Raw genomic sequence first — 70,686 nt, forward strand, 5'->3', positions numbered from 1 at the left:
CATCAAGTTGCTTCCAAGATGGCCGAATAAAAACAGCTCTAGTCTACAGCTACTAGTGAGATTGATGCAGAAGATGGGTGATTTCTGCATTTCCAGCTGAGGTGCCTGGTTCATCTCATTGGGACTGGTTGGACAGTGGGTGCAGCCCATGGAGGGCAAGCCGAAGCAGGGCGGGGTGTTGCCTCACCCGGGAAGCACAAGGGGTTGGGGGATTTCCCTTTCCTAGCCAAAAGAAGCCATGAGTGGCTGTACCTGGAGAAGCGGTACACTCCTGCCCAAACACTGCACTTTCCCCACAGTCTTCACAACCAGCAGACCAGGAGATTCCCTCCTGCACCTGGCTTGGTGGGTCCCATGCCCACGGAGCCTTCCTTGCTGCTAGTGTAGCAGTCTGATATCTACCTGGGATGCTGGAGCATGGAGGGAGGGGCGTCTGCAATTACTGAGGCTTGAGGAGGCAGTTCTATGCTCACAGTGTAAACAAAGCAGCCGGGAAGCTCTTAACTAGGTAGAGCCCACTGCAGCTCAGCAAGGCCTACTGCCTCTCTAGATTCCACCTCTGAGGGCAGGGCATATCTGAACAAAAGGCAGCAGACAGCTTCTCCAGACTTACACATCCCCGCCTGACAGCTCTGAAGAGAGTAGTGGTTCCCCCAGCATGGCATTCAAGCTCCAATAATGGACAGACTGCCTCCTCAACTGGGTGCCTGACTCCTGTGTAGCCTGACTGGGAGACTCCTCCCAGTAGGGGCCAACAGACACTTCATACAGGCGGGTGCCCCTCTGGGACAAAGCTTCCAGAGGAAGGAACAGGCAGCAATCTTTGCTGTTCTGCAGCCTCCACTGGTGATAATCAGCCAAATAGGGTCTGGAGTGAAACCCTAGCAAGTGCCAGCAGACCTGGAGCAGAGGGGCCTGACTGTTAGAAGGAAAACTAACTAGTATCAACAGCAACAAAAAGGATGTCCACTCAGAGACCTCATCCAAAGATCACCACCATCAAAGACCAAAGGTAGATAAATCCGTGAAGATGGGGAGAAACCAGCGCAAACGGCTGAAAATTCCAAAAACCAGAACGCCTCTTCTCCTCCAAAGGATCACAGCTCCTTGCCAGCAAGGGACAAAACTGGATGGAGAATGAGTTTGACAAGTTGACAGAAGTAGGCTTCAGAAGGTCGGTAAAAACAAACTTCTCTGAGCTAAAGGGGCATATTCTAACCCATCACAAGGAAGCTAAAAACATTGAAAAAAGGTTAGATGAATGGCTAACTAGAATAAGCAGTGTAGAGAAGAGCTTAAATGACCTGATGGAGCTGAAAACCACAGCACGAGAACTTCGTGAAGGATACACAAGCTTCAATAGCCGATTCAATCAAGCAGAAGAAAGGATATCAGTAATTGAAGATCAAATTAATGAAATAAAGCTAGAAGACAAGATTAGAGAAAAAAGAGTGAAAAGAAACTAACAAAGCCTCCAAGAAATAAGGAACTATGTGAAAAGACCAAATCAACATTTGATTGGTGTGCCTGAAAGTGACAGGGAGAATGAAAACAAGTTGGAAAACTATCTTTAGGATATTATCCAGGAGAATTTACCCAACCTAGAAGGCAGGCCAACATTCAAATTAAGGAAATACAGAGAACATCACAAAGATAGTCCTCAAGAAGAGCAACCCCAAGACACATAATCATCAGATTAACCAAGGTTGAAACGAAGGAAAAAATGTGAAGGGCAGCCAGAGAGAAAGGTTGGGTTACCCATAAAGAGAAACCCATCAGACTCACAGCTGATCTCTCGGCAGAAACTCTACAAGCCAGAAGAGAGTGGGGGCCAAAATTCCACATTCTTAAAGGAAAGAATTTTCAACCCAGAATTTCATATCCAGCCAAACTAAGCTTCATAAGTGAAGGAGAAATAAAATCCTTTACAGACGAGCAAATGCTGAGAGATTTTGTCACTACCAGGCCTGCCTTACAAGAGCTCCTGAAGGAAGCACTAAACATGGAAAGAACAACTGATACCAGCCACTGCAAAAACATGCCAAATTGTAGAGACCATCCAAGCTATGAAGAAACTGAATCAATTAACAAGCAAAATAGCCAGCTAGCATGACAATGACAGGATCAGATTCACACAGAACAATATTAACCTTAAATGTAAATGGGCTAAATGCCCCAATTAAAAGACACAGACTGGCAAATTGAATAAATAGTCAAGACCCAGCAGTGTGCTGTATTCAGGAGACCCTTCTCACATGTAAAGACACACATAGGCTCAAAATAAAGGGATGGAGGAAGATCTACCAAGCAAATAGAAAGCAAAAAAAAAAAAAAAGCAGGGTTGCAATTCTCGTCTCTGATAAAACAGACTTTAAACCAACAAAGACCAAAAGAGACAAAGAAGGCCATTACATAATGGTAAAGGGACCAATGCAACAAGAAGAGCTAACTATCCTAAATATATATGCACCCAATACAGGCGCACCCAGACTCATAAAGCAAGTTCTTAGAGACCTAAAAAGAGACTTAGACTCCCACACAAGAATAATGGGAGACTTTAACACCCCACTGTCAATATTAGACAGATCAATGAGACAGAAACTTAGCAAGGATATCCAAGACTTGAACTCAGCTCTGGACCAAGCAGACCTAATAGACATCTACAGAACTCTATACCCCAAATCAACAGAATATACGTTCTTCTCAGCACCATATCACGCTTATTCTAAAATTGACCACATAATTGGAAGTAAAGCACTCCTCAGCAAATGTAAAAGAACAGAAATCACAACAAACTGTCTCTCATACCACAGAGCAATCAAATTACAACTCAGGATTAAGAAACTCAATCAAAACCGCACAACTACATGGAAACTGAACAACCTGCTACTGAATGACTACTGGGTAAATAACAAAATGAAGGAAGAAATAAAGTTGTTCTTTGAAAACAATGAGAACAAAGACACAACATACCAGAATCTCTGGGACACATTTAAAGCAGTGTGTAGAGGGAAATTTATAGCACTAAATGCCTACAAGAGAAAGCAGGAAAGATCTAAAATTGGCAAACTAACATCACAATTAAAGAACGAGAGAAATGAGCAAACAAATTCAAAAGCTAGCAAAAGACAAGAAATAACTAAGATCAGAGCAGAAGTAAAGGAGATAGAGACACAAAACAACCCTTCAAAAAATCAATGAATCCAGGAGCTGGTTTTTTGAAAGGATCAACAAAATAGATAGACCGCTAGAAAGGCTAATAAAGAAGAAAAGAGAGAAGAATCAAATTCATGCAATAAAAAATGATAAAGGGGATATCACCACTGATCCCACAGAAATACAAACTACCATCAGAGAGTACTATAAACACCTCTGTGCAAATAAACTAGAAAATCTAGAAGAAATGGATGAATTCCTGGACACATACACCCTCCCAAGACTAAACCAGGAAGAAGAAGTTGAATCTCTGAATAGACCAATAACAGGCTCTGAAATTGAGGCAATAATTAATAGCCTACCAACCAAAAAAAGTCCAGGACCAGATGGATTCACAGCCAAATTCTACCAGACATACAAAGAGGAGCTGGTACCATTCTTTCTGAAACTATTCCAATCAATAGAAAAAGAAAGAATCCTCCCTAACTCATTTTATGAGGCCAGCATCATCCTGATACAAAAACCTGGCAGAGACACAACAGAAAAAGACAATATTAGGCCAATGTCCCTGATGAACATTGATGCGAAAATCCTCAATTAAATACTGGCAAACTGAATCCAGCAGCACATCAAAAACTAATCCATCACGATCAAGTCGGCTTCATCCCTGGGATGCAAGGGTGGTTCAAACACACAAATCAATAAATGTAATCCATCACATAAACAGATCCAATGACAAAAACCACATGATTATCTCAATAGATGCAGAAAAGGCCTTCAACAAAATTCAACAGGCTTTCATGCTAAAAACTCACAATAAACTAGGTATTGATGGAATGTATCTCAAAATAATAAGAGCCATTTATGACAAACTCACAGCCAATATCATACTGAATGGGCAAAAACTGGAAGCATTCCCTTTGAAAAACTGGCACAAGACAGGGATGCCCTCTCTCACCACTCCTATTCAACATAGTGTTGGAAGTTCTGGCCAGGGCAATCAGGCAAGAGAAAGCAATAAAGCATATTCAAATAGGAAGAGAGGAAGTCAAATTGTCTCTGTTTGCAGATGACATGATTGTATATTTAGAAAATGCCATCGTCTCAGCCCCAAATCTCCTTAAGCTGATAAGCAACTTCAGCAAAGTCTCAGGATACAAAATTAATGTGCAAAAATCACAAGCATTCCTATACACAAATAACAGACAAACAGAGTGCCAAATCATGAGTGAACTCCCATTCACAATTGCTACAAGGAGAATAAAATACCTAGGAATACAACTTAAAAAAGATGTGAAGGACCTCTTCAAGGAGAACTACAAACCACTGCTCAAAGAAATAAGAGAGGACACAAACAAATGGAAAAACATTTCATGCTCAAGGACAGGCAGATGCAATATTGTGAAAATGGCCTTACTGACCAAAGCAATTTATAGATTCAATGCTATCCCCATCAAGCTACCAATGACTTTCTTCACAGAATTGGAAAAACTACTTTAAACTTCATATGGAATCAAAAAAGAGCCCGCATAGCCAAGACAATCCTGGGCAAGAAGAACAAAGCTGGAGGCATCATGCTACCTGACTTCAATCTATACTACAAGGCTACAGTAACAAAAACAGCATGGTACTGGTACCAAAACAGATACATAGACCAATGGAACAGAACGGAGGCCTCAGAAACAACACCACACATCTACCACCATCTGACCTTTGACAAACCTGATGCACACAAGCAATGGGGAAAAGATTCCCTATTTAATAAATGGTGTTGGGAAAACTGGCTAGCCATATGCAGAAAACTGAAACTGGACCCCTTCCTTACACCTTATACAAAAATTAACTCAAGATGGATCAAAGACTTAAACATAAGACCTAAAATCATAAAAATCCTAGAAGAAAACCTGGGCAATACCATTCTGGACGTAGGCATGGGCAAAGGCTTCATGTCTAAAACACAAAAAGCAATGGCAACAAAAGCCAAAATTGACAAATGGGATCTAATTCAAGTAAAGAACATCTGCACAGCAAAGGAAACTATCATCAGAGTGAATAGGCAACCTACAGAATGGCAGAAAATTTTTGCAATCTATCCATCTGACAAAGGGCTAATATCCAGAATCTACAAAGAACTTAAACAAATTTACAAGAAAAAAGCAAACAACCCCAACAAAAAAATGAGCAAAGGATATGAACAGACACTTCTCAAAAGAAGACATTTATGTAACCAACATACATATGAAAAAATGCTCAACATCACTGATCATTAGAGAAATGCAAATCAAAACCACAGTGAGATACAATCTCATGCCAGTTAGAACGGCAATCATTAAAAAGTGAGGAAACAACAGATGCTGGAGAGGTTGTGGAAAAACAGGAACCCTTTTACACTGTTGGTGGGAGTATAAATTAGTTCAACCATTGTGGAAGACAGTGTGGGGATTCCTCAAGGATCTAGAACCAGGAATACCATTTGACCCAGCGTTCCCATTACTGGGCATATACTCAAAAGATTATAAATCATTCTCTGATAAAGACACATGCACATGTATGTTTATTGTGGCACTATTCACAATAGCAAAGACTTGGAACCTACCCAAATGTCCATCAATGATAGACTGGATTAAGAAAATGTGGCACATATACACCATGGAATACTATGCATCCATAAAAAAGGATGAGTTTACCTGCTTTGCAGGGACATGGATGAAGTCGGAAACCATCATTCTCAGCAAACTATCACAAGATCAGAAAACCAAACACTGCATGTTCTCATTCATAAGTGGGAGTTGAACAATGAGAACACATGGACACAGGGAGGGGAACATCACACACTGGAGCCTGTTAGGGGGTGGGAGGATATGGGAGGGATAATATTAGGAGAAATACCTAATGTAGGTGACGGGTTGATGGGTGCAGCAAACCACCATGGCACATGTATACCTATGTAACAAAACTGCACATTCTGCACCTGTAACCCAGAACTTATAGTATAATAACAATAAAAAAAAGTACATCCAAGAGCTGTGAATAATATCAAATATTCTAAGACACATGTAGTTAAAATCCTAGGAAAAGAGAAAAACAGTGGAGTAGAAGAAATAGTTGAAGAAATAGCATCTAAGAATTTTCCGAAATTAATGACAGACACCAGACCACAAATCCAAGAGACTCACAAGACACAAGTAGGATAAACATGGAAACAACATAAAAGAAACAAACAAAATACACTTCAACATATATTCAAATCTCTGAAAACTAAAAGCAAAGAAAAAAATCTTGAAGGCAGAGAAAAATGACACATTGCCTAAGGAGAAACAAGGGTAAGAATTACAACAGACTTCTTCTCCGAAACAATAACAATGGAGTGATATATTTAAAATGTTGAAAGAAAAAAACCATTGGCCCAGAATTCTATAGCCAGTGAAAATATCCTCCAAAAATTAAAAAAAAAAAAACACATTCACAGGCAAATGAAAACAGACATAATTCATCCCAGCTGACTCCCTCCACAAAAAATCTTTAAAGGGACTTATTCAGGAAGAAGAAATATGGCATTGGTTAGAAAACTGTATCTACACAAAGAAATGAAGAGTGTTGGAAATGGAAAAAGTGAAGGTAAAATTCTCTTTTTCTCTTATTTTAAATTGCTCTAAAAGATAGCCAAAAATTTAAAACAGTAATGGTAACAATAGATTGTATATTCATAACTTATGTAAAAGTAAAATAAGTGACAACAGTGGCACAAAAGATAGGAGCAACAATTGGGAAGAAAGCTGTTCGCACTAGATGTGAAGTGATTTAACAGTACCTGAAGGTAAACTCAGATTATTTCAAAATGTATATTTCAAACCCTAGGGCAATCTCTAAATATATATATATATATATATATATATATATATTACACACACATATATATATACACACATATATACACACACACACATGTGTCTGTTTGTGTGTGTGTGTAACAAGTCAATAGAACAGATGAAATAGACTAGGCAAAGATTTATTTCAACTTAATCTAAGCAGGCAAGGTAGGGATGAGCACTGCAAGGAATGGGAAGAACCACTGGGTTAAATTCCAGTGTATTGTGTGGAATCAGTGTCCACAACTACCTAATTTGTCCATAGCTTGTGCAAAAATCAGCTCTTCCTTTTGTTACTAGAAAAGTCCACCCACAGAATGAATTCTCCGAATAATTTCCTTGATCTTTCAGTTCTATCACTAATCCTCCAAGTCAATAGTGGTCAAGCAGTTTCATCAAAAACACTAGGCAAATTTGGTAAAAGTTTGTTGACCAAAGCAAAACCTAAATGATGTGGGATATTTATTAACGACAAACTACCATATGCCTTATATTGTATATTACACTGATGGCTTTTATCTTTTTAATCCATCTTCTACTTCTAAACAATAAAAAATTACCAAGCAGAGAAACAGACATGTACAAAATTATCTTCTTACTGATGCAACATTCACTTCTTTAAACTGATTAATTCATTGATCACTCATGACAATGAAGAAAAAGAGGGAGGGAGAAAATAAAGTGATTTCTCCATCAGGGTTGTCAGAATTATTGAAATAGAAACTCAAAGTACTCTTATCAAATTTGGAATAGCAATTTCCTTTAGAAAAAAATGGGCATTTATTCATCAGGAGACTTTATCAACAGGAGAAATCATGAACATATGGCCAAGGCATTGACTCCCTTATAATGAGAATTTGGAATTCTGGTTGCCATGTAAGCCATGTCCAAATTTAAATAACTTCACCAAAAGAAGGAAATTTCTCAAGAGAAACCAAACTGAAAGCACTAAAATACAACCATGCAACTGTAAATTTTCGCATGGAAACCACTTCTCCAGATGGCTGGGGCTCTTGAGTACAGTGTCATTGCTCCAGAGGCTAATTTACTGTCTATATGAACTTGAAAATGGTTCTTCTTCAGTGAAAGTTAAACTTTCCATCCTCAACATTGGCCATTAATTATGTTTTCCAAGGAATTTCTGGTCTTTTTTAATAAAAAATCAATATCAGAAGAAATACACACTAAATGTTTAAATGCTTGCTTTAAAGAAATAATGTTTTATTTTTATTAAATGAAGCTTTTTTTAATCTAAAAATGTATGAAGAGATACAATGAAAATGAAAGCTAACCAAAGGGCCACAGTGTCCAAACTGGGTACTTCTAACAAAGGAGGTATTCCATGTGGCTGCACAAGTGCCTATGGCCCAGCTGGTGGCAATGGTGATGGGAATTCAGAGGCTGATCATAATTGTCTTATCTTCGCTGCAGAGTAGAGGCTTCCACTCCCTCATTCAGCCCTGCACACTGTTGAGAAAAGTCCCCACAAACATGCCCTGAGCACTCCCTGCCTGCCACACACTGGGCTAGGTGCTAGAGCCCCGACCTTGAAAATGAAACTACTCGTTTCAAAGAGATCCCATCCTGGAGAAGAGGACAGATTGATTTAGAGGTGACAAAGGATGGCATTTCAAGTAAATGTCAACAAGCCTCCTGCCCAGTTACTTCTCAAATGAACCAAAATAACTCAATATAGACAAAAGGAAAAATAATCACCTACATGGAACTAGGAAAGTCTTACCTCATTCCAAGGTCTCTGAAGACTAACCCTCAGATACACCCCAGTTGAAACTGAGCTCAGAGACACAAGGTCAGCACAGTCAGCCACCCCAGTGGGGCTGTGTTGCGGGGCTGACAGAAAGGCACTCTGAATGTCCAGTATCCCCCAGCATGGAGTAGGGAGGCCCAGAAGCTGGACCTGATTTGGGCCAGGAGAGTAAATCCCCTATTGTAGTTTCTTCCACGGGCGTGGACAGCAAGACTGAAGCAGAAACTTTTTATCCAACAGGGTTTTTAACTTCACAGATGGGCTGAGGTCAGGAGACATCTAACTTCATTGTAATAGGCAACAGGTGACTCTATTGGGAAAAATACACTGACGTCAAATCACAGAAAGTTCAGAGCCACGGGCAATTTTCTAATCTGACTTCTCACCAAGGTGCCAAATGTTATACAACATAGTATCTAATTTCACCATGTGAAGTTTAAAATCAACATTTTGGTGTAAAAACGACATTCTTGCTTCTTAATTACTGGTGATGTTTTTTAGGAGGCAGAACACAGACTCTAGTTCAAAAGACAGAAAAATTAAAAACCAAGGAAGCTTTCAAGTAGAAACACCAAAGCTAGGTCTTACAGTGTATATCTTATGCAATAAATATGAGTGTACAAGCCTAACCCAAAGGAGAAGGGACATCAGTCAGGACCAAAACAAAATAACCTAATTCCAGGTTACTTGTATTCTACAAAATATGAAATTAAAATAAAGGAACTTAGAAAGACTGAAAGCAGAATGAAGAGCAAAAATATTCCAATTCAATGTAAACAAATAGAAAGCTGAGTATCAATATTATACACAGTTACATTCATGACCAAAAAATATTGAAATTGTGTTCAATATAAAAAATATTGTATTTGACATAAATGTTCAACATAAAATATAAAATATTTTATAATACTTATTGCTTGATTGATTTAAAGATATAGCTGTCAAGAACCTTTATTTACTATATAGCATCATAGCATTAATAAATGTAGCAAAAACTGGAACAAATAAAAGGATAAATTTGACAAAGCACAAAATCATTGGAAGAGTTTAGTGTAGCTCTCTCACTCAATCCTGTATGTCAAGAAATTAAGGAAGAGTGAAACATAGAGAATCCAAATAATTCCATTAATAGATTGATCATATATATAACACACACATATATTCATATAAACATGTATGACATTTTATATATGTCCCCATGCCTTGTGTACAGAAAATGTGTATCCTTTTCTATTGTTCACAAAGAAAACCTCAAACTCAAAAGAAAAAAGAAAAATAACAAAAACCACCTTCTTTAACATCAATAAAGGAAAACTAAAATGCATAACAAAATTTACTAATTGCAATAATAACACAGAACAATTCTGAAATTTCAAAAGCTCTTCCCTAAACAATACTTCAGTGAGAGAAAAACTGAAAGTCCCTCATGGAATTTCCTTAAAATCAATATTCCTTTTCAGAATCTTTGGAATACTATTAAAGCTGTGCTCATAGAAAAATATATAGCCATTAATATTTTCAGTAAAAATATGAACCAATAAAAACAAATGAACTAGATATTTTACATAATAATTCTTTTGATTAAGGTCACTAAAAAGAATATTAAAAATAGAATCACAGTGACAACAGAAAAGCCTCATACAATTGACCATGACATGAAAGGTATGTCTTTGGTGGCGGAGGAGAATGGAATAGAATGAAACAGAATGGAGTGCAACAAAATATTAATTAGCCCAGTCAAGGAAAACAAAAACTAGTAAAAGAAAAAGAAAACAAGGAGAGAGAAAGGGGGAGGGAAGGAGGCAGGGGGCAAAGAAACAGAGTATGAGAAAGCACAAATAACCAGAGTACGAAAAAGAAGAAAACAGAATTACTTAAACATATCAATGACTCTGAAAACCTGAAGGAAAAGCCGTTTTCTAGGAACATGCAAATGATCGAAATGGACTCAAGAAGAGATAGGAATGCCTAAATGGCAAATCAAACAGTTGTAAAAGAACTACAGCCCTCAAAAGCACTGGCTTCAGTGTTTTCAGGATGGGGTTTTTCAAATGCTGAATTCTGTTTAAACTGACCAAGAGCAAGAATGTTGGGGGAGGGGAGAGTCTGTAGATTCTTCTTTGGAAAGCTAATAGAATTCTGACATCAAAACCAAAAAAAGTTGCACAGAAAAAGGAAACTCCAGATAGCTCTCACAAACACCGAGCATTGATCCTAAGTTAAATATTATCATAAATAAGAATAAAGAAATAAGAATTGTGAAATGCACCTGTGTCAGTCAGCTTTGTGAATATCTTGCTTGGTCACTGGACCAAGCTACATTTCTGAAGCTGAGTGTGGGACTTCTCTGAAGGGAATGGATGGTCCTACTCAATATCGTGAAGCAGGAAGGAGCATTCAGGATGGGGCAGAGAGTTTGGGGGCTTGAACACCAAAACGTAGACAAACTTGGAACTTTTGCAGAGCTTGGAGTTGGGAGGGAGATAGCAGATGGCTGGGGCAGAGACCACAGGGCAGGTCTGGGCCTTAGAGGTTGCAGGCTCTTTAGTGAATTATTCTGCACCTCTATCATCTGGAACTCTCATAGAAGTGGAGGCAGAGAGAGCTGATGCCTGCTCCCAGGGGTGTAATGCAGAATGAGGACTGTGTTCACACTCGGGGACAGGAGTGCAGGGACAGTGCAGGTGGCCACCAGGGGTTCTGGGGGAGAATGGCGCAGGATCACTGGCTCACCAGGAGCCTGGTTGAGCATACAAGGACTTGAGATTGAACCTGGATGGCTGGGAGGCACTTTGGGAAAAAAAAAAGGATAAAAAATGAAAACAAAAACAGTATCAAAGAGAACTGTGCCGTGTTCCACTCTTTACCAAGCCACTTTCCAAATTTCAGGCTGTTTTTTTATCAAGGTTCCAACAGTGACCGCCCCCAGGGGCATGCCTCAGGCAGGCTGGGGGTTAGGGAGCCCACCCCTCCCCACTGGGCTCCCACACCGCATTGTTACTGGTCACTAAACAAGCCACTTGCCAGACCCCAGCCACTTACCTGAACCAAGCCTGTCCTCTTGCTAGGCTTTCTAACCTGAAGTGCTTTATTGGGGCCTGTGGGTCCAGCCGAGCTAGGGAACACCCCAGTGCCCTGCAGAAAGTGGTTTGTGTGAATGATGCAGAAAACCAAGAAGGTTACAAGGCAGAGCGTGATTGATTCCCTGGGGCTTTATTGTAATAACTTTAATCTTCTGGAACTCATCTGGTACGAATTTAGGAGCTGGGCGGCATTTCACTGAAATTCCCCATTAATGCAGCTCTCACTGCTCTGCCGGCCTTAGTGGTTGTGGAGTTTGCCTCGTGTATGATTTTGCCCTGGGCTCCTTATTAATGAGCCTTGAAAAGAGGGTGTGGAATATGTGAGCCCTTCAGCTGTGCTTTCCTTGAGGAGGAAACAAACAGAAATACCCACCTTGAAGTGCGTCTGGGCTCTGCCTTCCTGGAAAGAAAGCCAATCAACTTGGGCTTCCCAGGCCTCATTGCGGGCGGAGAGGCGTCTGACACTTGCATTGTCTTGGTGTTTACAGGTCAGGAGAGGGAGAGGATTGCTGAGGTCTTTGTAACAAACTCAGGTCCTTCTGCCACTGCGCCCACCAGGATTGATTTTTTAAAAGGGTGTGGGGTTTGGGGACCAGCTTCCCCTATTGTCACAGCTCTCCTGGCCAAATCTAACCATGCTGGATGTCCTGGGTCACATCCCATTTCCAGCCCCTACTTACTGTGCACAGCTCCCCTAACTCTCTCCTCACTTTCATCCCTCGGTCCATTGAATGAGCACTTCCAGGTGTGGCTTCTAAGGGTCCTCTGTGCTTTGCATCCCTGGACGTTGGGGCACCGACATGGAGCAAGCAGAGGCCCCGGGGGCACGAGGTCTCGCTCACCCTCTGAGCTTCAAGTTCAGAGCCTTGTTTGCAAAACTGCCTGCCTGCAGATGAAAAATTAGCTGCACTCAGGGAGTGGAATGAGGAGCCATCAGTTCACCTTGTTGTCTCATGCTAGAGGGGCTTTTAAAATAAATGTAAAGCAAGTGGGGCTTGCCCTTGTCATCTTCATAGTCCTGTGTACTGACCAGCTGAGACGGTAAGCATCCTGACACCTCTGTGTGCCACGTGCATGCCACTTCACAGTTTACAAGGCACCTTCACATACACTTAATCTTTGCATCAAAAGGCTCCACTCAGCCTTATTTGCAAGTGAGGATGCTGGCTCGAAGGCCAGGTCCAGTGCCGTTAATTGACTTTCCCCAGCACTTTCCCCAGAACACAGCAGGAGGAGCTGCCACTTGACAAAGGCAGGCAGTATGGCTCTCACAGGCTCCGACCAGACAGCCCAGATTCATCCTGGCCACTCATTGGGTGAGCTGGGTGAGTTACTTACATTGCTTAAGCCAATTTCTTTCTTAATTTAACAAATGGTGATAAAATCGCCTGTTTCGTAGTATCCTTGTGTCAATTACCATAGATAACATATACCCGTTTCCCAGGAGGGTGCAGACCATAATAGATGCTCTGGAAACCTAAGTTCAATGCCAGCTTCTTTCCCATGTGGTGTTCACATGCTGAAAGTATTGCGCCAACCTTTAAAGACAGTGTTGAGAAAGAGAACGGTCAACCATGGGCTTCGTAGCACATCTGCCTGCAAGCCTGTGGTGCTCGGACTAGGTGGCTGATGTTGCCTGTGCTGCCTGTGTCTGGAGCTGCCTGCTGTGGGCTCAGGACCGAGGGGCTCCTGTGGACCTGGAGTTCTGGAACTCTCAAGGTAGCCATATGAACCCCTGACACCACTCTTTACCCACACTGGGCTTGCCAGGCTGATGACTCAGAAGAAGGGCATGATTGCCTATGCCCAGATGTCCCAAGTATCCTACTAGGTTTTGAAAAAAGCCGGTAATAAGGACAAGGGACCAGTGCTTGTCTGGAGCCCCGCGGCAGCCCCTGGCTAGCTGTGAGAGCCTAGGTCAGACTTCAAACTTTGCTGACCCCCAGCAACAGCCCTCCCCCATTCCCTGCCCCAGGCCTCATCTGCATTCATTCTAGCAGCTGGAAGGGAGAGGGGGAGTGGGGGAAGCTAAGTGCAGGGACCCTCCACCAGGACCAGGCAGCAGTGGCCACATGACCCAGCTCTACTGAAGCCCTGGCTGAGCCCAGTGCACAATCCCTCCTCAGAGGCTGGGGCCAGGCTGCAGGGCTCTCCTCCTCCATTTCAAGTATATGAGAATAGACAGAGAGGTGGGAGAGAGGGAGATTTAGTCTTGTCTCCCCTCCCCTCCCCTCCCCTCTCCTCCTCTCCCTTCCCCTCCCCTCTCCTGCCCTCCCCTCTTTCCCTTCCCTTCCTGTACCATCCCATCCCCGCCCATTCCTCCACCTTGGCCTAAGTTAATTCTGTTGGATTTTAGTCACCTGTGACTGTAAAACCGTTTGACTAATACAAAAGCCCTCGCAAAAGGTTTGTAGACACTCTGTTCCAACAAGCCGGTGGAATTTTTATATTCCTGCTATTTCCATCATAAAAAGCTCTTTAAAATACATTTCATCTTAAACCTGGCCCATGAAACTCCACCAAATTCCCAGAGACTTCACAGAGGTCCCATCACCCCGCCCATCCAAGCTGGCTGCCCACACACAGCGGCCTCCTGCATGCAGGGACTCCTCAAAGTCCACGTCCTATGCCTTCCCTGGCCGGGCTCCTCTTCTAACACAAAACCCTCCTGAGCAGGGGTTTGGCAGAGCAAGGGGTAGACTGTGGATGCTGTGATTCCCCACCAGGGACCACCAGGTCTGAAGGACGAGCTTCCCCCAGTGCTGGGAGAGCTCCTGGCTGACGGCCACCAGCCTTCCCCATGGAGCCTGATGATGGCCCCTCAGGCACCTCCTACTCACCAAACTGCTCTCCTGGCTGCCCCCAGCACGAGCCCCACGGCCTTACCCTCATTCTTTGTTTCCTAAACCCTCTTGCTCCACCCACCACATCTCTACTTCTTAATCTTTGCCTCCTTCAGCATTTAGCTCAGATCCCCTCCTTCCTGAAACCTTTCAAATTGCCCCAGGGGCAACCCACTCGGCTCTGCTGCCCTCTCCCTGGCTCTTGTCCTGGGACTCTTGCAAATTCTAGTTGTAGCCCAAGACTCCAGGCCCAGCTGAGAAGCAGTCAGTCATGCTGAGAGGCCTCCTCCCTCCTGCCCTGAGACGGCTTGTGCAGCATGACAGGGAAAGCTGGGATTTGTAGCTGACCGTGAGTTCAGATCCCGTCTTTTCCACTCACTGGTAACAAACTCCGTGAGCCTCGCTTTCCTTGTCTCCAACAACATATAGGCACTGGGATGCCAATCAGGTCACTCAGGAAAAGCAAACTCAGGAAAAGTGAGTATGGGGAGGGGCAGGGAAGCTGTTGAGTGTTCCAGGACAGGAGTGGCCCGACTTTTTAGGTTCTTTCCCCAAACCGATCCCGGGAAGCAGGGGCTTACTGGACAGGAGTGCAGAGCTGAACGGTGGCTGCCAGCTGGCCTGGCTCACCACTGAGCCTCTCTCCCCAGGCTGACCTGCTGGAGGTAGAAATGTGGCCTCTGAAGGCCCCCAAATCCACAACCAAAAAGGCCAAATGAGTTCTGCCTAGAGGCCTGGGTGTGGGGTGGAGATGCCCAGTGCACCTCTCCCCTCCGTGGTTAGGATCTGAGCTAAACTTGGCATCTGCCAAGCAGCTCCCTCAGTCCTGCAGAGGACACTGGGAGCCAGGCCAGGCAAGGCAGCAAAGGCTCTTCCCAGGGGCACCCAGTGGCACCCCACTTCTCTTGGCATGGACAGTGTCCCTCTGAGCCCAAAGTGGGGAGTGGGCCACTGTAAGCCCTGACTGCTGGCTCTCCATCCAGTTTCTTCCTTTGTCTTACATACAAACTAAACACATCCACCATCTGGCAACCTAGGGAGATGGAGGTCAAATTTTGCACACGTGAAGCATTTCCGCCTGAATAAACAAGTTCCTTTTTTTTTTGTCCTCTGTCATTCCCGGAATCAGTCCAGCTGTTCACCACCTAGGTACCTCCTGGCCCCAGATGTCCTCTGGGGCAGGCACCAGCACACACCTGCGCTATGGGGACAGGGGGAAGGGAAGAGGAGGGCCTCATTTCTATGGCCTGGGAGGGAGGGAGAAACAGGTGGCAAGCACACACCGGCCTGGCCCTGCCCTCAGCTGCTCCTGCTGGGCTTCTGGAGGCAAAGGCTTGTCCAACAATGAGGATGGACACAGACACATATGTGCACCCTCCGCCTCCTACCACAGGGCTGCTCCTGGAAAACGTATTCCCTCTCTGGACCTCTGTGGAGTCCTCTCCTCTTCCTTCCCTAAGCCCCCCTCTGCCTCCCCCAACTCCCTTCCCTTCTTCAACACTCATTGAGGGCTGGCCCCTGGGTAAAGAGACCAACTTATCTTTGCTCTCATCTTCCATGGTTCCTGGGCCTGCAGACAGACTGGTTCCCACAGAAACCATGATTGCCCAGATTCCAGGGGGTGATGATTACAGAAAACAAACTCCCATTTAAGGACCTGTTCAGGGGGCCGAGCTGAAAGCAGCAATGGCATGGGGACTTCAAACCTGTTTCCCTTGACACTCAGGAGTGCCCCAGGCCTGGCTGTGTGCAGACACCTGCCTGAAACCCCCCTTGTGTTAAGACTAAGGTGGCTTCAGAAACCCAGGGAGCCTGTAGGAGCGAGGCAGTGACTGTTGGAAGGAGATTGTCTTGTGTCTTGCTAAGGTTGCATCTAAAAGGGATCCTGCAGAAGCACCCAACAAGCTACTCTTTGCAAAACCTGACCATACTCCCAGCCCTCTCAGCTCTGCACCCACCTTTAGAGACCACAGAAGCCAGGGTGTGAACCCCCCCAGGTGCTCTGGTGCCCCACCACCACCTGAGTAACCTCCTTCAGGTCTGTAGTCCCAGAGTCCTCACTGGCGAAATGGGGATGGGAACCCCCCATGGGAAAGAAAAACGCACAGGACAGTTCCTTCATAAACCAACTAGAGCTCTCCATGAGAAGAAGCAAAGATGAAAAAATTTTAAATGCTGTAATTCCCTGCACTTCTGCAGGACAGAAAAATGTCATCCTCAGAGCTTCTGGTGCCTCCACAAAAAAAGCAGACCCTCACCCCCACCTCCAGGTCCTCTAACCACCCAAAGGCTCTTTGAATTATTCCATTCTAAGAACTGTTGTCTGCACATGACCTTACCCATGAGCATTTCGGGTCTTCAAGGGCAAGGCTGAAGGAGCCCCTCTTCAGGAGGACTGAGAGCCACACCTGGTGCCCCCCAGGAAGGTGCTGGCTGGCATGTAAAAGTGGGAGCAGGTGCTGTGGCACACCTGGGTGACCAGCCCATCGCATGCTGCAGTCTCCAGCCAGCCTGGGCCTCTGAGGCTATGCAGACCCCATGACTGGCTGTGGGCACACACCAAAGGGATCCAAGCCTTATTCTGGTCTTTGTGGTCAGCTGTTCTGTAAGTTTATTAAACCCCTCCAAGCTCTCAGGCAGAGCCTAGCTGTGATGCAACAGATCCCTACACCATACCAGTGAATGCACCCTGAAGTAGGCCAGAAGGTCAGGAGGGAGTTTGCACTTCTGCATCCAAAGCAACCAAAAACCAAACACTTCTGCAGCCAGACTGGGGAGCATGACGGGAACACGCAGGGCCATAGCATGAGCCCTGGTCAGAGCCTCAGCTGCACTGCTGGTTCCTGTGGTGTTGGGAAGTTACCTCCCTCTCTGATCTGAAAATGGGATAAGCACGATTGCTCTGCAATGCCGCTGCTAAGTTCATGTGAGCTGCTGGTGTGGCCTGCCTATGCGATCTTTTGGGTCCATCTAACATCTGGGTACGCTGAGGTTGTTATAGGGGCTGGCACAACTGTGGCCATCTCTAAAGGCAGTTTCGTGTTTGGTCCCTGGGGAAGGAATGCCTGTCTTTGCAAGTTTAAGCTTTGATTTTAAATTTCTATTCAGACTTCAAGATCTCTTCTGGGTCTAATTAGCTCTACCAAGGTGCATGAAGCAGCCACACTATTAAAACTCTGCTCTCTCCACGTGGTGGTATACCAAAAAAGGATGAGCCTCCCAGAGCTCTAGGGTAAAATACAGCTGACAAATGCACCAACCAGAGGCGCTGTTGGCCAGCGCACAAAGCTGATAATGGCCTGGGTGTGCAGGGGCCTCACCCCTGCAGCCAGGACAGTACAATGTGCTTTTCTTGGCATACTCTGGGAAGGGGTGCCTCACTCCTCCTGAGTTATAAGCGCTCAGGGTTTGCACTTCCTGCTCGAAACCTCAGCTCCAGTCAACTGGTAGACAGAATTATACCCATGCTGACCTGATGAAGAAGCCGCAGAAGTAAATATTGCCTTGGGTCAGGGCCCCTCCTGGAATCCCAGAACTCTGTTGAAAGCTGCCGAGGCAGGGGTAATAGATCACCACCACCCGCCTCCGTTTACAACCGGGTAATGTCTTTTATGACTGCCTCTCTCTATTCTGAATATTTATTTTATTGCCCCTGTAGGCAGATTTTTCCATTTGGTAAAAATCATCAGATGGTTTCAGTCACGTTAACAACTGCTCATTAAATGCAGAGAAGTAAACAGAGAAATAAAGGTTTGTTTTTTCCCTATTTTTTTTCTTTCTTTGTAATTTATGGAGGATACTCATGGGATGGGCACTGTGGGATGAAGTGTGCTCAGATGCTGCTCTCCTCATCTCCTGCCTGGGTGGGCTTTCCCTAGGAAACCCTCCCTGCCCATAAGAGAAGGCCATTCCTTCAGCAGAGAAAGGTGAAGGTTTTGATCTATTTCAAGGCTAAAATTTGCTGAGTTATCTCCAGGTTTTGAGCTTTTGGTACTTGCTTCTTTTTTCCTGTGGTCCAGGAAGCAGGAGGCATGTCTTTCTGTTCCTTATGGAAAATATCGCTCAGGACTAAAGCAGTTGGAGAGGACTGGTGTGGAGGGGGTGAAGGGGAGAGCCAGATGGATGGGTGGATAGATAATTGGCTGGACAGACGGATGGAGCGATGACTGGCTGGCTGGCTGGATGGATGGTGTAGGATGGATGGAGTGATGGATGACTGGATGGATGAGCAGATGGATAATTGGCTGGATAGATGGAGGGGTGCATGGATGAATGGAGGCATGGATGAAAGAATGGATGGATGGATGGGTAGATGGTGTTGGATGGATATATAGATGGATAACTGGGTGTTTCGGTGGGTGAATGACGAATGGGTTAATGTATGGGTAGGTGAGTGGATGAATGGATGAATGGATGAATGGATGGACGGATGGGTACATGTGTTGGATGGACGTATGGATGGATGACTGGGTGTTTCAGTGGGTGAATAGATGAATGGATTAATATATGGGTAGGTGAGTAGATGAATGGATGGATACCTCAGAGGTATCCCCACCTGAGTCTATCTCCCTCTTACATCCCCTAGGCCAGGCTGCTGGTGAAGCCTGCATTTGCACTCAGCCTTGAAAGCCTCTCTCAGTAGCCTCTGTGTACAGCCCAGTTCAGATCATCCATGCAGTAAGACTACAGACACCCCGCCACAGGGATGTAGGGTAGAGAAAGAAGTAAAAACTCCTCTTCCAAACAAGGAGGGCCAGTGGAGCTGGAATCCTGGCTTTTCTAATTGGAAGGGACCATCTGTGCAGGCAGCAGACCCAGCTCCTCCTTTACAACCCACAGCAGCTCTTGAGCTCTTTCCTCTCCTGCAGAATCCCACCAGCCCAGGATATTGCTCACGTGGCCCTCTTTCCTGAGATATTTCTCCCCTCCTTCTCCACCCACAGCTCACCCACCTGAAAGAGATGGAAAGAGTGTCAGTAGCTGGGCATCATACACATCTGCCGGGACCAGAGGAAGAGCAGGGCTGGTGATATTGGGGATAAGAGACCTGCCTACCCTTGCTTCAGGCATGGCCAGGACTATTTCTGGAAGGGTAGGGTTGGGGCAGGTGCTGTGTTACACTGCTCAACCCAGAAAGAAGAACAAGAAAAGATCATTCCTATATTGCTTTCATGCACCACTTTCTAGCATCTCTGTGTTAATAAAACTCAAGAAATCCTCTCAATGAAAAAAAAAAGTGACCCCATAACTTCCCTTCCCAACCTCAACCACATGTTCTGAAGGTTCAGGCAGAAGACCACAAGGCGGGGGGCTGTGGCAATGTGGCAAGCATAGACTCAGCAAATGAAAATACAGGATGCTAAGTTAAACCGGAATTTCAAACAAACACTGATAATTCTTTTTAATAAGTGTGCCCCATGCCCCATGCAATGTTTGGGACACACTGATACTTAAAAACAAAAAGAAACAAACAAACAAAAAACAAACACACAAAATCCCTTGCTTTTCTGTGAAATTCAAACATAACTGGGCGTGCTGTGTTTTATGTGGCAAACCAGCTCTTTCCCCTTCACCAGGAACAGCCCTACTTCAGAGTGGATTTAAACTCCATCCCTGACAAATAATAGTTTTGTGATCTCTGTCCCTTATTTCAGGGAATGGCCTTGCCATTGAACCCACCTCATCAGCTAGATGCAAGGAGAAAGGTGACAGAAGGCACACAGCACAGGGTGACTCCAGTGTCAACACTGTTCACACTCTCAGTGTGCACACTCTGGGGTTTCTGATAGGTAGGGACTGATGTATACTCCAGTATCAGAACCTTCAGTGGATCCCTGGCTGCTGAGTCCAGTCTGCCCAGAGGCAAGGGGAATAGGAGAGAGGGGTGGGGCTAGGAAAGGGAGGCAGAAGGAATCCAGGCTTGATTGTGGTGACTGAGCACAGGAAGGGTTCACTACTTGGTTCCTGGGAACTGGTGTGGGGACTGGGAGCACAGATCTGAACCCCTGGGGCCTTGGGTCTGATTTGCCCTATGAGCCCTGGTAGTCCAACAGTCCCGGGGAATGTCCCCGGAAATACCAACTGTGCTATTGTGAAATATATATTTGGTCTTTGTCCCAGCTTCCTGGCATGCAACTCCTAAAATCTTTGGTTTACTTGACCGATGGCTGGCAACCCTTGGGTAGCTTCAGGATGGAGGCTAGTCATCAGAAAGACCAAGCAGGATTAGAAGGTGGGAACTTATAGCCCCATCCCATCAGCCTCTGAGGAAGGAAACAGGGCTGAAGGCTAAGTTACCAATGGCCAGTAATGTAATCAATCATGCCTATGTAATGAAGCTTCTATACAAACACAACAAAGCAGGGTTCAGAGGGCTTCATGACAGTGGAGGTTCCTGGAGGATGGTGCCTGGAGAGGGCATGGAGGCTTCATGTCCCCTTCCCCCATACCTCGCCCTATGCATCTCTTCCCCTGTAGCTTTCGTAATACCCTTTTTTTTTTTTTTTTTTTTTTTGAGACAGAGTTTTGCTCTTGTCACCTAGGCTGGAGTGCAGTGGTGTGATCTTGGCTCACTGCAACCTCTGCCTCCCGGGTTCAAGAGATTCTCCTGCCTCAGCCTCCCAAGTAGCTAGGATTACAGGTGCCCGCCACCAAGCCCAGTTGATTTTTGTATATTTAGTAGAGACGGGGTTTCACCATGTTGGCCAGGCTGGTCTTGAACTCCTGACCTCAGGTGATCCACCCACATCAGCCTCCCAAAGTGCTGGGATTACAGCCGTGAGCCACCACGCTCAGCCCATAATACCCTTTTTAATAAACCAGTAAACATAAGTGCTTCCCTGAGTTCCATGAGCTGTGGTAGCAAATTAATGAAACCCAAGGATGGGGTCGTAGAAACCCTAATTTATGGTCATTTGGTCAGAAGCACTGGGAAAACAACCCAGGGCTTACAACTGGTATCTGAAGTAGGGGCAGCCTTGTGGGACTGGGGCCTCAACATGTGGGGCCTGAGCCTACCTCCAGGTAGATCGTCTCAGAGTTGAATTGAATTAGAAGACAGCCAGCTGGTGTCTGCAGCTGAAGGACTACTGGTTTTGTATGTGGGGAATTCCCCCCCCCCCCCCCCGCCCACACACACATCTGAAGTCACAAAAGTATTTTGTGTTGTGAGAGTAAAGAGAAACTGAGTTTGTTATTCTTACATTCTCAGATCCCCCTGCCTCAGCACTGTCCAGCAAGGGAGTCTTTGGGCAGAGCCTGCTCAGACAGAAGTCCTGGCCTGCTAGACGTGCACATACCCTGACAGTAAGCCTTGCTTGCCTACACATGTGCCCAGAGCCAGTGGGGATCAGCTCTGCCTTCCAGGGGTCCTTCCTTCTAGGGCAGCCTGGGGCTGTTTGCAACTGGCTCTTGAGGCCAGTGGGGATCTAGACAGGAAAAACATGGCCAGCTGGTCAAATGCCAAGTCCTGGCCCTGGGTACGGGATTCCAAAAGGCTCCCTGGATGACTGCCATGGGAGTGACTTATGTCCCCAAGCGTGCTTTCAGGACCTGGCTGATGTTCCAGGATCCAGAGACGTTGGCCCCAGAGAGATGTACCCTTGCTCCTGCCTGGCTCTGTCATGTTGGCCGAGGCCCTCAACTCTGAGCCTTAGGCTCAGAGCCCATAGAGACTTGGGTTCCATGTCTTCAAAGCTGAGACAGTGGGGCTTATACTGCAAGCTTGGTCTTTGAAAGTACCAAATTGACAAATTCAAAGAAGGCAAACAAAAGTCCTATGTAAGTCCACTGTTCAGTATCTTCCTAAGGGCCTTCTCTGGGCCAAGTGGTTTCACACTGACCAAATCCACCATGTCAGCTAATGTACCTGCTGCACAGATGACATCAGCAAGGCGGTGAGGATTTGTCTTCCTCACCGGGCTTCCTGGTTCCTGGAATAGGCCATCTGCTCCTGAACCCCGGGGCCAGGTGCCAAAGGAGTGAGGGCAGATGTGGGTGGTTGGGAGGGGTCCCTCCAAGGACTGCATGGGAGCTGGGAGAGGAGCACTCGTGGAGGGGTGGCAGGGCCAAGGGTATCCAGGGATCCCATAGGGCCCCACAGTCTTCCTATGACCTGAGTGCTCCTGGACCAGCGTTCTCCAGCCTCACCTGGCAGGTAAGTGAGGAAGACATCATGCCTCCCTTGTGTGATTTTATGTTTCAGCACTTTGGAGCCAAATATTTATTTCAAAAGGGGGATTGCGGTGGGAGGGTGTCAAATAATACAAAAAATATTCTTCATGTAGAAAAGGTTTTCAAATTTCAGATCTATTTGTATTGCTGTCAAAATTTTTGCTATGTCTCCAGCCACCTAGACTAGTACTTGCTATGTTAGTTTCAATTGACTTACTTTTTAAAACTTGAACCATATATTAAAAAAAAAAAACCTGAGCAATATCTGAAATATCTGCCTTTACTGTGCTAGTTATATTTTTTCTTATTATTTTAAAAAAATAAATACATAAATCTATATTTTATAGATTTCAGAGTACCACCTGAAGTCACCTTGTCAATTACACACTGTACAACATGGATTTAGTGTAAACCTTCAATCCCTACTGGGAACCCTCTTGCAGGCCCAGCCGTTGGGCCCTGGAGGAATGAACGGCCCAGGCCAGGCAGAGGGGGGTGGGCAGATGCTGCCTAGGGGTCTAGAGACCATAGCACACATGCCAGCTCAGGAGATGCCCTGCCTTTAACTCAACAGCCAGACCCTTGCCTCCCACCTTGAACTGTGCTTAGCAAGGCATCCCTGAGGAGCCGCTGTGCCCTGCATTACCTGGTAGAGCGGCACAGAGTCTGAAGACCTCAGGAGAAGGTGGGGCTCTATGGGGAGTAAGAGTCCCCAGGCAGAGAAAGAAAGGTGGAGCCTTTTGAGCACAAGCATAAGCAAAGGACACAGGGAAAGGGGTGGAGAACTTCGCTGACCCGAATTTGAGAGGTACCCCTGTGGCCGAGTGAGCTGGAGCCATGTTAAAATGGCCTGGTCTGATGGCCGCCTGCCTGTGCAGGCGGTGCGGAGGCCCCCAGAGTGTACAGGGTTTTATTTTATTTTATTTTATTTACATATTTATTTATTTATTTTTGAGACGGAGTCTCGCTTTGTCACCCAGGCTGGAGTGCAGTGGCGCCATCTCGGCTCACTGCAAGCTCCGCCTCCCGAGTTCACGCCATTCTCCTGCCTCAGCCTCCCCAGTAGCTGGGACTACAGGCGCCCGCCACCACGCCCGGCTAATTTTTTTGTATTTTTAGTAGAGACGGGGTTTCACCGTGTTAGCCAGGATGGTCTCGAACTCCTGACCTCGTGATCCGCCTGCCTCGGCCTTCCAAAGTGCTGGGATTACAGGCGTGAGCCACCGTGCCCGGTCAGGGTTTTAAATTTCAATCGCCAATTGTAAAATTGTGAGGCTTGTACCTAAAATATGGATCCTTGGCCACCCTATTTAAAATCCTAACTCCCACCCCACTTTCCTCTGCTCCATCTTCCCCTAGCATTTAATGGCCTTCTAAGTATTTTATGCGTAATTACTTATGCTTAGCGCCATGTGCTTCTAAACGTTTAGTGCCTTTTCTAAACTACTTCAAACATGTAGCCCAGGTCTAGCACATAGTGGGTGCTCAGTAAGTATTTAACGAACGACTAGCGGAAGGGATGGCCCCATGGGTGCCACACTAGCTTCTGTTCTGGGGCCTCAGGGCGCCTGCGGGAGGGGCGGCGGCCAGGCCTGAATCCCTGGTTCGCCCTCGACTCAGCCCACGCGGGCCTTTCAGGCTTCTGGGACAGATCCTAGGTCCAGCTGCCCACCTGATTTTGTGGCAAAGAAAAAAAGAAGAAGAAGAAGCGAGAGGCGATGGCGTTTGCTTTGGCCAGATTTAAGGGCAAGCGAGGCTGCGCGCGGCTCACGCGGGGTCGGATCTCCGAGCTCCAGGGCGCCCCTCCGCCCGGGTGTAGATTTCCCGCGGACCCCTTCGCCCTCCCGGGTTTCATCAGCTGCGCAGGAATGGAGCTGGCCAGAGCTCTGGGAGCGGGGAGGGAGGCGCCGCCACCAGAGGGCGCCGGAGCCCCAGCGCTGCGGCCGGTGAGCGGCCAGGCTCCCCGGCCCAGCCCAGCAAAGGCCTGGGGACGCCCGACGGCTGCCTTCTTCACTGGACCTCACTGCCTTCAGTTCTTTAAGAGCAGGGCCAAGTCAGTGGGGTTCCCGGCTCCAAGCCCAGTGCCCAGGGTGGGTGGATGGATGGATGGATGGATGGATGGATGGATGGATGGATGGATGGATGGATGGATGGAGTGCCGGCCCACAGCCATCTAACGGCCAAAGTGGTTTTGGAAAAAAAATGCACAGAAGACACCTACTCCCACCAGCGGAGTTCCGGAGCCCTCGCAGCCTCCTGTTGACCGCTCCCGCCTAATGTAGCCGCTGACCGCCCACTCCCCGACGGCCAGGACTCCCCAGGGACAGGGACGTGTCCCCAGGGCAGGCCCCTGGATGGACGCGGTGACTGACCCCACTCCGCTGGACGCTGTGCTGGGAAGGACACACAGAGGTGGCTGGGGCAGCCTGCGGTCACAAAGCGAGGCCCAAAGGGGCGCTCTCCTCACCCCCACGCCTCCTGGGTGCCGGCCTGCACCCTCCCTTCGCCACCGGACTGGGGCCATCTGGGATGTCTCGGGGGTATCCGGAGGGCTAAGCACCGCCGAGGGACGGCTCCGTGGGAAGAGTTTTCTGGACCCAGAAGGCAGACGCCAGTAGTATTGTCCTAGGAGTCGGAGGTCGGGGTGGGGGAGTTCTTAGCTCTTTGGGTCGCACGGAGCTTTTCTTGGGTAAGGCAGTAAGTACATAGGTTTAAAGGACTTACTTACAGCTACCATTTATTGAGTACTGTTTGCTTGTCAGACACGATGCAGAGGATTTCGCGGCGTGGGGCGGGTCTCATTGAATCTCCCGTCCCACTCCGCGGGGTGGGCCTGTGATTAGCTCATTTCACCGTTGAGAGGTCGGAAGTACAAAGACTACATTCGCTTTTACTGAGAGCCGCCGGCGCCTTCTGCTTTGCTTGTACAGGCGAGGAAACTGAGGCTCGGCTGGTGGCGCCGTGGGCTTGGAGTCCGAGCCACGCTGACTGCAAAGACCGGTCTCATTCCCGCAGATCGAGCTCTGCCGGCGGCTGCCTCGCAAGCCGGGCAGGTGGCGAGCTTGAGCCCCCACGCACAGAATGCAGGACCCCCTCGGCTGCCTTGGGCCGCCACCGCCAGCAGGCCCTCCGCCCGGGACTAACTTGTTTGCTTTTCATTGGTTCTCATTCAGTTCCCGCCATCGAAAGGCCCCGTCCCGCAGCTTTCCACGCGCGCCCCACTTTACGCCTAAAGTCCTCAGTCTCTCCAGTGGGGCCCTGTCACAGGGACAATAAGCGGCCCTCCAGCCGGCGTCGCTCAGACTGCGGACCTCACTGCAGACCGGGCCAGCGGTGCGGGGCCCAGCGGAGCCTGAGAAGGTCAAAGGCCGGAGCGCACTGAGCCTCGGGAGCACAGCGCGAGCGGAGGAGGGGCGAAGGGGATGGGTGGGGGGTGCCGCCGAGGGAGTCGCGCGTCAGAGACCCCGGCCACGGCCAGCACTCGGCTCCGGGCCCGCCCCTCACCGCGCGCCCCGCCCCGCCCCGCCTGGCTCTCCCCTCTAAAGCGCCTGGCGCGCGCCTCCCACCGCCGCACTTTCACTCTCCGTCAGCCGCATTGCCCGCTCTGCGTCCGGCCCCCGACCCGCGCTCGTCCGCCCGCCCGCCCGCCCGCGCCATGAACGCCAAGGTCGTGGTCGTGCTGGTCCTCGTGCTGACCGCGCTCTGCCTCAGCGACGGTGAGTGCGCTCGGCGGGGAGGCCCTGGCGAGGCTCTGGGCTTCGGCTCCCGCCCGGCGCAGAGCCGCGGCTCCTCTGCCTGCGCCCGCAGTTTGCGCCGCCCGACACAGTGGGGGTGGAGGCAGCTCGCTTCGCTGGGCGCTCTGGTGCGGTGTCGCGTCCAAAGCCCTACTTTTGCGCCGAGGCTTTGTGACCTGCAGAGAGCGACCGCCTGACCTCAAGCTGGCTGCAGAGCGAGGTCAGGCGGGACAACTGGGCAGGAACGCCCCGAGGGAGCGTTCGGGGCTGGCGCGGGAAGGCGCGAGGGTGGGGAGCCGCAGACCCCAGACCCCTGCCTGCCCACCCCCTACCCACTGCCTTCCCGCTCCGGGCTCGGTTTCCACAGGCAAATGGGCTCCGAGGTCCTGCTGCGCACAGTGCTGGAGGTCGGGCGGTGCATGGCGAGAGCGCGCTTTGCAAAGTTCGCCTCATGCCTCGACTTGAGGCTGTGAGGTCCCATGCAGCCGCGCAGCCTCCGCTCCCTGCGAAGCCGATCCTCTCCCCACACCCTCGCGGGGCTCTTGGCCAGGCGCGGGCGGGCTGCGCGGCGCAGCTGTCGGGCTTGTGCCACCCGCCAGGCCGCGCTTCTGCACAGCTCCGCGGTCCGCAGCGACGCGGACCTGGGCGCGCGTCCAGCCGCTGCCTCCCTGTCTCTTCTCGGGTTCACCTGAGAGAGGCCCAGGGACCCTCCGAGCCTCACACGCCCCCTCCCCAGCTCCCCAAACACACCTGCAGACAGGCTCTTTTGTCACCAGCCGGCCAAGCGCTTTGCCCCGGAATGAGAGCTGCAGCAAAGTTCAATCTCCAAGGCCCTGGGCCACTGGGAACCGTGGTGTCCCGTTTCACTGGGAGAGGGCTTTTTTCTTTTCTTTCGCTGAAGAGAAACTCGCTGCGCTGTCACAGGACACCGCTGCAAACCAAAATAAACTGTTGCCTCTGAACACACAAAACAAAACCCTGTGGCTCAGGCCGCTGAGCTTCCTTGGCTGTGAAGTTTTCTGCAAAGAGTTGAAGGACACTCTGAGTGCTCTTGCAGCCGCGGGCTGTGCAGGCCTAGCGCGCCTCGAGCCCTTGGCTGGGTTGGTGCAGACGTGGCCCCGGCGTCCTAGCTGGCTTGGACTGTGCGCTGGTGTGAGCAGGACCAGCGCAGCTGAGTCGGGCAGGAGAAGCTGGGCAGCCCGGGGTCGTGGCGGACTGCCTAAGTGTTAAGGACACAGACTGAAGGCAATTGGGAATGTTCGTCGTTGATGAAAAGTCCTTGAGGCTGTGTCTGCACACTGACCCCCCCCCCCCCCCCCACAAGTCATGGGGCATGTTTCTAGTTTTTATTGCTGGATATTCTTCTGTTCCTGTAAGGGCTCTGGTTTGGGCAGTTATTGACTGATTGGTGGGATGAGCGTGGAGGTGTCACAGTGCGCCGCTCTGGAAAATGGTGCTGCCCCCTCCCCGGAGGGCTGGAGAGAGGATTGGAATGAGGGACCTCGGTCTTTGAGTTATGGGTGCAACTGACCTGGGGGAAGCACAGAGACGTGGGGTTCATCCCAGACTCCTCCTGGCCTGGGAAGGGTGACATGGCCCTCAGAGTTGCCCATTGGCAGCCAAGTAACCAGGGCAGGAGCCTGGGCTCCAGGCAGATCTGCTTCTTACACACATCGCCAGAATGTTTTGTTTTGTTTTGTTTTCCCCTCACCTCGCAGTGCCTATGTGCCCTCTATCCCCACACTTAGTCCTCAAGCTGCACTACAGAGAGCTTGGCCAGGGGTCCTGCCCCTCCCCCATTGGCTGACTTCCGTCAGGCAGCTGGGCCCCTGGGTTTCCCGGGCTTAAACTCAGGGTGGGCCCCCTTCCCAAGCCTGCTTGGAGGGGCCAGCTGGGCTCCTGTCTCTGCATTAGACTGGAGGGCTTTCTGAAAACTCCTGGAGCCAAGCTCACCCGGTCCCAAATCCGGGGTACCATCAGAGCCAGTCAGGACTCTTGCCGGTACACGGATTTACATCCAGAACGGTTGGGAAAGTTAGTCTTACTCACAAAAAGCTGGAGGAAGGAGCACATGAGGTACACACGAGACCATGTTCTTTTGGTAAGCACACCTGGGGGCTCTGTCACTTTAAAAAGACCTGTTGAAATTCGCTGCTTGACAGGCGGGCCTTAGGTCCTGGGAGTAGAAGCAAGAATTGCTTTTGAAGGAAATGGATAATCCCAGGGGGTCGAGGGGGAGAGGAGAGAGAGCCTGTGCGTTGAGCTCTGAATAGGCTCTGATTTCTGGCCTCATCACCACTGCTTGGTTAGGGGGGCCAGAGGAGCTTCTCTCCTCAGGGCGCTGGAGAGTCACAGCCCCACCCATCCCAGCGGGGGCGGCTGCAGCACTTGCACTTGGCTGCATATCTTCAAGCTCACTGTTGCCGGGAGGGGGCTTGTGCCTCTCACTACCGGCCTCCTATTCTCCTGCTCCACCCCCAACCCACCCCCTGCCTCAGCTTGGAAGGGCCCAAAAGAAATCCAGGGAAACCTGGAGGCACAACTCTCAGGAGCGTTTAGCTCCTCGGTTACCCAGGCTGCCGGCCCCGGCCCTGGGGGTTGCTTTCCCAGGTGATCTGGTTACAGTGCAGTGCTGACTTCCCCTGCAGGGTCCCAGTGCAGCTGCTGGAAGCTGGCCCCAGAGGTGCCTTTCTGGAGTTAGATCAGGTATAAATGTGAAGACTGCTTTAGGTCTCTCCAGTGCCATGAGTCACCAGCACCCTGATGCTCGGCTTTTTCCTGGTTTTCAGGGAGTTGCATTTGGTCCTGGGGACAAGGAAGTGGGGGGACAAGTGGTCCACTTTTCCTGCAACTTGGTGGCTGAATACACAATGCAATTCCTAGTCCACATCATCCCTCAACTGATTGCAGTCTGTAGAAAAAATAAAATAAAATGAGCCCCTTACTCAAGATTTCCTCCTACTTCCCCAGCATTCTTTCCCAAAGGTGCAGAACTTCAGAACCACAGAGGTCTCTCAGAACTTTGTAAACAGGCAAACTTAAAAAAAAAAGAAAAAAGAAAAAAAATCTCTGGACCAAATATTCTTAGACATACATTTAATCTCTGATGAAAGGATCCACAAGTTCAAATAATTTGGGGTATTAAGTGGGGCTTGGATAAAATCTGCAAGGAAAAAAGAAGAACAAAAAGCACACACAAATCCTAGCCCTCCAGGGCTTGCAATCCTATATTTAAAGGGTGAGCAGTGGGTTCTGCAGGAGCCCCTTGCTAATTTACACTAATGAGTGTCAATTATGGCATTTTGTAAATTGGTGATTTTGCAAAGATCTTAATACAATTCCTGAGGCTACAGCATCCCTGCCTAGGCAATGAAAACCACATTTAACTCCAGCTCCACTAATCTCTAAGCCTTGGGGAAAGTGCTGGGCAGAAGGTGGGTCCTTGGCCTGCTCTCAGGGGACTCACAGGTAGGAAGCCAGCCAGGATTCTTTTGTGCCTTCCAGAGCTTTAGGTGAATGTGAGGAGGGGTCTCTGGGGTGGGGGAGGGCAGCATTCCTGAGTGCTACTGTGCTTCCTGGCTAGAGGCCTGTGCCAGAGGAGAGAGGCCAGGGAGCCTGGAACCTCTTGTCCCCCTTTCTTTTCCCTGAGTAGGGAGATCTTTCTCAGTTGTCCCTTGAGGAATTTTTTTTACAAAGAGTAACTGGGAATTTCAGTACCTTGGACTGAAACCGTTATCTACTATAATTACTACCTTTATCTTGAGACACTGAGCAGGTGGCTTCTAATTTAATCTCCCCCCTCATCTAGGCTCCGGCTCTCCCCAGGCCTGTTGGGCTCCTTGCCCTGTAGAAGCTGAGCCTGAGCTCAGCCAGAACTCACTGTGTTGCCTGAGGAGATGGCCTTTCCCAAAATGCACCAGTAACCTGGAACTTACCCCAGTGATGCCGTCTCTTGATCCTTAATCGCTGCACCAGCTGCTGCAGCCCAGACACACATTACCAAAATCTGGCAGGGTAGTAAAGTGCCTTGTTGTCCTTACCTCTTCTAGGGAAGCCCGTCAGCCTGAGCTACAGATGCCCATGCCGATTCTTCGAAAGCCATGTTGCCAGAGCCAACGTCAAGCATCTCAAAATTCTCAACACTCCAAACTGTGCCCTTCAGATTGTGTAAGTCTTGAAATTAAACATCATCTAACGAACATAGTTGCATCTAACGAACATAGTAACATCTAACCCGAGTCTTACTAAAGGTGTAGAAGTGACAAGCCAAGTGTCCAACCTTGAACTTAGCATAATTAGTGGCAGCTATTCTTATCACGAGGACCTTTAGTATGCCACCAGGCATTAATTTTAAAAGCCGCTCTTGGCCTGGGCACCCTGCTGTGCTCGTAGTAGTTCTCTCTTCTTTCCAAACCTGTGTTCTTCAGCACAGCACAGCTGGATGCTGGAGAAACTATGGGCTTCACCAAGGTTTTGGCTGAAGCCTAGTAAATTAGCCAGCCCTTAGCTAATAACAGTGATAAATGGTCTGCCAGTTTCGGGGATCTGATGCCCTACATTAACTCACAAGACCCAAATTCAGTTTAAGTCCTGTTTAACCATTGGGTGAAACTTCAACATTTTCAGCTCACTTGCCTGTATTTTCTCAAGTACAACATACGAGGTTTTGGTGTTATTTGGTGTGGATGGCAGCCACTAACATTTGATTTTATTCATTTGGGAAACAAAGACCAAAATCACACATCCACAAGACAGGAAGATCTCAGCTGGGTACAGAAGACCGCAAGAAATGCAGGAAGAAAGCCATGTGCTTGAAAGCCCATAGCTTGGCCCTCTCATGCTCAAGAGGTCCTGTGTCGGAACACGGGGAAGCGAGGGCTCAGGGAGTCTCCTGGAGAGGATTTGATTGCTCAGAAGTTCTAGTGCTAAAAATGGGGTGGGGAGACAGCAGTTGGAACCAAAGCTACAACTTTCCCAAGACTTTTCCACCCAACACCAACTGTTTTTACTTTTGATTTTAGAAAACAGTTTTTAGTTTTGAGTTAACCCTTTACTGCCTTGAATGTGTTTGTTATTTACAGTATGTTTTAGGGCCCTAGAAAATGAATGTTTTTTCAGTACTTTGCCTACAACATGGTACTTTATCTCTTGTGAAGAGTATTTTAAAGATGCTCAATTTAGCTAGCTTGGACCTGCTTTACAGCACTGATCATGCTGGTTTACTGGCCTGGAAATGCACCTTGAAGGTGAAGATGCCAAATACAGTTCTCAGGTCTGAGCAGACACTAAATTAACAAAGAGCAGGGCCCAGATTTGGACCCCAATGTGGGTTGCTCCGAGCCACACCCACCTCTGCACCCCTCTTCACCTAATGGACAGGCTGCTTGAAGACTCCCTGGGTGCCCCTGAGCCACTGTGCTGGGGCTTAGCTGTCCTCAAGACCCTTAAGTACTTGGGCTGCATGAGATTACCTGGCACCAAAGGGCTTTCTGGCAAGAGATCCAGAGAGATGAAATCAGGCCCTCCCCAGGAATTTGCGTGTAGGGAAGCTTTTAAGAGTGTGAACTTTTAAAAAACAAATGAGACCAAGAAACATTCAGTGAACTTGTAAAATCTTTCTAGAAACTATTTTCTGGTAAGCCACCTGCACTGCCCCTCCCCTCCCTGGCTGGTCACCCTCCCGGTCAGACTGCGGTGACTTCTGGCAGGCCTCCTTCCTCCAGGCTTCCTCACGCCCATCCTTAAGTCGGCCCTATGTCTATCAAGATGACCCATCCAAATAAACCTCTGCTCTGTTGCTCTCCATTCTCCCCTCCCCAGGTGCCTAGAGCATCCTGTCCTCCCCTTCCTCTGTGTCCTCTGTGTGCTTTGATGACCCCCCTGGCGTATTTGCTCCTGATTTTCCCTTCCCCTTTATTTACTCTCCAAGCTCCTACTTATCCTTCAAAGGCAGCTCAAATGCTCCCTTACATGAATTCCCCTGCACTGCCCCGGAAAGACTTCTGTTCACATTTCCATGTCTCTGCAATGGAACTTCCTGCACTGCCAGCGCTGAGCTTTCCCCAGCACACCGCGAGCACCTCTGGAGCCTGAGCGTACCAAGTGGAGCACGGGGTGCCAGCGAGGGCCCTAGATGGGTGTTGGGGGAGCGGACGCACACGTTGCAGCCGCGCCTTCCTCCTGTGCAGCCGCACACTGTTGCCATTCTGTTTTCACAGAGCCCGGCTGAAGAACAACAACAGACAAGTGTGCATTGACCCGAAGCTAAAGTGGATTCAGGAGTACCTGGAGAAAGCTTTAAACAAGTAAGCACAACAGCCAAAAAGGACTTCCCGCTAGACCCACTCGAGGAAAACAAACCTTGTGAGAGATGAAAGGGCAAAGACGTGGGGGAGGGGGCCTTAACCATGAGGACCAGGTGTGTGTGTGGGGTGGGCACATTGATCTGGGATCGGGCCTGAGGTTTGCCAGCATTTAGACCCTGCATTTATAGCATACGGTATGATATTGCAGCTTATATTCATCCATGCCCTGTACCCGTGCACGTTGGAACTTTTATTACTGGGGTTTTTCTAAGAAAGAAATTGTATTATCAACAGCATTTTCAAGCAGTTAGTTCCTTCATGATCATCACAATCATCATCATTCTCATTCTCATTTTTTAAATCAATGAGTACTTCGAGATCTGAATTTGGCTTGTTTGGAGCATCTCCTCTGCTCCCCTGGGGAGTCTGGGCACAGTCAGGTGGTGGCTTAACAGGGAGCTGGAAAAAGTGTCCTTTCTTCAGACACTGAGGCTCCCGCAGCAGCGCCCCTCCCAAGAGGAAGGCCTCTGTGGCACTCAGATACCGACCGGGGCTGGGAGCCGCCACTGCCTTCACCTCCTCTTTCAACCTCAGTGATTGGCTCTGTGGGCTCCATGTAGAAGCCACTATTACTGGGACTGTGCTCAGAGACCCCTCTCCCAGCTATTCCTACCCTCTCCCCGACTCCGAGAGCATGCTTAATCTTGCTTCTGCTTCTCATTTCTGTAGCCTGATCAGCGCCGCACCAGCCGGGAAGAGGGTGATCGCTGGGGCTCGTGCCCTGCATCCCTCTCCTCCCAGGGCCTGCCCCACAGCTCGGGCCCTCTGTGAGATCCGTCTTTGGCCTCCTCCAGAATGGAGCTGGCCCTCTCCTGGGGATGTATAATGGTCCCCCTGCTTACCCGCAAAAGACAAGTCTTTACAGAATCAAATGCAATTTTAAATCTGAGAGCTCGCTTTGAGTGATTGGGTTTTGTGATTGCCTCTGAAGCCTATGTATGCCATGGAGGCACTAACAAACTCTGAGGTTTCCGAAATCAGAAGCGAAAAAATCAATGAATAAACCATCATCTTGCCACTACCCCTTCCTGAAGCCACAGCAGGGTTTCAGGTTCCAATCAGAACTGTTGGCAAGACGACATTTCCATGCATAAATGCGATCCACAGATGGTCCTGGTGGTATTTGTAACTTTTTGCAAGGCATTTTTTATATATATTTTTGTGCACATTTTTTTTACATTTCTTTAGAAAACAAATGTATTTCAAAATATATTTATAGTCGAACAATTCATATATTTGAAGTGGAGCCATATGAATGTCAGTAGTTTATACTTCTCTATTATCTCAAACTACTGGCAATTTGTAAAGAAATATATATGATATATAAATGTGATTGCAGCTTTTCAATGTTAGCCACAGTGTATTTTTTCACTTGTACTAAAATTGTATCAAATGTGACATTATATGCACTAGCAATAAAATGCTAATTGTTTCATGGTATAAACCTCCTACTGTATGTGGGAATTTATTTACCTGAAATAAAATTCATTAGTTGTTAGTGATGGAGCTCATAGACGTTTCTGGTTTATATAGTTAAGCCTGCCTGCAGTCAGGTGTCTGAGACCCTTTCTCACAGCCCATGTGTGACAGTGTATGGGCTTTTCTCACGAGCAGATTAGATCTGCAGCTCAAGTTTTTGGATCTTTTTTTTTTTTTTTTTTTAAACCCGATTGAAATAGCAGTGCTGGTTTTCTGAAGAATAATATTTGACTCACTAATTCGTCTTCCCTCCCTCCTCCTCCTTGGTTCTCCTAACATCCCCATGTAATCCCCAGAGACACAACCCTAGTAATATCAACCTTTTACATTTTCCCATGTAAAAATCCCATGACTCCAGGCCATGGTTAATATGAAGCTTTCACAGGGACAGGTGGCCTCACCCCATAAATCATTAAATACCATTCAGCTTGAATCATTTTAATGTGACAGTCACGAGCCAGTTGCTCTAATAAAATTCTGCTAACCAGCTCTCTCCCTTGCTCTCCAGAACAATCACATTCATTCCCAGGAGTGTTCACAGGCGTCTAGAAAGGGGAAGGTGGGACCACTGCCTTTTTTCTCCTCTTCTGAATGGCAGTCTGAACCTGGGGCCTGCAGCCTCCAAAACGTTATTCAATTTGAAATGCAGACATTTCTTAGAGAAAGCTAAGAGTTCAGCCCTGCATTGAGAAGGAGAAAAAGTCCCATGAGAGCAGGGCAGGGTGGGGTGACAAGGACCACGATGGCCAGCCTGGCCCTGGGTGTACCCTGAGATGTGGATTCCTTGTCCGCAGTGGGAATCAGGTTCAGGTTGGCAGATTGGCAGTCGCTGTAACCCATTCACAAAGGTGTTCTAGGAGCCCATTGAACATTTGTTTGAATGGAAGGAAATGTCCAATTTATTTTAATGCATTACTGATAAACAGTGCTTTGACCAGGGGCCTCCAGGCCTGAGACTGAAGGCACAGTTTAACCAGTACACGGGCCAGTGTTAAATCTTATGCAGACTGAGACGAACTTTTGTTTATTTCCACATTATTAATGGTTCTACTAATTTTATCTAAGGGGGCGCAGAGAAGAAAAAGTGGGGAAAAAAGAAAAGATAGGAAAAAAGAAGCGACAGAAGAAGAGAAAGGCTGCCCAGAAAAGGAAAAACTAGTTATCTGCCACCTCGAGATGGACCACAGTTCACTTGCTCTCGGCGCTTTGTAAATTTGCTCGATCCTCCTCCAGGACAGACCCCCATGCAGACTGGGCAGGGGCTCAGACTTCTGTGGGGGAGCAGTGCTTTGCTGCCCTGCCAGCCACACCGGCTTCTGTATTTATGTGCTTTTTAAGGCCCTTATTGGTCTGCTAAGTTATGAAGAAAGTAGTTGTGCAGAGACTGGGGCGGGGGTCTGTGACGCGGAGCCTGTGTGCTCAGGACTCTGTCCAGAATAGCCTGGGAGCTCCAGGAATGCCCAGGTTGCTGAGCCCCCCAGCCCGCCCTCCACTTCCTCTCTTAGAAGGCCTGTGCTCACTGGGGAGCTCACCAGCTCCACACACTTGCAGTCTGCATTCCTGTGGAGACCAGGCTGTGGCCACCTGGCCAGTGTGCAGGGCAACCTGCTAGCCCAGCAGAGGTGGCCTCGCCAGGAAGGGGGTGTGCCACCCCTCTGTGGCCCTCAGGAAAGGTGAAAACTAACTGACCCTTAGGAATGGGCCCTGGCTTTTTCCAAACACCCACTGCCTTTCCCTCCAGCACTCTGCCACCTGGGAAGGGGCTTCTTCAGCCCCTCCTTCCTGGGTTGTGGGAGTGGCTTTATCCCCAAGCCCGGGTGGGTTTCTGCAAACTGTGTGGGGTGAGCCGGAGGGAATGCTGCATTCTCAGAGAGCGGATGTGGAAACACTTCTCAGGGAGCTCCTCTTTGGGCAATTCTCTTTAGAGTCTTTAAACGGGTCCCCCACGTGGAGGACAGATGTGCTATGGAACTTTGCAAGGGTCCTGAATCCCTGGGGATCCCAGCCTGTCTCCTCCCGCCTCCTGCGTGATGGCGTGTGCTCCGGCTGCAGGGCACAGCTGCCTCTGTCCTCATGCATGGGAAATACCTTATCTGCCTAAAGCAAATACCACTTAAGCTCTAGAACTTTCCTGCACCCTCCTTCCCTGCCCATGTAGATGTATGTGTGAGATTTTTTGGCAAGTTTCTCTAATCTGGACCGGGAGGATGGAAGAGCAAGGACCCCATTTCAGTAGTGCTCGGAAAAAGGATGTGTTGAATTTCTCAGCCCTTCTCCACCTCACATAAACACCCGCCCACCCTGCACCCGGATCCTGGGTCATAATTTTAATAAATGCAGAAAAAGGAACTGGTTGGAGGATGGAGCACATGGAATTCAGGAGAAAACCCACAAAGACCCCTGCATGTCAGACACACCCCGTCCCGGAGCGTGGTGTCCCCTTGAGCTTTAATGAGCAGCCTGTGATCACAGCCATGCCTTCTCCTCCTTGGGGAGGTGTCCTAGGATGCTTCAGCCAAAGACCTTTGTTTCCCGCTGCTATCTCTTTTACCTGGACAACTCTCCTGGCCCACGTTCCTCTTGCCAGCACTGGGGGTCACAGGCCTGAGCCCTGGGTACAGGGGTGCCCTAGTCTTCTGCCCTCCCCACCTCTTAAGGCACAGAGCTGTTGGGTGGGCTGCCTGGGGCTGCCATCCTTCCCGTGGAAGCCAGTAGCCACTCTAGTCCATGGGACTCTTGACAAAAGCGCCCCGAGAGGGCAAACGTGTGCCCCCATACTCGCCTGCATTCTTCGGACTCCACATGCAGCAGGGCTCTGTGCCTGGGGAGGGGTGGCCAGTCTGTCCTGGTCAGCATGAAAAGCTGTTGGCCCCCTAGGGACAGAGGGCCCAGCTAAGGCTGCCTGAGGATACAAACTGCTTGCTATCCCACTCCTGGGGAGCAGGGTCTGCAGGGACTGAGAGTGGGTCCCACCTTGAGAACGCATGCAAGGTCCGTCCTGTCTTGATATTGATGTGACTGTACGTGCCCTGGGGGCTCACTGTGGCTTACAAGTGGCTTGTGAAGCTCCTGGGAGCAGGTGGTACACCCAGTGCTGAAGACAGGGTCGCCGTGGAAGAGCGAAGAGCCTGACCGGGATTCCTGGTGGGTTGAAACTAGGAAGTGCTCACACCAGTCAGAGCCAAATGAGGGGTGCGCTATGGTCACTGCTCTGTCCAGCATGCGTTCCTCCTGGGAGGTCCTGGCCACCTGTGCACCCACCCCTGTGCCACCTCCAGCAGTCCCACCTGGGGACACCTGCGGTGGCATGGCCCCTGGCTGAGAGGCCCCGAGGGCGAAGGGTTACTGGAAGCCACGAAAGTGCCTCTTGGGACAGCCGAGGCCAGGATGCAGGGCAGCAGCATCCTGAGCCTCAGCCCCACGCCGGTGCCGGGTAAGCAGTGTGCCCTGTCCCCGTCGTATGACCACTCTGATGGGCCTCTCTGTGCCTTTGTGCGTCTGCCACGCCCAGTGCTTGCCACGTGTCTGTCCTCTGCTTTCTGCCATCCATGGGTCCCTCCGCTTCAGCCTGGCTGCGTCTCGCACTCCCCTCCCGTCTGTTGTCGCAGGGCCTCTGAAGGGAGATGCATGGCCAAGGTGCCAACTTGGATGTAGGGATTGGCCCCAGGGCCTCCGCGCAGGCCGCTGTCCTGCTGGAGCTGGCTGGGTGTGGGGGGAACCTGCCTTAATGGTGTTTCCCTCTGTTCTTGTCAACAGGAGGTTCAAGATGTGAGAGGGTCAGACGCCTGAGGAACCCTTACAGTAGGAGCCCAGCTCTGAAACCAGTGTTAGGGAAGGGCCTGCCACAGCCTCCCCTGCCAGGGCAGGGCCCCAGGCATTGCCAAGGGCTTTGTTTTGCACACTTTGCCATATTTTCACCATTTGATTATGTAGCAAAATACATGACATTTATTTTTCATTTAGTTTGATTATTCAATGTCACTGGCGACACATAGCAGCTTAGACTAAGGCCATTATTGTACTTGCCTTATTAGAGTGTCTTTCCAAGGAGCCACTCCTCTGACTCAGGGCTCCTGGGTTTTGTATTCTCTGAGCTGTGCAGGTGGGGAGACTGGGCTGAGGGAGCCTGGCCCCCATGGTCAGCCCTAGGGTGGAGAGCCACCAAGAGGGACGCCTGGGGGTGCCAGGACCAGTCAACCTGGGCAACGCCTAGTGAAGGCTTCTCTCTGTGGGATGGGATGGTGGAGGGCCACATGGGAGGCTCACCCCCTTCCCCATCCACGTGGGAGCCAGGTCTGCCTCTTCTGGGAGGGCAGCAGGGCTACCCTGAGCTGAGGCAGCAGTGTGAGGCCAGGGCAGAGTGAGACCCAGCCCTCATCCCGAGCACCTCCACATCCTCCACGTTCTGCTCATCATTCTCTGTCTCATCCATCATCATGTGTGTCCACGACTGTCTCCATGGCCCCGCAAAAGGACTCTCAGGACCAAAGCTTTCATGTAAACTGTGCACCAAGCAGGAAATGAAAATGTCTTGTGTTACCTGAAAACGCTGTGCACATCTGTGTCTTGTTTGCAATATTGTCCATTGTCCAATCCTGTGTTTTTGTTCAAAGCCAGCGTCCTCCTCTGTGACCAATGTCTTGATGCATGCACTGTTCCCCCTATGCAGCCACTGAGCGAGGAGATGCCCCTTGGGCCCTTTGAGTGCAGTCCTGATCAGAGCCGTGGTCCTTTGGGGTGAATGAACTACCTTGGTTCCCCCACTGATCACAAAAACATGGTGGGTCCATGGGCAGAGCCCAAGGGAATTCGGTGTGCACCAGGGTTGACCCCAGAGGATTGCTGCCCCATCAGTGCTCCCTCACATGTCACTACCTTCAAACTAGGGCCAAGCCCAGCACTGCTTGAGGAAAACAAGCATTCACAACTTGTTTTTGGTTTTTAAAACCCAGCCCACAAAATAACCAATCCTGGACATGAAGATTCTTTCCCAATTCACATCTAACCTCATCTTCTTCACCATTTGGCAATGCCGTCATCTCCTGCCTTCCTCCTAGGCCCTCTCTGCTCTGCATGTCACCTGTGCTTCGGGCCCTTCCCACAGGACATTTCTCTAAGAGAACAATGTGCTATGTGAAGAGTAAGTCAACCTGCCTGACATTTGGAGTGTTCCCCTTCCACTGAGGGCAGTCGATAGAGCTGTATTATTAAGCCACTTAAAATGTTCACTTTTGACAAAGGCAAGCACTTGCGGGTTTTTGTTTTGTTTTTCATTCTCTTACGAATACTTTTCCCCTTTGATTAAAGACTCCAGTTAAAAAAAATTTGAATGAAGAAAGTGGAAAACAAGGAAGTCGAAGCAAGGAAACTATGTAACATGTAGGAAGTAGGAAGTAAATTATAGTGACGTAATCTTGAATTGTAACTGTTTTTGAATTTAATAATCTGTAGGGTAATTAGTAACATGTGTTAAGTATTTTCATAAGTATTTCAAATTGGAGCTTCATGGCAGAAGGCAAACCCATCAACAAAAATTGTCCCTTAAACAAAAATTAAAATCCTCAATCCAGCTATGTTACATTGAAAAAATAGAGCCTGAGGGATCTTTACTAGTTATAAAGATACAGAACTCTTTCAAAACCTTTTGAAATTAACCTCTCACTATACCAGTATAATTGAGTTTTTGGTGGGGCAGTCATTATCCAGGTAATCCAAGATATTTTAAAATCTGTCATGTAGAACTTGGATGTACCTGCCCCGAATCCATGAACCAAGACCATTGAATTCTTGGTTGAGGAAACAAACATGACCCTAAATCTTGACTACAGTCAGGAAAGGAATCATTTCTATTTCTCCTCCATGGGAGAAAATAGATAAGAGTAGAAACTGCAGGGAAAATTATTTGCATAACAATTCCTCTACTAACAATCAGCTCCTTCGTGGAGACTGCCCAGCTAAAGCAATATGCATTTAAATACAGTCTTCCATTTGCAAGGGAAAAGTCTGTTGTAATCTGAATCTCTTTTTGCTTTCCAACTGCTAGTCAAGTGCGTCCGCGAGCTGTTGACTAGGGATCCCTCATCTGTCCCTCCGGGACCTGGTGCTGCCTCTACCTGACACTCCCTTGGGCTCCCTGTAACCTCATTGGAGGCCCTCGCTGCCAGCTCTGTATCAGGACCCAGAGGAAGGGGCCAGAGGCTTATTGACTGGCTGTGTGTTGGGATTGAGTCTGTGCCACGTGTTTGTGCTGTGGTGTGTCTCCCTCTGTCCAGGCACTGAGATACCAGCAAGGAGGCTCCAGAGGGCACTCTGCTTGTTATTAGAGATTACCTCCTGAGAAAAAAGGTTCAGCTTGGAGCAGAGGGGCTGAATAGCAGAAGGTTGCACCTCCCCCAACCTTAGATGTTCTAAGTCTTTCCACTGGATCTCATTGGACCCTTCCATGGTGTGATCGTCTGACTGGTGTTATCACCGTGGGCTCCCTGACTGGGAGTTGATCGCCTTTCCCAGGTGCTACACCCTTTTCCAGCTGGATGAGAATTTGAGTGCTCTGATCCCTCTACAGAGCTTCCCTGACCCATTCTGAAGGAGCCCCATTCCTGGGAAATATTCCCTAGAAACTTCCAAATCCCCTAAGCAGACCACTGATAAAACCATGTAGAAAATTTGTTATTTTGCAACCTCGCTGGACTCTCAGTCTCTGAGCAGTGAAGGATTCAGTGTTAAATGTGATGAATACTGTATTTTGTATTGTTTCAATTGCATCTCCCAGATAATGTGAAAATCGTCCAGGAGAAGGCCAATTCCTATACGCAGTGTGCTTTAAAAAATAAATAAGAAACAACTCTTTGAGAAACAACAATTTCTACTTTGAAGTCATACCAATGAAAAAATGTATATGCACTTATAATTTTCCTAATAAAGTTCTGTACTCAAGTGTAGCCACCAACAGTTTGAAATTAGTGTTACTACTTGGAATTTTCTGGACATGCTTTTTTTCCCCTCAAACCCAAAACTGAGGGTTGTGTAATCCTGGCTACAGTGGTTCATGGAAAACAGGGCATTGTAATCATGCTAATCACAGCTGAGAATTCTGGAGGCATACTTGCCTCTTCTGGACAGCTGATCCTTAGCAGGGAAAGGTGCTCCCTTTTCTCTGAGTGTCTTTGATTTTGCTAGAATTGCTTCTGAAAGGCCAGCCTGTCCTCCACTCCACAAGGGATGGTTTTGTGCAAGGGTCTCAGGTATTTCTTGACAGCTGTGAGGAGGGAAGCTTCCACTCTGCCCTTCTCAGTCCTGGGAGAATGCAACAGAGGTCTGGCCCTGATGGTAATTGCTGAGGACCAGCGCTCTGTGTGTTTCCTGCACTGCACAGAGACCTTGCTGGAAGCCAGACACGATTCTCTCACCTAGCAATGGTTAGCCAGCACTGTCCTGGACATGGGGCATAGGAGATGAGCCCAGCAGACAGGTTCTGGTCCTCACAGAGGTCAGCCCTTAACACTCTCTGGCACATTCTCTGTCATCCACAGTCAACTTTGTTGGAAAGGAGAGTCAGCACAAAAGTTCCGAATGTCTGAGTCAGATTGTCCGGTCCTCCAAGCCCTCTTCCCCATTGGTCCAGATGTGATCACATCATCCCATGCCAAATCTTCCCATGACTTAATGGGATGGCCATCATGTGGGTGCTAAGTTGCAGATGGACTGGGGAAGGAAGAAGGGTTAGAGCAGGCCGGGAAGGGCAGCGTGGTGTCAGGGGACCTGTGCAGGTGTGAAGATCAGTAGACTGGGGCTTGCGTCCCATTCACTCTCTGCTCCCTCTGATTTGAGATGCATCCCTTGATCTCTCTGAGTTCCAGTCTCCCAGCTGCAACACTGAAGCTTATTACTGCCAATGGTCAAGAGGATTAGACTGGGAGAGTGTGTGGAAGAAGCTAGCTTTTGAGGGACAGGACAAAGCCCACCCCTCCACCCTGAAAGTTCCCCATTTTGCTCCCTCTCTCCACCTCCTGTTTCCTGAGCTCCACAGAGCTAGAATAAGACCCACATCTGCCTCTGCTGAGCCCCTTAACAAAGCTCAGAGACCAAGGGAGCAGGAAGTGACCTGGAAGCTGAGCCTGCTCCTCAGCTAGAGGATGGGGAGAAGTCACTGGGTCGCATCCCCTGTATCTCCGGCACACCACACTGCTATCCTAGCACTGGGAATCAACAATGGACCAACCCTTCAAAATGACCTGGCATCAGAAAGAAAGCCTGAGCCCTGGCATGCTTGCATTCTCCCCTCATTTACTCGGCCAACAACAGCTGTGATGCCTCTCCTGCACCGCAGGAGTGTGGGGAGCAAGACACACTCGCTCTAATTCCATGAAGCCTGCAGTCTGGCGGCTGCCGTGTGAGAAGTGGGTATTTTCATAGATTGTGGTGCATTCAGGCATCAGGGAAGCATAAAACAGAAAAGACCCCTAACTTAGGCATCAGTAAGGATTTGCTTAAAAAGTGCTGGTGAAGGTGAGACCTGAGAAAAGTGGATTCTTTGGAGAGGTGGTCTACTGAGCCCATGAGGGCTGGCATGGAGAGCCCAGGTGGTATCCTCCTGTGAATTGGAAAGGGGGCTTATTCTAGAAGCCGGAGGTGTAGCTCACACAGGGAGTCTGGCATGGGGGGCACAGGGCACTGGGTTTCAGCTTCCTTATTCCCATCACTTGTGGGAGGGACAAACGCAGCTGAGAAAGCTGGACCCCCACGGTGATGGGGTCCCCTCAGCACGGCTGATTGCATGGAGTGGACACTGGATGCATATTGCAGGCCAATCTGATTTTCTGTCACAGGAGTACAAGGCTGTGATTCAACAGCATCGGGCTTTGCTCCCTTTCTCTGTGCCTGCAGCTGAGGACTGGGCACTCTGGAGTGTGGGCTGCCGGGACACAGAAGCAGAGGGAGCCCCCACTGCTTGAAACAGATTCAGAGAGAGAAGTGGGGATGCAAGACCAGGGAAGCAACCTGTGGTTGCCCATGGAGGGCCTGGAGAACCTCAGAGGGCATTGGTCGCTGGTGAGGTCTGGCCACACTCCCCGCCTTGGGTTCTGTGTGTTCCAAGTAAATCCTCTTGGAGGTAAAATGAGGATTTCTGCTATTTACACTCAAACAATCATCACCAGGGTCAACTTGCAAGCTCCAAAGAAAGACCATTTAGATCAGCGGTCCCCAACCTTTTTGACACCAGGGATCGGTTTCTTGGAAGACAATTTTTCCACGGGCAGTGCAGGGTGGGGTGGGTGTGGTTTCAGGATGAAACTTCCACCTCAGAGGATCAGGCATGAGTTAGATTCTCATAAGCAGCACGCAACCTAGGTCCCTCGCACGTGCAGTTCACAATAGGGTTCTCACTCCTAGGAGAATCGAATGCTGTTGCTGATTATCATGACAGGAGGTGAGCTCAGGTTGTAATGCTCCCTCACCCACCATTCATGTCCTGCTGTGCAGTCCAGTTCCTAACAGGTCATGGACCCCTACTGGTCTGCAGCCTGGGGGTTGGGGACCCCTGATTTAGACCACACAGATTCCTTAGCTGTGCCTGCTACCCATTAGGATTGATCAAAGACCCTGAGGCATTCCCCAAGCCTCTCTCCACATAAGGCACACAGGACCCGTGTAGCACCCACCCTGCCTGCCCAGCATCAGCTGTGAAGAGATGGGTGAACATCCGTCAGCCTGGGAGAGCTCTGGCCCAGCCACCAGATGTGTGCAGGGAAGGCTTGGGCCTACTGCACAGCCTGTGTATCCGCTGAGCAGAGCAAACTGGAGATAGCTAAGTCCTCAGCTGTCCTCAGGTGGAGTCTGTTCCTAGACATCCCCCACTAGGAGGAAGCTCCACAATGCCTTTTCAGGGTTTCCTGCCAGTGCCTCATCATGGGTGTTTCACAGACTTAATGAGTAAGCTGACTCTTCAGGCTGCAAGGCAGCACCAGGCCCTGGGCAGCAGCCTCTGGTCAAGTCACAGCCCAGCCCTAGGGTTCCCGTCTTAGCTGCTCTCAGATTTCAAGGCCATTGCCCTGCTACAAGTAAGAGCATAAGGAATTGTGTCCACCCCTTGGCCCATGAAACTAAAAAGAAACAAAGCTGAGTGAAGCCATAGATGAAGGCTCTGAGCTCCCCAATCCTCCTATTCTTGCTGTGAATGGAGGGGCCTGGGGTGGTAAGTGGGGCTTGTGGACTTGGCAGCTGAGTGGAAAGAGCCCCAGGCTTAGAATGAAGGACCCAGCTGTCAATGGCTGTTTAACCTTCTCCAGCTAAGTCTCACTTAGTCCACCCTGCACCTGCACCTCCAAAGCTGATCGGAGCTTAGAAAAAATTCTTCCCTGCTGTCCAGTCTCAAAATTCATACTCAGTCGCCTGATCCTACTCAGCCCTTCTGTTTGCCCTTCCTACTCCTGGGGGCTTGTTCCATGCTTTCTTCTCTTTCCTTAAGCTTTCTTCCTCCTCTCCTTTGTCAACTTGCAGCTCATGATCTGGCTTCCTCTGTCACAGAATCAAAGGGAGCATTATGGAGGGGGGTTTCCCAAACACCACATGTTCTCACTTATAAGTGGGACCTAGATGATGAGAAGACATGGACACATAGAGGGGAACAACACACACTGGGGCCTGTTGGAAAGTGGAGAGTAGGAGGAGGGAGAGGATCAGAAAAAATGACTAATGGGTACTGGGCTTAATACCTGTGGATGAAATAATCTGCACAGCAAACCCCCATGACACGAGTTCACCTATACAACAAATCTGCACATGTACTCCTGAACTTAAAAGTTAAAAAAAAAAAAGAAGGGGGTTTTCACAAGCTTCACCTCTCGTCCACCCACTCATCCAATATGTATGCACTGTAGCTGCCGTCACCCACCTCCCTGCCACCCAGCACCTGGGACATGGAGATCAGCATTCCTCACCTGCACAAGGATGCCTCTTCTGACTTCCCCTTTCTGCTACACCATAATTTTTTCACTGCTTACATTAACCTGCCAACATGTTATAATATCTCCTATCAAAAACAAAGCAAAGCAGCATTGAAAACGATCTCTAACCTATATCCCACTGCATCTTCTGGAGTATCTCTGCTTCTTATCACACACAAGCCCTCAAAAGGGTTGTCTGTGTTCCCCATGCCCACTGTCTCTCCGCCTCTCCCTTCGTTGAGCCCACTTCCATTAGCATTTTGACCCTTTGGCTCATGCGCTGGAGCTGCTCGGGCACTAGGCTGCCAGTCAGCCCCATGCTGGGAAATCCAAAGGCCAGTTATCAATGCTAAGCTTCCTTGGTCCCTTGGCATCACCTGACATTGTTGATCGCCCTCCTTGAAGCACATTTTCTGGTTTGCCTTTAGGAGGCCACTCTGGCCTGTTTCTTTGCTTCACACCCTCTCATTCCACTTCACTGCTTCCTCTTTCTCCTCTAGACAGCTTACCGTGAGAGCGTCCAGGGTTCAGTGCTCGTAGCTTGTCTTATTTTCTTATTTTTTTGTTGTTTTCGTTTTTCTTTTCTTTTTTCTTTTTTCTTTTTTTTGAGACAGAGTCTCATTCTGTCACCCTGGCTGGAGTGCAGTGGCATGATCTTGGCTCACTGCAACCTCTGCCTCCCGGGTTCAAGCGATTCTCCTGCCTCAGTCTCCTGAGTAGCTGGGATTACAGGCATGCACCACCACGCCTGGCTAATTTTTGTATTTTTAGTAGAGATGGGGTTTCACCATGTTGGCCAGCCTGGTCTCGAGCTCCTGACCTCAGGTAATCCACCCGCCTCAGCCTCCCAAAGTGCTGGGATTACAGGCGGGAGCCACTGCACCTGGCCCCTAGCTCTTCTTGAGCACCAGTTGTACTCACTTGTTCTTTTGGCCTTGAACACCATGGAAACATGAAGGAATTCCAGAGTGCTGTCTCCAGCCCAAACTTGTACACCCAGCTCCTCCTCTGAAATGCACCATATGCAGAATGAAACTCTGAATTTCCACCTGCTTATCACCATTTCTGCAAATGGCAACTCCACCCTTTCAGTGGCTCAGGCCAAAGCCCTTATATTTATCTTTGATTGATTTTATTCTCACACAACCCCAAGCTAAACCATTAACAAACCCAATTAGTTATCATGAAAATATTTCCAGAATCCAATCACTTCTCACTGTTACTGTCTTGGTCCAAGTCACAGGGGTCTCCTGCCTAAATCACTGTGCTAGCCCCTGACTGTCCACCCTCAGGCTCTTTCAGAAGCAGCTGAAGTGGCCTGTAATGATGGCTGGCTGCAGCCCACCTCCTCAAGCCTTCCTGTGGCTTCCCATCCCATGTGGTGTAACAGCCTACAAAGGTTTGCCCCACCAGCCTGGCATGTCTCTGAACTCAGCCCTCTCTGCTCCAGCCACACTGGCCTCCTGTTACTTCAACAGGTCAGGCCCACCCCTGGCAGAGGACTTTTGCAGTAGTTGGTCTCTTGGCCTGCATATCATCCCATGGTTCACCCCTCCCTTCCTGCAGCCTCTGCTCACCATGGCCTTGTCAGAAAAGCCTTTGCAGAGGCCCCCTCCTCCCACGCTGCTGCGCCCCGGCCTCCTGCTGCTGCTCCTCTCCATTGCATTGCCTGACCACATCTGTTTGTTTCTTGCCTGCTTTCCTGTGCTGCACAGCAAGGGGGGACTTGGTCTGTTGTGTTTGCCTATCAGTTGCTGTGGCTGGCACATAGAAGGTACGACAGTAATTTTGGAATGATGGCACAATAGCTAAATGGGATGTTAACATGTTGGACGCTTTCTCCACTCATCTCTGAAATGAAGGCAGCAACTCACCTCCAGGGTTATGCATTCATTTGCACACCCAAGGTCACACTGGTACCCAAATCCATCTCACTCCAATGTTTGTACATCAGTGGTTACCCGCACTGCTCCTTCTGCAGACTCCCCTGTGTCTGGCCCTTCCCCCTGGAATCCCAGCACATGAGAAACACTATAGTGTTTATTCCCTGTGAGCCTAAATTAAAGAACCATCCCTTCCCTAGAGGCACCCCCTTCCAAGGCTTCCCTCCTCCCAGTGGGGCCTGAACATGCTGCCTGTGCAAACCACAGGCCAGCATTGGGACAGGCACAGCTGGTCTGGGCTTTGCAGCTGGTGGCCCCAGGGGACAACCACAGTGGCTGCAGGTCCCATTCCTGAGCCTTGGAACAGATCTCTGCTGCTCGTGCTTCAGGACAGGCCTGACATGGGGCAGTGGGTGGCTGGCCAGACCTCAGGACATAGCCAGGGCCCTAGAGGGCAGAGACACCACCAAGTGGAGTTTTCCACGAAATCAGTACTGGAAGCCGAGGCTGAGTCTTTCCAAAAATGGACACAGCTGGGAAGTGACAAAGAGAATTCGGATGTGAGTCTGTTTGGCTCCAAACCTAAGCCTGTAACCATAGGAGCCCCCTGCCTCCCCTCTAGGGTTCTCTATACCTTCCCCACTGCCCTACCAGGTGGAGGCCTTAGGCCACCCTGGCTGCTGCTGGCTTGGCCTAAAGGCTGATGCTCCCAGCCAGACCTGAGCAAGATGGCCAACCTCCGGGGAGGAGCTGAGGCAAGGGCCAAGAGCTCAGGACTGTGGCTGGCAGCGGTGGCTGTGCTCAGCTTTCCCAGGCAGTGGCCAAACTCAGTGCTGCAGCCAGACAAGCTGATGGGGAGGAGGAGTGACCAGCCTTGGTCAGTCTGGAAGGCCCCAGATGCAGCCACGGGCTACCCTTGTCCTTTCCCCTTCCCAGGCACTTCCCTAAACGTGGGACCCTCAGCCTGGGTCACATGGGCTTGTAGGCTGTGAGGAAACAACCATTCTGGGCATTCCTGAGCCTTGGGGGAGGCGGCTTTCCTTCCGCCCACTATGGGAACCCTCCAGGGCCCTGTCGGTGCCTTCGCCGGGGAAGGAGGCCTGCCAGGGACCAGCTCGTTCCAGTTCCTCCTCTGAGAGAGCACCTGCCCTTCAGGCTGTGTGGGCCTTCCCCTGCTCAGGAGGCCAAGGGAAACTGGAGCCTAATGCATTCACTGCGTGTTTCCTTTGTTCAGGACAGAGCTCCTGCTGGGGACAGACCAACACCTAGGTCATGTGCCTTCCAGGGCAGCCTGTGCCTGCCAGGCCCACACAGGACTTTCAGGTACCATCTCTTCCAGTTGTCCTGATAATCCCATGAGCTACCAGCCCTCTCCATGTGATGGACACAGACAAGGAGCTTCAGAGTAGCCGTGAGCCCCACATCTCAGAGCTGAGATATGGCAGGCAGGAGCCCCTCCTTGGGCTGTTTGGGGCCAATGCACTAAATAACCTTCTCTTGTGGTTTGCAGTCTCCGGCCTTGTTCTCCGGCCTTGATCAGTCTGGAAGGCCCCAGATGCAGCCACATCTGGGGCCTTCCAGATGTGCCAGCACAGGAGCTGCCAGGCTCAGGTCCATGGTTTGCCTTGGATGGCACAGGGATATTTCTGGGGTTTAAATGAGAATCCGTGTATGGGAAATGCTGGACAAAGTCAGGCTGTGAAATTAACATAAACTAGTAGAAGCGGCAATTTTAAAAAACAAAATAGAAAAGAAAGAAGAATGTGTTTTCAAATAGAAAAGAAGGAAGAGAATAAAATGAGAAATTTTGGCAAGTGTCACATCTACTATGGGGAAGAAGAAGTCTTGAGTGTGTGTGGGGGGGTTGGTGAACACCTGATGATGATGATGATGATGATGTAAAATACAAGGTTTATCATAGGTTGTGGTCAAAAAAGTGTACTGCTCTACTGTACACAAACCAGTGATGAGTGTGGCTCATCTTGAACCCCAACACAGAACCTTCTCAGGGAGCCTGGTCCAGTGGGGCAAGGCTCATGGAGCCCCCTGCTGACTTTTCAGGAAGCCACAGGGGCAGAGACCAAAGCATGGCTTCCTGGAAATGTGGGGACTCCAAAATTCCCAAGACGGGACTTGAGGGGGTCATTGCCCTGGACAATCAGTGGTCTCCAAGATGCTATTCAGATCCCTTTCAAAGTCCTGGAGGAACAAAGTGACCATACTGTCTCAGTATTTGCCTGTTGTTCCAGGAAAATGAAGGACAGAGCCCCCTTCTCTGTCAGAATGTCCTGGTTTCAATGATAAACTGTATGGCCAGCCTGTCAAAGAGTGAGGGAGTTTGTGGGATCTGCTGCGCTCATGGCTGGAAATACAAAGCCTCCTGTTCCTCCAGCCCTCTTCCATCACCCTCCCCTTCTCCTCCAGGAAAGCCTGGAGAAGCCCCAGGTTCTTGCTGCACTTCCTCCCTGGATGTCTCTTCCCTTCACCCAAACTTGGAGCTGCTTTCTGGAGCATCTGAATCCCTGGCCTGGCCTGGGGCTCCTCATACTCCCTGTAAACCAGGTACAGGCAGGGAAACCAGCCCAGGAAGAGAGAAGTTAGAGTTCCACAGGGTTTGAGGTGGAATGCCAGTCATGTAGTCAATGTGATCAGTGTTCACCCATCACAAACCACAGTGGAGATCTGGGAAGGGAAGTCTCAGAGGCTCTACAAGCCCTGGTCTCCTTGTCTGTGGTTCCTCATCCATTTCACCCTGAGCAGGGAGAAGGGACAGCCCTGGACTGCCTGGAGGTGAGCAGAGCTGGAGCCTGAGTGCAAGTAAGAATACCAACCTAGCGTTCATTCCACCCTTCTACATGCCAGGCACTTAGCACATTCTGAATAATGCTCCCTGCTCCCTGCAGGGGAGATGATATTTCTGTTTTGCAGATGAGAAAACGGGCAAGGTTAGCACTTCCCTAAGCCATGTACAGAAAAGTAGCTGAAGCTTGAGTCTCCACATTTTTTATTGAGCTGTCTGCATCACCAGGCAGTTCCTCCTTCCTGTGTGTCTGAGCCGCAGCCATGGAGGGATAAATGAAGGTATCAGGGGGTAGGGAGGGATTGTGATGATGAGAGGGGGTCACCTTGAGCCAAAAGGGCATCAGACACTTCTTTGACTTCTGCTGGGCTGTGAGCTGCCCCCGAGTGGAGGGTGACATGACTTGGACTCTCAAGGGGTCCAGCACATGCAGGGCCACGCAATGTGACAATGTTGGCTGACACTTGGCCTGGGCCCTGAGCAGCCCTGAACTCAGAAGAGAGGAGCTAGAAATGCATTCTGGAATTGGAAAAAGGAATGGTTAGACTCTGCCTTGACCAGTTAGCATGAACACAGGAGCCAGGAGACTGGTAAAAAATAAGGGGGATAATAACAATAAAAATTATGCCAGCTAAGTCTTCCCAAGTGCCAATTTTATGCCACACTCAGGGCTGGCTGCTCTGGAGGCAAGAGAAAGAGAATGACTTGCACAGGGCCACCTACGGTTGCCTGTCAGATCTGGGTCCCTCCCCAGCATCTCTACCTGTGTTGGCTTGAGCTAGTATTGGGGCCTTGAGGCTGGATATGCTGCCTGGCCAGGGTATGCAGTGTTAAGGTAAGATTCCCCTCCCTGGCTTTGTCCCTGGAATCCTTCAAACATGCATGTTCTTCCCTCAATTCTTGGGGTACTTCTATGTCCATTGTCATCACTCATCTCTTAGTGACAGGTGCGCTTGGTGACATCTCTTTGGCTGCCTGTGTTAAAGACATTCCTTAGCTGCAGGTCAGGCAGGGATTCAAGATTGCAGTTGCCTTACTTTTCCCCAGTGTGCTCTGGCTGTGGGAGTCGGGGCTCTTTGAAATGCCCAAGGGCGGGACATTACTAGGAAGTTGGGGTTCAGGAATCATCCCAAATGCATGTGCTCTAGGGTCTGGCCTCGGTCTTGGGTACACCAGGGGCCACCTAATTCCTAGCTCAGCCTCCTCCAGAATGTGCCCCACATCCAGGGCTTTAAGCTCCATCCATTCCTCAATTTATCAGCCAGAGTCATCACCTCTTCCCAATTTCATGGAAATTTCCAGCTCCTAAAATTCTACCCTAAACCATCATGAGCTCATTGCAAGACATTTTAATTACTTGTTGAACAGACTATTTAAACAAACAACCTAAGGATATGTAAATTGCCACCCATTGCAGCTCTCTGACCTACAACTTCAAATGGGATGGGGTAGCCTCAGTGGCTACTTAAAGACACCTGTCTCTGTAAGAGACAAGGGCACATCCATGTTGTAATTCAGCTGCCAAGGACAGAGTTTGAAATTATTTTTGTTTTTTCACCTGTGAATAGAAAATCTTTCCTCTCGATTCTACCCTTTCTTACTTGTGCTGATGGTTCACAAACCACAGATTTCCACATACATGTTTGGATGTCCATGTTCTTGGGAGTTCAGATTCCCAGCTTTGTCTTTTACTCCCAATGGTTCCACAGCAAATTCACCCCACCAGCTGTCCTGCCAGGGGGTCCAGCACCAGCTCATGCCAGTGTGACAAAGACGGATCCCTTCTCAGAAAAGCCAGATGGTCTCCCACCCAAAAAAAAAAAAAAAAAGGTTTCCAAGTAAAATAAGACAAACAGCCAGGGCCAAGAGCTGTCCACCAGGATCCCCCATGCCCACCTCTCAACCTGGCTCCCCACTAGAGGTTGTTTACAAGGATAAATTGAAATGTCCAGTGCAGCTTGGAAGTAAGATTTTCATCTCCATCTCCTCTCAACCCACACCTTGAGCTGTTTTACAGGAATCGAATCAAAGCACAGCACACGTTTTAGGTTCCCAGCACTGATATGTCCCTCCTCATCATTTTCATTCACATATTCACACCACTCAACATGAAGGTGAAACAAAATAAGACAGGAAAAAAGTATCTTTGGCAAGTTTGGGCTTGGAATCTAGGCAGGAAGTAAAGAAGCTAGGAGAGACCCCGTGCCAAGCCCACAATCTAGTCTGAACACTCATGTAAACCAGAGGGAGCTGCCCGCTCTGGAGACAGCTCCAGCCTCAGATGGTGATGCTCTGGGCACGCCCCAAAGTCCAGGCACCTTTGCATTTCCCAGTGTCCTGAAACAGAAATGAGGAGGCTGCCCGACTCACAGTGCATGGCAGCGGGGGTCATCCGTGGTATTAAAAAATATGCAGAGACTAGGGAAAGTCTGGGGGGCGGGGGACAAATAAAGTTGAAATGAGTAAAAAATAGAATTTATAAAATCATATTAAACATTTAATTTTAAACGATGTGAGGAGAGCCTTTATCACTGTCTTGAACTATTTAGGATTGTGGATCCAACCAATTTCTTTCCTCTAAGGAAACTGAAAAGTGCTTTAAAGGCAGCAATGTGTTAGATTCTGGAGCAAAAAGATCATCTCCCTCAGCTTTTAGGTTCCCCACCCATGCCTGATACAGTAGAAGCTTACTGCAGGAACTAAGTAAAAATGCTCTGCATGGATCTTTCCAGTCTAAAGGAGTGCAAATACAGTTTGAAACCCTTTAAGAACACCCAGCAGCAGCCCTCTCCAGCTTCCCTTCCCCTCGGTCACACAGGCTCACTCCTGCCTCCCCCCTGTCTTCAGATGATCCTCCCCTGCCCAGGACCTCTTTTCAGCCTGGCAGCCCCATGACACCACTGAGGCTGCAGCTGGGCCCTCCCCTATAATGAGTGAGATGCCTCCTGGGTCATCTTTTCTGCACCACGCCACTGCCTTCCCAGCCTGAGCTCTCTGTATCATCTGATTTCCTTGCTCGTGTGCCCATGGTTCGTCCTCCCCACTGGATGTGAGCTCCACCAGGCCCACACCTTCCTCCCTGCCATCCCTGCCATGCCTGCTGCTGGGCCCTGTCAGGGCAGCTGGCTGTTCCACATCTCGCCTCTCTGAAAGTCTTTTCCCATAATGCAGCCAAGTTCAAGTTTGTTTACCTTCTCCCTGGTTAAAGCCTGATTTACTATCCCAAGCAGGAAGGCAGCAAAACTGTCACACATTAGATATTTACAAAGCAGTGCCCCGTTTTTCTCGGTGTTGCCCATATGCCCTGAGGATTTTGCATTGGCCACATTATCATAATTTGAATATGTCAAGCTAATATTTCTCTTAAGACTTTCTTATAGTTACATTTCCAAGGGAAATATGTTAACATAAAATATATTCATTTTATTTAACAAACAAATAATATGCCTTAGCCAGTTTAATACAGAACACTGAAACTCCCGGGGATGACAGACAGAAGCATTCAGAAAAATGGAATCTACTATTTTTTCTATCCAAGTGCAAAACCCCAGACAAAGGACTTGCTCATAAGTCTCTTGTTTAGTACTTTTTCTCCAAGAATATTTGGAAAGGAGACTATCACCCAAACCTACTTTCAGTGAAGTGGATGAAAGAAAAGAGAAGTAGACAAATCTGAAAAAAAAAATCTAGTAAAAGAAATACAGCAAAGGAAAGAGATGAGAAAAGCGAGTCTAGGAAAACAGGGGCCTCCTGGGGGAAATTCTGGGCCTGGGCTCTCAGCCTGGGCTGCCCATTTGGCTCGTGAAATCCACACTGGGTGACCAGTGGAATCAGAGCCCCGGGTGGGACCGGGGGCAGTGCTTTTTAAAGCTCTGTGGGCGATCTCGGTGCCCAGCCATGGTGGGAAGTCACTGCTCTAGACCAGTGGCTCTTAAACTTGAGGGAGCCTTGGAGTTAGCTGAGACACAGGGTTCTTGATTGCCCCCAGAGGTTCTGGCTCAGCAGGTCGGGGTGGAACCTAGGCATATGCATTTCTGACAGGTCCAGGGCCACAGGGTGAGAGGGAGCCTGTGCTCTGGACCGCGGGCATGCGGCCTTGTTGTGCCGGGCTGGTCAGTGCGCCGGTGGTGACTGTGTACTGTCCAGGGCCACAGGGCCAGAGAAACATGAGACTTCAAGATTGAAAGAGATGCCCAACTCCGGGGTGTTAATCCTGCCTCTTGTTCACCCACTCAATGAGCACCCCTCCCTCCCAGGGGAGTCCGGGACATTTCTTCCAGGTTTGATTACTGTGAGATCATCCATTAGACTGGGCTGAGCTTGCCTGGCAGATCTTCCTCACTGAACTCAGTGCCCCTGGGAGTAGAGGTTCCATTGTCCAGCTGACGAGAGGACCGGGGAGTTACAGTCTGGGTTTCTTATTCAAACATCTCCCCAAGACGTCTTGCAAAAAGGCATGGGTGCTCTTCCCTGGTTCCTGACCTCCGCCGGCTCACACTCAGGCATGTTTCCCTCCCCAAGGGGAAGTCCCTGCAGCTGCTCCCTTTCTAACCAGCCCCCACAAATACAAAGAGGACTGCTGGGGTGAGGGGTGGCACCAGAGGGCCTGTAAAACTCGGTATCGTTTCTGTCACTAGAGATCCTAAAAAAGCCCCTCCTTGTTCCTGAGCCCAGTGACTTCCCAGAGCCTTTTCAGCTGCCTGGAATCTACAGCAGTCACCTGTAAATCAGAGGAGACCCATGCTGCTCTGCCTGGGATCCTTGAAGCGTTTTCTCTCTCTAGGGGGTGCTGAGCCAGCCCTTTCTGGATGCTGGGCCTGAGACTCCCAGGAGAGCCCTGTTTTGCCTGCCTTCGCCCAGGGTTTGGCAGGGAGTGCTCATCCTGAGCTCTGGCCCTGAGGCTGCTCCTGGTCTTCTTTCTCTCTGATTTCTTCCCACTCCCTTTGCTCTGCCTCGATGCCCAGAGGGAAGGCATGCAGGGCCCATTCCACAGGTGCATCCTCCCGTCCCCGACTTCCCACCTGTCCTGGGATGGTGAGAGAGAGAGAAAGAGGCAGAGAGAGACAGAAAGAGACAGAAACGTGCACATGCACATGTGCATGCACACACACGTGCACACACACACACAGGTCCCCACCCAGTGCTGAAGCAGGTAAGCCTACACGCCTCCTAGCCACAGAAGCGCTCAGAGTGGGGCACCTTCTGCAGTCCATGTGCTATGTCCAGATACTGAAAATCTTACATCTTGGGTCCTCACTTCTCAGCTGAGCTTCCAACTCATTTATTCAGTTACCTACTTGGATGTCGAAGGCATTTCAACCTTTGCAGAGCCAAGAGAAAGCTTGATTCTCACATCCCCCTTATCACTTAAGCACATTCAACTCCCAGCTTCCTTGCATTGCGGTATCACCAGCCAAAAACCTGGAGCTGCCATGATTCCACCCCACCCCTAGCGTGCACACACACACACATACACACCCCTTCCCATCATCAAAGCCATTGTGGCTTTCAATCAAACTCAAACTCCAATAGCTTCCTAGAGCTCTCTGGGCCTCCATGTGTGATCACACCTGCCCTCTCCTGCCGCCTCCCCTGGCTGCACAGGGAGCTTTCTATGCACTTTGTGTGTGTGTGTGTGTGTGTGTGTGTGTCTACACATGTGTGTATGGAGCCAGCAGGGAGCCAGTTAGTGGAGGTGAGGGTTTCCAGAAGCAGCACGTGGGGACCCAGCCCTGCAGCCTGGATGGGGATGCTGGCCTATCCTCCTCTCTGCTTCTCAGCCCATCTCTGGGGACCCAGCCTCTGTGCCGCCGCCTCCCTGCCCCTCTTTCATGTTTCCATTACTCTCATTGGATTCATGGTATTCTCTGTGTATGCAACAAAGACTGTGTTCTACTCTCTCAATTCCTTGCCGTACTAGAGGGCAGCCAACTGCAGGGGCTTCCGTGGGGAGAACAATCCAGGCGGGCGAGTGACCTTTGGACTCAGTCCCTAGGAGTGTGTTTAGAGACGTCACTACCCACAGAGGTTACTTTACGAGGTAAAATTCTGAGGGATGTGAGGAATACCTTCTGGCCCCTCTGAATCTAAACCCTACTGTCTCAACCCAGACCTCTGTCCTGGGGCCACTCACGGGCACTGCTGTCTGCACCACCAGAAAATATGGAGACAACAGGAAGAGCTGAGGTCAGGATGTTTCTTCCCTGGAGCCCTGCAGCCAGGTTACTCCCGGTTTCTGCTGATGGAAGCTGGTTGCTCTGTCCAGGGGAGCCATCTACCCAGAGCACCCTGCCTTTGCATTGGATGACCGCTTCCCCACCCTGTGACCTGCTTGCACCTTTGCAAGTAGTGCCTTTACTAAACTCCTCTGAAATGACCCTATTTTGAGTGTGCCATCTGTTTTCTGCTGGGACGCTGATTAACGTACAGACTGTTACACTTTCAGATGATATTTTTCCATGATGTTTGCATTTCTTGAAACAAGCCTGCACTACTTTTATAGTACATGTAAACAGTAAAAATAAAACAAGAAGAGGCAGCATTCAGCACTCTGCAAGGGGAGCTGCTTCCTAACTCGGCTCACTCTGGGCCCAGGTTTCAACTCCAAAGGGGACACAAGCTGACCCAGTTCCAGCACTGTGTGTAAAAATTCCCCAAGGGGATTTTAGCTTAATGAGTTACAACAATGCCCAAAGGACTTGTTGAGAATGAATCAATTCACACTCTGGAATAGGAACTTTACAACTTTAGTCTGAATTAAGTTTAGGCGTTACAAGCCTAGTTTTTGGAGTTAGGAAGACCTGAGCTATAGTCCAGACTTAGCCTGTGTGAGTGTGACCTCAGACAAGTCACTTAACTTCTCTGAGCTCCAACCTTGTCATCTCAAAATATTTCTAAATTTAGGGGAGAACTAATTGAGAAAATATATGAAAAATGGTTAGCATAATAAGCACTTAATACATACTCAAAGCGTGAAGATGATTCTCATTATCATTATTCTAAATACTACTCCATGTATAGAGCACAGCATGGGAGGTGAAGATATGTCAGCTTCCAGCTTCTTTCTAACAGGGCGAGCATGGCAAGAAGGTGCTCTCTTCTCAGTCTGGCCTGGGCTCCTCTCATCATTTTCAGAGCCTATTCTGCCTGCCCTCTGCGATATGACCCTGAAGCCTAGGGTGGCAAAGCCTTTTATCAATGTCTTTATCACTGATGAGGGAAATCTTCAGTCTTGGCACATGCAACCCCCACAGTTCCCATATGCCCAGAGGCTGGATCACCTGATGCCAAGGAAGGACATGTCCTCTGATAAGGTCCCCAGAATGCTGACTGCCCACTGGGGTGGCTGGCTTGGGACAAGTGTCTTGCGGCAGGTCATCTGAGGGCTCCATGACTGGCTCGGTGGTGTCACAAGGCCATTTTAAACATTTGTTGTTCAGGAAGAGGCTTTTTCCAAGTGAGCATTCAAGGGGAGCCCTGCCATAGGCAGCCATGTGGACACAGGGATAATCCTCTAAGATGGCACCCCTGTCCTTGCTGCCTACCCATCTCCATCAAGCCACTCTGTGCCCATGGTGAAAGGGCCCCACTTCCCGTGTGAGTCAATACAACACATTCCACGCCAGCAATATGGAGCCATCGGGTGTGGAGGTAGAAAGGGTTGGCCTGAAGCTGTGCATGCCCTCAGCCTGCAAGGGGAAGTTGCTTTCTCCTCCAACCCAGATGGGCCTGGAGCAAACACTCACAAGAGGTTTTAGGGGTGGCACTTGAGGGACAATTGGTGTTTCATTGACTATGCCACACTCGCTGCTTTCTACCCCTAGCTGTCTCTCTCTGTTCATGGGTAGCCGTTTCCAGGAGTATTGAGGAGCTTGTGTGTGTGATATCCAAGCCCCTCAGGGCCTAGTTCATGGTCATCACTGATACAGCGACCAGACCCCTGCTGGATGGTGCAGGTCATACAACAGGGTCCTCTGTGGAGACAGACCCTCCAGCAGCTCCTGCCAGCCAGTTTGGGCTTTAAATCATAAATTTGGTGCTGCCTTTCTTCTGGAGGGAAATTTTCCAATGGCTTTTCCATGCCACTGGAATCAAATCCAGACTCTTTTCCAGGGCCTGCAGGTCCAGCGAGGTGTGCCTCTGGTTACCTTCCAGGGTTCCTCGAGCCCCTCTCCAAACTACCCAGGCTTCCGTGACATCAAGCCTGGGCCCCCTCAGGACCTTGGCCTGGAGCGACCCCTTCTGCTTATGGCTGTCTCCTCTTCACTCTTCAGGTCTCAATTCCACAAATCCCTGCTCCCCTGGTCAGGTCGGGCAGACTGCCCTCTGCACCCCAGCCCTGCCTCTGTCCCCGTTGAGCTGCCCCACAGCAGCGTCACCATTGACAGTCCCTTGTTTCCTTGCCCACTGCCTATGTCCTCTTCAGCACGTGAACTTCAGGAGAGCATAGGGCAGACGGAGATCCTTGCCTTTCTCCATCTGTATCACCAGGGCCCTAGAAGGAGCAGGAGAACAGTTCGATATTTCACACCTGAATGGTATTTAATCAGTATGTGAGGGCTGGACAGTTGCATGAATTCCCAGGTGGCTTTCCAGTTTAGAGACACGGGGCTCCTGCCTTTAAGACAGAGGGTCAGAGGCATTCCACCAACCAAGCCCCTGTGTGCACTGCAGGGGTAAGTGTGGACACACCAGCATCTTCCTCCTAAAAAGTGCGCACTCCCAGGAGCCCCTGATAGAGGAAGACTGGGAGATGCAAGGGAGTGTGCAGAGGAAGCCAGCAGCAGGTGTGAGGAACCCCAGGGCTTCTCAATGAGTCTGGGGCCAAGGGTAAGAGGCCGGGCCTGACACCAGTTCAGTGGGATCCTGAGCCTTGGAGCCGGCAGCTTGCCCAGGCCACAGCTGGCCAGGCTCAGCTGAGCCTCCCAGGAGGAGGAGGGCTGTATAAACAGGAAGTCTACCGCCCCGACACTGATGGGCCTTTGATAACTGTGAAACCCTCCTCAGTCTTTCTCCCAAACAGTTCCTCCCTTGGTTTGAAGTCACAGTTCTGGGGGCAGGAAAACAGATTCCACACCTTCCTGACTCAATCACCAGGCACCAGAAAGAGGGAGAGTTTGGAAGCAAGAGGTGACAGAGAGAACCAGAGAGACGGATGAGGGAGGAGGGAAGGAAAAAACAGAAACACGAGGGAGACAAAGAGTGAGGAGGGGAAGAAAATAAGAAGAGAAGCAAAGAGAATGTGGCACCGAGAGAGAGGTGAAGAGTGAGCTGAATGACCCTGTAGTTTCTCTAATGCAAAGCAGCTAGCCCAAAAGGAGCTGAGGAATGCCAGAGCTACTCTGGGGGGATCAACCCATGACTGACCTCTTCTGTTCACTCCCTGCTTTTAAAGCACGGAAGTCAGAGACATCATCCTTCAGAAGCGGGTCTCACCAGGAACCCCATGTTCTCACCTGGGCTCTCAGGGCCTGGGATGTGGCCCTTGTTCCCTTGGGGATCAATAGCTGGTGGTCCTGGCACCCACAGAGGCCTCCCTGTTCCTCTCTAGCATGGTGACCCCTAAAAACAGAGGAACTTGGGTAGAGAGTTGCTGCCACTTTGGGACTGGTCATGCTGGAGTTCAAGTGAATCCTGGTGACTGTGCTCTTCAAATGAAAAAGATAGTGTGAAAGAGGGGAAAGGGCTGGGCGCAGTGGCTCAGTCCTGTAATCCCAGCACTTTGGGAGGCCTAGGCTGGCAGATCACCTGAAGTCGGGAGTTCGAGACAAGCTTGACCAACATGCAGAAACCCTGTTTCTACTAAAATACAAAAAAAATTAGCCAGGCATGGTGGTGCATGCCTGTAATCCCAGCTACTCAGGAGGCTAAGGCAGAAGAAATGCTTGAATCCGGGAGATGGAGGTTGCAGTGAGCCGAGATGGCGCCACTGCACTCCAGCCTGGGCAAGAGAGGGAGACTTTGTCTCGAAAGAAAGAAAGAGAGAGAGAGAAAGAAAGGAAAGAAACACCTTTTGGAAACTTTGTCTAGAAAAGAAAGAAAGAAAGAAGGAAAGAGAAAGAAAGAGAAAGAAAGAAAGAAAGAAAGAAAGAAAGAAAGAAAGAAAGAAAGAAAGAAAGAAAGAAAGAGAAAGAAAGAGAAAGAAAGAGAGAAAGAAAAAGAGAGAGAGAAAGAAAAAGAGAGAGAGAAAGAAAGGAAAGAAACACCTTTTGGAGGTGAGACCACACCACTAGTAGCTACCTGCTCCTAGTGACCCACAGGGAATCCTTCACCATCTTGAGCCTTAGTTTCTTCATTTGTAAAATAGGGAGAATGAGAGTGTCTACCTTTCAGGGTTACTGTTAAAGTTCAGAAGGAATAAGCAAGGGCAAGTTATCTGCAACCAAAGTGTGCCATGCCCGCAGGGAAATCAGATAGCAAAGTTGCCTGTAGGTCACACACGTCTGTCTTATGTGGTGCATGCAAGCAGGCAGGTGGCTAGGTCACATGCTGAAAAGGCCTTAGATAAAGTGTGTGCTCCCTACAAAGAAGGGGGATCTGGCAGACTTTCCATCTGTTCCAAGTGTCCAGCACAAAGCAAAGGTATATCTCCTAGGTTTTCAAGACTAATTTGCCTAACTGGGCACATACTACACCCCAGGTTTGGTGTTGTGTGAAGAGGCTGCTTGCTTTACAGATCTGCCTTCTTTACTCCTCCCATAGTCCTGTATGACGGGTATTTGCTATGCTTTGAATGTGTCCCCAACAATTCATGTGCTGGAAACTTGAACCCCAATGCAACAGTGTTGGGAGTGAGGCCTAGCAAGAGGTGATTAGTTTACGAGAACCCTGCTGTCAATGTCATTGTCATGGGAATGAATTATTTATCAAGAGAGTGGGCTTGTTATTAAAGCACGTTCAGCCCCCTCTTGCTCTCTTGCTCTGTGTATACTTGCTTGCTGTTTCACCCTCTACCTTGGGATGGTGCAGCACAAAGGCCCTTCCCAGATGCTGGCTCCATGCTCTTGGATATCCCAGCCTCCAGAATCATGAGCCAAATAAACTTCTCTTGTTTATAAATTACCCGGTCTGTGGTATTCTGTTATAGCAGCAGAAAACAGACTACAACAGTATTATTCCCATTTTCCAGAGAGAGGACCTGAGGCTCCATTAGGTTGAGTTAAAGCCAAACGTCATTAAATCATTAGGAGACAGAGCCTACTAGCGGCTGCTAGTTCCCATATATTCACCCATAACTACTGCACAAAGATGCCTGCACAAATAAGAAGAGGACATGCTCTTGACTTTGAGGACATTGAGGAGCAGGAAGAAAATAGATACAAAAATGAGCAAGATATTGTGTACGTGATGCTATAGGAGTGGGACAGGAGTGCAGTGTTGAACCTGTCCATGCTATATAGTAGTCCCACAAGGTGAAGGGCATATTATACTTGAGAGAGGGAGGTGGGGGGAATATGACAAGCCATGCTGAGATCATGTGCTTATCCCTGGATGGTTGGGGCAGTTGAACCTTGAGTGCCAATGTCCTGAAGGTCACAGGGGGAATGGAGAAGGAGCAATTACTCAAAGGAAAAGTGAGAGTTCCATTATCAGAAGAAAAGGGTGAATGATGGCTAGGCTGAACCAACCAATGTATTCTCCCCGTTTTCAGCTGACTAATTCAGGCCTCCTCCCCTGGTGCCTTTCTTGTATAGCTGGCTCTCTTAGCATCTGCCGGTTCCATAACACTTAGCTAATGCCTTGTGCATATTGTCTGTTATCACTAGACTATGAATTCCCTGAGGGCAAGAATTAGGATTTTCATCTTTGAATCTCCAGGACCATAGTTCAATAAATGTTTAATATGGCAAGATGAACTTTGTCTTATGAAAAATGACAATTTTCAGAGCAGGGCAATGGCAGGATCTGATTTGTGCTCTGGAAAGATTTATCTGATCACAATATGGGGGCTAAATTAGTGGGGAAAGCAAATTGAGACAGGAAGACAAATTTGGAGACTATAGGAGCCACCATCATAAGAGATGAGGAACCATGACAATGGTAGGGTGGAAATATGTAAATATCAGTATCTTCCTATGTTGGCTGGGCCAACATAGGAACATTAATTAACATTAATTGATTGTTAAAGAGAAATGTCTTTGCTAAGCACGATACTGTATGGACATGGTAACAACTCAGTGTCACAGCAGAGCTTACAATAAAAAGCAGCCACCTCAGTCCCACTGTCCACACACAGGCTCACTTCTGCAGGCAGCCTCTTTCTATCATTTGTCTCTACTTCTCCTGCTGTTTATTTCACCCTTTATTTTCTCTTTTTGTTGTTTGATGGTTCATCTATATGTGCTGGGCTTCCTCATTCAGGTGGCCGCTTCTCCCTGCCCACACTGTGATTCCTGCACTCAGATTCCCAAATAAATCCTGGGGCCTGATGTAGGCACTGAGGATGCAGGATGCAGCAATGAACGAATGGGCCAGGCATCATGAAGTCTACATCCAAGCGGTGCAGGCAGAAAGGAAACAGTGACTACGTAGGATCATGTCAGGACGTGATGCGTGTATCGAATGAAGGGTAAGTAGTGAATGTCAGCTTGGTCCTCCATGGTGTGCTGGAGGGCCTTTCTGGGTTTGAGAACAGCACAGCCTCTAGTCCCCTAGACCTGTCTTCTTGATGGGGAAAGTGCTGAGACTGGACAAGGTGAGCAGAGAGGACGGCCCGGTGGAGTGTGAGGAGGGGAGAGCATTCACCACAGCCCCTGGGCCAGCCTCACCCACCCTTCTTAGAGGACAGCACAATGAGGGGACAGAGGCCAGCAGCTGGCCATGGCAGGCTGAGTCCAAGGCTGGTTGATTCCGGGTGTCTTGTCTTCTCTGATAAGTGGTAGCTTGGGACCAGAATTAAATTTATTTGAAACAGGTAAAGGAAAATGATGCTTTCCCACTGCAATCTGGACAGGCATATTCACACCTGATATCTATACCTGCTTCTCTATGAAGGCAGCAGCAAGTACTGCCAAACAGAGGTAAGGAGCATGATACATGCTCTCCCTCCCTTTCCACAGACCCCGGTGAGGAAAGCTGGTCACGTCTGCTGTCAGGCAAATAGCCCAGAAGCTTTTGAGTGAGCTGAGGGCTGACACTCACCCAGCAGTAACACAGACACCCTCAGGCAAGGCATCCAGGGCAGGGTGATGGCCATCTCATCGGTCAGGCTCCCCGGGAGGACCACAGAACACCTTCTTCACTCTGAGGCCACACAGCCTATGTCCAGGGTCAGTGCCTTTCCCTCCCTCACAGAGGCATTTCTCCAGGGCATGGAGCTCTCAGGGAGTGCAGGTGAGGGCCCAGACCCCAGCAGCACACCTGGGGCAATGGTATCTTAAGCTGCATTTCTGTGGCTGACTCTAAGTTTGACAGAATGGTTTCAAGGTATTCAGAATAGGGGAGTTACAAGGAGACCCAATGAATGAGGCTGTGGTGTTTGTCAAATACTCCCTGGCACACAACGCAGAAAGTAAATGTAGAAACTGCTCCAAAGTGATGCCTCCCAGGGGTTGAGGCTTTTCTGGGCTCTCTGTGGTGCTCAGTGCTGATGCTGCTTCCCAAAAGCTCTGAGCGCTTCAGTGCCCCCCGAAGGCCTCTGGGTACCTGGGACACTGAAGGCCTCTGGTACTTGATTATGCCCAGGGTCCTGGTGTCATAAAGAGCTCCCTGAGCATGGTTGCTTCTCTGATTTCCCAGCACCCATTCCCCCTCCCTAACAGCACGACTCTGTTTTGCAGAATCTTCTTTCCGTCTCCCTGCTCCCATCCAGCAGGTCTTTGACTTCCAAGCTGGGCCAAGGGATGAGCTGCTGGGAGATACGACCCTCAGTCCAGAGAGTCAAGGTGAGACAGTACCTGGATGGCGTTCCTTCTGGTGCTGGTTTCTGAGAGGGAAGGCAGGGGGCTCCCAGCCCCCCAGGCAACCCTGGTCCTCATCCTGCCTTTTTCTGGTTCTCAGTCTGGTTCTCCACTGTTCTTCCCATCTAAAAATCTAACACACACCCCTCAGTAAAAGTACTATTGCCTGAGAGGGCAGTAGGTGGTGGGAGGAGACTGGCACTTCTAGCTGGTATCTGAGCCCTGTGTGACTTGGACTATGGATGCCAACAGGATAGTCTAAATCAACCGATTTATAGGCTCTGATGCCTACATCCATTTAAATGTACACGGATGTTTTGTTTTTAAAACTTTGGTAGCTGTCAAGCAGGCAAACATATGCAAAACATGGCGGGATGGGTCGTTTAAGCTCCTGAGGCTGAGGACCTGCTCTGTCTTCTGCTGCCATCAAGTCTAGGGTGCTGGGGGACACAGGATAGTGAGGTGTCACTTCAGGGAGCTTCATGCTGACCTGGGAGGGGGAATAAAAGGGTCTAGCCCCACACCGATGATACTCCCCTGCTCTCTTCTCCTCCCTACACTTCCCCTCTTGCCGACCTCAAATATTCCAATTGTTTCATGTCAATCACTCCCAATTCTCCAGTTTGTTCCCACTTTCACTTCCAAAATCCAGTCTCACATTTTCTATTGCCACCACCAGCATGAAATCCCAAGGATGCCTCAAACTTATTAAATCTAACCTTTGAGCATCAAGCGATGTACAGGGATAGAGGCGAATAGGGCAAAAAGCAAGAAATGGGAGGACAATGGTTTTGGAGGAGCAACATTTTGGTCCGCAGCGTCCCCATCTCCCTGCACATCACTTGGCACTGGGCATGCAGTGGGCACTTCATAGCTGCTCCCTGAGTGAATGCCTTCATGAAGGGCTCCAGCATCCCCTCAGCGGTGAAACCTGGGGAGTCCCACCACGCCTTCCTTCCTACTCCGCTCAGGCCACCCTAGCTCAGGCCCTCACCGCCTTGTCTCTGAGCTATAGAATCTTAATTGGTCTCCCCTCTTCAGCTTCCCTACTCCAATCCATTTTGCTGATTAAGTCTTTCTCAAGCCAAGGTGTCCTAGTATTTGTCATGTAAACATGTGTACCGACTGTGTGCCTGGCCCTGGGCTGAGGGCCTCACCCACAGCAGCATGCCTGCTCTTCAAAGTCACCGTGTGAGGCCAGGACTCACTGTCCCCTCGCTACAGGGGAGAAAGCTGAGTGGAGAGGCAGCACAGCTCCCTAGCCATGCAGGCGGAGCATTCACTGGCCCCATACCTGGGCACCTGGTCATAGCACTGTTCTGTTGGGCTGTACATTGTATATATTTTTAGTTTTCTGCATATTGCCATGTTTCGACATCTAAAATAATGCCATGTTTTGACATCTAAAAAACCCTTTCTAGCTGAGGAGAGACTGCAGCTCCTGGGCCAGTTATTAGAAAGAGGAAAGGGCCCAGTGGTGAGCATGCCTTTGAGGTGCAAACTGACCCATCAGAGCTCTCCCTCCTTTACCTGGGCCTTGCACCCCAGGAGGCAATACCCACTGCCCTAACCATCCCAGGGACAGTTCTGTGGTCTGGATGTTCCTATCCCCACAAAATGTGTATGTCAAAACCCTAACTCCCCGAGGTGATGGTATTAGGAGGTGGGGCATCTGGAAGGTGATCAGGTCATGGGGGCTCTGGGATTAGTGCCCTTATAAAAGAGGCCTGAGGGAGATCATTTGCCCCTCTCACTGTGTGAGGACACAGCAAGAAGGCACCCTTTGTGACCCAGGAAGAGGCCCTCATCAGACACCACATCTGCCAGCACCTTGATCTTGGACTTCCCAACCTCTAGAACTGTGAGAAATAAATGGCTGTTGCTTATCAGTCCCCCAGCCCATGGCATTTTTTACAGTAGCCTGCATGAACTGAGACAGCCAGGCACCAGACAACTAGGCACCATCTACGTCCAAAGCCCATCACAGTGACTCTGACACTCCTCGCTCTGCCCTGCCTTGCCTTTCCCACAGAAACCCCAGTAGAGGTCTTAGCCCAGCCTTCCCCTGGCCCTGCCTTCTGCTCCTGACTGCCCTGGTGTCCTTCCCACATGGCCCAGCACAGCACCCTCCTGGCTCTAGGACCCATGAGTGTAATGGACTCTTCCCAAGCCTCTCCTGTGTCTCCTCCTGTGGCTGCACCCGACGACCATCTTGTAAAAAAATAAGAGCTTCTCATTCAAACATTTTTAATTGCTCCCCAAAGTGTACAGAGAAATAATAATAGGTCCTTCAATCTGACATTCCAGAACTTTCTGTCTCTTCCCAGCCTCTTTCCAGGTGGATCTCTCCATTAGCGTCCAACTTGGCAACTTGGGGCTCTTCCCTCATGCTGGCTTTGCTCCTCCCCTTGCTTAAAGGAGGGTCATTTCTCCCCATGTTCAACTCCCACCTCTTGTGGAGGGCTAAGGTCATGCAATACCTGGAACCTCCTTGTGAAAATATGTCTGCATAACCTTACCGTGGGCCCTGTAGTAGCGCTCCTGTGCTGACCGTGGCCTCCTGAGGTGTGTCGTGATGGCACCATCGCCTCTCCCAGGCTCTGGAGCAGGGAGAAATGGCCTCTCATGCCAACACCTGCAGGGGGCCTCCCAGCCGCCCCTGCATTCTCAGCAGCATTCAATGAGTGATCAGAAGGGAGGTTCTTCCTCAGACCCCTCATGAATCTTCCTTAAAGAGAGGCCATCTGCCTCCACATCTCTAGGAAGGAGATCTCCATCTCGCCAGCCTGTGGCCAAGGAGGTCAGAATGTCCAAACCTCTTCATAAGAACCCCAGGGCAGAAATAATGGATCACTCTTTCATGACACACAGTAACCCTCTTCCCAGCTGAGCAATTTGGTGTTTTAAAACACCAAATTCATTACTCCAGGTCATTAAAAATAATCATGAGTTAAAAATAAATATTCAGTATACGAATTAAGAGTTCGCAGGCAAGTTTCTTCTATTTCTTTTTAAGCCCCTGAAATCCCAAGTTCTCTCTTTCCCCAGTTTATTGAAATTCGAAAGCACGCCTGTGCTCTGCCAGGTTCCAAGTGACCCTACGTTCAAAAGACACCCTTGAGGCAGAGCAGGTGGTTGGTACGGACCTGACTGTAAAAACACATTGATTAATTTTTAAAAGTGCAGGGTATGTGGGGTTTTTTTTGTTTGTTTGTCTATTTTTTAACCACTGAGAATCCCTTCTTTCTGTTCTCCCAGCCAAAATAGTCTCAAGATTTTTCCCCAAAAGAGTTTCCAGGGGCAACTTAACAAGTGCAGAAAATTCAGAGGAATCTGTGCTAGCCTGATGTTTCCAAGCCCTACCCTGGAAGAAAGTACACAAGTTAAATGCAGGGAAAGTTATGCTGGGAAGCTGTGCTAGTAACTGGGAAAAAAGAGCAAGTTCTTTTGGGCAGCATGGTTCCCAGATCCGGATCCACAGGTGCTTGGCGCCCTCCTCAGCCCTGTCTGCCCTCCGGGAAGTGAAAGAGCACTTAACTGCCCTGTGGGACTGCCCTATCCCCAGACACTGGGGGATTCTACCCTTTCAGAGCTGTAGTCCTTGGAACCAGGGCTTGGAAGGGCTTATGCTCTGAGTAGTAGAGAGAACTGCCTACGCATTCGAAGAACTGCAGCTGATTTTCAGGCCCCAGGAAACTTCCTGGTGATCTAGTTGCTTTGTAAGCTTTCAAATGCTTACCTGTCTTCCTCTGCAGTAGGGCTTGGGAGGCACATTCAAGCCCAAAGATTTCCTCTTTGGACTTTCATTTTGCAAAATTTTGTCCATTTCTCTAGGTTGGTCAAGTAAATTTTGGATCTTAGTTCTGTCACCCAGGATCTCCTCCCAGCTTTGTGTGCTCAAAAGCCTCCAGCTACTCAGGAGGCTGAGGCAGGAGAATTGCCTGAACCCGGGAGGCTGAGGTTGCAGTGAGCCAAGATCATGCCGCTGCACTCCAGCCTGGGCAATAGAGCAAGACTCTGTCTCAAAAAAAAAAAAAAAAAGAAAAAGAAAAAAAAGAGGCTCAAGTTGGCGAATGTCCCAAGTGCCCTTTCAGCAGCCAGGCTTCCTCCCCGCATCAGCAGGAGATGAGAGACCTGGCAGACAGGTCGTGCCTCGGACTCACTGCTTTCTGTCCCTTCACTCCCTTAAGACCTGTCTTAATTTCACCATTGCCATGGCTTTCTTCTGTGCTGTTCAGATTTTTCAGCTTTCTTATAGAATTGAGTTTGGACTGAGAACACGGGGCTCTGAGATCTCCCCAGGAGAGAGGTGGAATCAGGATCCCCCTTCATTTACCCACCTGATCATCATCCCTTCCTCTCTTAGCTGGACCAAGACTGGCTTATGCCCCATGTGGAAACCAAGCCTGCCTTTGCCTGCTGTGTCCCACCTTTCAGTCTGTGGATGTTTCTACATGTTAGAGGTGTGCCAAGGTTCTCATTTCCCAAACATTCGTTCCCAGAGAAGGATGCAGGTGAACCACGAGTTCTTCTGCATTCAGGATGTGTCCAGAAAGCCAGGTTGTCCTGCCCTATCCTCCCTTCCCTCAACAAAAGTGAGCCTTCCTCTTTTATACCAGTCTGGGCAGTGCAGAGTAGGAAACAAACAGCTCTGTTTCTCCCTCTCCTTCCTCAACAAATGTGTTTCCCTGCAAAGCAACTTCACTATTTGTGTGTGGGTTCTCAGTGCCCTCCATGGCAGCTGGCTGCAGGCCAGCCCAGGGCTAACCCATAACATTCACAAGACAGCCCCATGGACAGAGAGAATCACTCATGAACTCCAGCAATTATGACATTTCTTTCTTTTATTCTAGTAGAGTAACTCTCAATGTATCTCCAGCTAAGTTATTTATCAAATAAAAAGTTCATATTCCATACCTAATTAGATTTCTTTGTAAGCTTTGACTGATCCATCCTATAGATCTGGTTTGTTGAGAATGCAATGACATATGAGAAGATGAAATGAAAGCTAGTTCATTTGGGGAGTTAATGCTTTAAAGTTGAGACTTCTTGGGACTGGTTCAGAGAAGGCTTCATTTCTGGGAAAGAAAAACAAAGAAAGATGAGATGGGAAGAAGCGAGAGGTCATATAATTTGGTTTAATGAGGACTGTTTGGGGAGCTGCGGCTTTCAGCCATGCCTGTAAAATTCTCCTTTGACTACATGTGAGGGCTACATGAGAATTTTTCTGCTAAAGATTTAGTATTCCGGTTATGTATTACTGTGTATCGAACCATCCCAACATGTAGTGCCATAAACACACCCCCATTTCATTGTGCTTGTGAATTCAGTGGGTCATGAGTCTGAACAGGATGGAAGGGGGTGGCCTCCCCTCCTCAGTCTCTAAGGCCTCAGCTGAAAAGACTTGAGTGGTCAGGTGTGATGCTGAGGGCTGGGGCTGAGCAGGGCCTTCTGCAGGTGCTGTCACTCAGTGCCTGGGCTTGACAGCTGGGAGGCTGGGTCCTGTTGGAGTGCTGACCACAGTTCCTCCTCCTCACCTTTTTGCCTGGTTAGGTGGCTCATAGCATGGTGGCTGGATTCTAAAAGAGAGGGCCTGTGATGGAATATTTTATGTGTCATCTTGGGTAGGCCATAGCAAATATTTGGTCAAACACCAGCCTAGCTGTCACTGTGATGGCATTTTTAGATGATATGAGCATTTAAATCAGTATACTCAGAGTAAAGTCAATCATGCTTTATCATGTGGGGGGGCCTCGCCCAGTCAGTCGAAGGTCATATAGCAAAAAGACTGAGGTACCCTGAGGAAGAGGGAATTCTGCCTCCCGACTGTGTTTGGGTTCAAGTTGCAGCACCAGCTGTTTCCTAGATCTGCAGCCTGACAGCCTGTTTTGCAGATGTTGTACTTGCTGGTATCCACAATTGTGGGAGTGGATTCCTTAAGGTAGATCTCTCTGTACACACACACACACACACACATACACACACACCCACACACACCCTATTAGTTCAGTTTAAGAAACAGTAATCGATAGGGGCCCAGGAGAGAGTCTCAAGAGAGATTATTAGAGGAGATGAAGGCTGAATTGTCCAGGTCACTTCCCCAGGCTCTTTGGTGGAGCCCAGATTCGGGGGGAGGGGACATAGCCTACCTCTCCAGGGGAGGAATGTCAAGGAATGTGGAACCATTGTTTTCAGCCTCCACACCATGAAACTGCAGTGGCCCTTTGACAGCCAGGACCATACAGAGGGCAAGGGTTCCCAGTAATTGTCTAGGGAGCTGGGTGAAGAGCAGAGAGGAAGAGCACACCTGTGCTAAGAGCCCCAGCACAATTGCACAGCCTCTGAACACATCCTCTTAGGAGGAGCCCATTGGCACCTACGTCTCCTTAGGACCAAGTCGTCAAGGTGAACTACTGCCTCTGAGCTTTGGGAGAAACCTGTGGCACAGGCCATGGAATCTGAATATCTGGATGACACAGTAGGCAACTTGGAAGAGGGCCTAGAGGCAAAACCTAACATTTTGTGGATTAGGTTGTTGGGCGGCTGAACACATGGGCGACAATGTCCTCCCTCTACTCCCTGTGTGCCAGGTAGTACAATAAATTCTTTCATGGTCTCATTTAACCTTTGAAATAAGCATGTAGAGTAGTGTCTCAGGAATCTATTGTAGAACAAATCACTCTAACAGTC

At 49.2% G+C, this 70,686-nt stretch overlaps 1 protein-coding gene and 2 long non-coding RNA genes across 6 annotated transcripts in view; 1 reads left to right on the plus strand and 2 right to left on the minus strand.

Annotated features, from left to right (window-relative positions):
* Window positions 1–8,225: 8,225 nt before the first annotated feature.
* On the minus strand, window positions 8,226–29,658 carry LOC134759215 (uncharacterized). 3 transcript variants are annotated; one of them, XR_010135218.1, is made up of 3 exons: window positions 27,376–29,658; window positions 12,250–13,414; window positions 8,226–9,103 (listed from the first exon to the last, which is right to left on the minus strand). It is a non-coding gene; the product is annotated as an uncharacterized lncRNA (long non-coding RNA). The 3 variants fall into 3 exon arrangements; XR_010135219.1 differs by lacking the exon at window positions 27,376–29,658 and adding an exon at window positions 25,113–26,286; XR_010135220.1 differs by lacking the exon at window positions 27,376–29,658 and having other exon boundaries at window positions 11,836–13,410.
* LOC101124266 (stromal cell-derived factor 1) lies at window positions 26,103–41,410 on the plus strand. Of its 2 annotated transcripts, none has more exons than XM_004049317.5 (4): window positions 26,103–26,607; window positions 30,675–30,792; window positions 32,844–32,930; window positions 38,226–41,410. In XM_004049317.5, exons 1-4 carry the CDS (start codon window positions 26,547–26,549, stop codon window positions 38,239–38,241), a joined length of 282 nt encoding a protein of 93 aa, XP_004049365.3. In that variant the 5' UTR covers window positions 26,103–26,546; the 3' UTR covers window positions 38,242–41,410. The 2 variants fall into 2 exon arrangements, with proteins under 2 accessions (XP_004049365.3, XP_004049367.1); XM_004049319.5 differs by having other exon boundaries at window positions 26,363–26,607; window positions 35,535–41,410.
* A 27,412-nt stretch (window positions 41,411–68,822) lies between these two features.
* The window catches only part of LOC129524839 (uncharacterized), a 2,083-nt gene continuing 219 nt past the window's right edge, over window positions 68,823–70,686 (minus strand). The window contains exon 2 of the long non-coding RNA XR_008668759.1: window positions 68,823–69,074. This is a non-coding gene — a long non-coding RNA (uncharacterized lncRNA). The remainder of the gene's footprint in view (window positions 69,075–70,686) is intronic.

The sequence above is a fragment of the Gorilla gorilla genome, chromosome 8, assembly GCF_029281585.2.
Source record: "Gorilla gorilla gorilla isolate KB3781 chromosome 8, NHGRI_mGorGor1-v2.1_pri, whole genome shotgun sequence".
Taxonomy (NCBI): domain Eukaryota; kingdom Metazoa; phylum Chordata; class Mammalia; order Primates; family Hominidae; genus Gorilla; species Gorilla gorilla.

What these genes read in the sequence shown, in the direction of transcription:
- LOC101124266 (XM_004049319.5), top strand. Translation starts at nt 26,547, where the DNA reads ATGAACGCCAAGGTCGTGGTCGTGCTGGTCCTCGTGCTGACCGCGCTC. An exon ending in CGCGCTCTGCCTCAGCGACG is followed by an intron (nt 26,608 to 30,674) that starts GTGAGTGCGCTC and finishes TACCTCTTCTAG; the next exon opens with GGAAGCCCGTCAGCCTGAGC. An exon ending in AACTGTGCCCTTCAGATTGT is followed by an intron (nt 30,793 to 32,843) that starts GTAAGTCTTGAA and finishes CTGTTTTCACAG; the next exon opens with AGCCCGGCTGAAGAACAACA.